Source organism: Gracilinanus agilis, chromosome 4 (genome assembly GCF_016433145.1).
Source record: "Gracilinanus agilis isolate LMUSP501 chromosome 4, AgileGrace, whole genome shotgun sequence".
Lineage (NCBI taxonomy): Eukaryota > Metazoa > Chordata > Mammalia > Didelphimorphia > Didelphidae > Gracilinanus > Gracilinanus agilis.
In genome coordinates, this window is record NC_058133.1 from 151,250,467 (window position 1) to 151,322,555 (window position 72,089).

The window sequence follows — 72,089 nt, forward strand, 5'->3', positions numbered from 1 at the left end:
CAGTAATTATATGAGTCATGTAATGGACCAGTTTCTACCTTCTTCTCCTCATCCTTCAGACCATGAAGTCTCAAGTTCCATGGTCTTTGTAAGTTGAATAGCATCCAGGAACCTTCTGCTCTGTCTCAGAATTACCAGAGCAAACAGAAATCCCTTGCTTCTCTTTATTACACCTTGATGAGGGCTTCTACTGTGAAAGGAGATTGTGCATTATCCTTCAGTCTCTCATGGTCATTCAAGTGAGTGAACTACAGGCTTCTGTCCTTAACAGCAAGGCTTCAAGTGCTTACAGTGCTTTGAAGGTATGTTAGGAACAACTTTAAAGACTCTAGAATTGAGAATTTGGCTGAAATAGACCAACTGCATGATTCTGGCTTTCCTCTCAAAGTATGCTTTTAGAAATTACCAGTAACATTTCAGAGTTTGTGGCATATTATTAAGAGGCATGAAGCCTTTGAACAAGAAACCAGACAGAGTCCAAAGATTTGGGATTTTTCAATGCATTTCCTCATCTGTTAAGTTAAGAGACGTGACTACATGATTTTTTTAAAGTTTCTCCGGCATATACTTCTTGGCCCACTGTCTACTTCAGGCCCTCATCACTCCTTCCTGCACAATAGTACAATAGCCTCATAATCGGATCTCCCTGCTTAAAGTCTCTGTCTTCTTCAACCCCATTCTCCACATGACAGTAAAATGGATATTCCTAAAGCATAAATCTAGTCAGGTCATTCCTCTGCTCTCTCTTTCTTCTATGATAAAAAAAATCCTCAAATTTAAGTGCTTCGTATTGTATAGAAGGTCACTTATATGAAATGATATCAAGTGAAGTGAGCAGAACCAGAAGAACCATGTATACAATAACAGAAATATTGTATGATGATTAACAGTAAAGAACTAAACTATTATTAGCAAACCAAGTTTCCAAGATATCCACAAGAAACTCATGAAGAAAAATGCTATTCACATATCCAAAGAAGGAGCTGTTGGAGTCTGATTGCAGATCAAAGCATGCCATCTTCCACTTTTTTCCTTCAAGAGTTTTTTATTATATGTTTAATATATGTCTTCTGTCACAGCATGAGTAATGTGGAAATGTGAAATGCATGAAAGCATTAGTATAACATATTTCAGACTATTTACTTTCTCAGGGAGGATAGAGAAAGGAGAGGAGAGAATCTGTATCCTAAAATTTCAGAAAACAATTGTTAAAAATTGTTTCTATGTGTAATCAAAGTTAAGAAAAGCGAGACTTCCTTCCTGTTTTTGAAAAGATTTAGACTGTGAACTCCAGCCCTGACTTTGAATGACTTCATTTTGAATGCTAACAAAATTATAGAGTAAAAGTTTGCTGCCAACTTTTTTCAGTCTCTCAGAATCATACTTGACATTTGAGAAGAGTTTTTGTATCCATTAAATGTTTACCTTTGAGGTAGGAGAAAAATATTAATGACTTTTGTCTAGTTATACTTTCTTCATGCCTTGTATAGGACAGGAACTTTCACTGAGTGCCAATTAACTCTTTGCCTGAAAGTTTAAGCAAGTGCTTAACTTTGCTGCCAAATAGAACAATTTTGATCAAAGAAAAATTACCTGTCAAAAATGGCCCTCTAGTCTGGATCAGCTTGGTAGGAATCACTAGTTTGATTAACTTGAAGGAAATTTGTCTGCCAAAGGAGTAGTGAGGATGCTACAAGCTTTCAAAGGTTTCTTAATGAATGGTCTGGATAATTCATGAGAGGCTGAGGGAGAGTCTTCTCAATGGAGATGGAGAATGAAGGGTTTAGGCAGGGAAAGAAATCATAGTGAAGCAAAGGAGTCTGAAAACTTCATGGGAACTGACTCCCAAAACAAAAACAAAAATAAAAAGCTTCTCCAACTGTGAGAATGAAAGGCACTTAGATCAGAAGTCAAGCATGATACGGTCCTGACAAGCCAACCTCTCATTAGAGAGGCACACACTCACCTCTCAATGTCAAGAGTTTTTTGAAAACTTTGCCTCCACCTGTCCCCAGTTTCCCCATGAAATGGAAATAGCTTGGGGGCTTTTCCCTTTCTTCCTAAGACTTTACTGCACTACAGAAGTCAGGCTGGTCTTCCACACTAAAGGTGCTAATTCACGTGTGACAGTGTTTAGTCCCCACCAAAACCCTAGAAGTAAGGTGTTGTAAACATTAAGAAAACTGTTTTGTTTTCACCTGCAAGATGTATATAAATGACTGAAAGAAATAACTTTTCCCTAACTGTATGCTCCATTCCCATTCTCCTTCGTTGCATTCTACAGAAGAGTTTCCTGAAGTCCCATTTGATCTATTCTTTCACAATAACATATGGTTTTGCCACTCTAGTCTAGACCCTCCTCCCCTCACACCATGCTTACCAGAAAAATTTGCTACCTATTCTTCCTTTCTTTAATCTCTTCCTCCTCCACTTTATCTTATTCATTACTATCAGACTTATTCAAATATGTCCAAAAATCTATGTTCTTCTCCCTGTGGATGCCCCAGTACTTAGCACAGTGACTAGACGTAGATATCTAATAAAAGCTTGCAGATTTGATTTGTCTTCCCTATCCCACAAAGCAAGATAACCACACACACACACACACACACACACACACACACACACACACACACACACACACCACCCTCTAGCAGCCAGTACTTCATGAGTTGTTGTGGCCAATCTTCTGATCATGAAACTCCCTAAATTTAATATCTGTCCTTAGAAAACAGAGACACAACCCAACACCAAGCCTGTACTCAAATAATAATTCACACTGATAAAGCACTTTGGGATCTGAAAAGTGATTTTATGTACATTATCTCATTTTGTCCTCACAAACAAGTGTTTTCCATTTTTCAGATGAAGAAATTGAGGCTCAAAGAACGAAAGTGATTTGCCTAGGGTCATACAGCTAAAAGTGTCAGAGATAAGAAATCTTCATGAAAAGTCCCATCCGCCATCAACTTTGTTGGTGTTATTGTTCAGTCATTTCAGTTGTGTCTGACCCTTTGTAAATCCATTTGAGGTTTTCTTGGCAAAGATACTCTTTATACTGTACTATACTTTCACTATACTATAATACCATTAGACTCACAGTAAGCATTCAACAAATATTCATCCAATTTAAAATTTTTTAATCTTCAATTAACAAATTTTTCAGTGTTTTTTTTTTGCCTGTCATATTGGAGCGTCTAATGGTATCTATCAGATGTTACTATTTACTACTGTTAGTCCACACTACCCCCACCCCCCAAAATTACTCATAATGTGTCCCAATTTCACCAAACTAAACTTTAATAGTCCTGCTTCAATGAGTTTCAGGGACACTTAGACTCTGACTTTAATAGAAGCAAGTTATAACTCTAAAGGTCTGCTCTCTGGGGGGGGGGGGGCAGCTGGGTGGCTCAGTGGATTGAGAGCCAGGCCAGAGATGGGAGGTCCTAGGTTCAAATCTGGCCTCAGACACTTCCCAGCTGTGTGACCCTGGGCAAGTCACTTGACCCTCATTGCCTACTCTTACTACTCTTCTGCCTTGGAGCCAATACACAGTATTGACTCCAAGACGAAAGGTAAAGGTTTTTAAAAAATAAAGGTCTGCTCTCTGGATTAGAGCCCCAAAGTACCCAGCAGTGACTAGAAGATCCCTTATAAAGATTCCTACCTGCAGCCTTATCCATCATTTTTTTAAATTCTTACTTTCCATCTTAAAATCAATACTGCATATTAGTTCCCTGGCATAAGAGAAGTAATGGATAGTCAATCAGGATTAAGTGACTTGCCCAGAGTCACACATCTGGGAAGTTTCTGATGTCAAATTTGAATTCAGAGCCTTTTGTCTCCAGTCTTGGCTCTCTATCCACTGATTCACCTAGCTGCCCCAAAATTGTTATTGCTGTTCAGTGATTTTCAGTCATGTCTGACTCTTTGTGACACCATTTGGGATTTTCTTGGCAAAGATACTGGAGAGTCTTGTTATTTCCTACTCCAACTCATTTTACAGAGGAAGAAACTGAGACAAACAAGGTTAAGTGGCTTGCCCAGGGTCACACAACTAGTAAGTATGAAGGCCAGATTTGAACTCATGAAGATGAGTCTTTCTGACTCAAGGCCTGGCACCCTATTCACTGTGCCACCTAGCTGCCCCATTTATCCCATCTTTACTGGGCCACCAAAGGAGTTAGCACTAACCCTAGTAACTCCTCACCATCCTGAAAGAAAGGGAGGGGGAGGAACCACACTTGAAGCTGAAGCCAAGTTTAGTCATCCACTGTTTGTTTGCAGCACATTTGGACTTGCTCTGGATTTAGACTGATTTCCCTCCTCCTTGTTAACAAAGAAAAGAGCAGACGGTGCCTCGAGAGAGAGACAAGGAGAGTATGGAGGTGGGTGGGAGCCTGAAATTTCCTGTATATCCCTGCAAGTCAGCAGAAGAATAGGAGTTCAGAAGAACTTGGGAATCTATAAGGAGAACAGCTGTTCAGCAGCATTAGAATTCACCTGTTTAGGCCATATTTGGAGGCTACTATTATTCATCCTTTTAGAGATGTTTTCATGTGACTATCATTGAAAATAGCAGATTCACATTGGAACTCAAATTTTAAAAAAATAAAATTAAAAATTGTTAAACATAATTGGGAAACATTTAACAAATATTAAATATTTAAATATTTGAAAATAGATTAAAGATAAGAAATAGAAAAAAGAAAATGCCAGATTCTTCTATAGCAAACCACCTGACTTTATGAGATAACTAGGGATGGGCTATGATTGAACAATAAGAAATGGATATTTGCATGTAAAACCCAGATCAAATTGCTTACCATCTCCAGGACAGGGGAGGGAAAGGAGAGAGGAGGAAAAGAAAGTTATAAGATTTAAATCTTATAACTTAAGAAATGTATATGGAAGATTGTTATTACATGGGATTAGGAAAATAAAATCTCTTTAAAAAAAAAAAAGAAAGAAACAGATATTCGCTACTCCATTTCATCCTCTGTCAGAGTTTCTGTAACAAAAAGAACACTTCTTCCGTCCTCTCCTTGAGAATGCTCAACCTTCTCTGAAGGTTCCACCCTCATTGGCACAGTCTAGAGTCTTTGATTAACGGTGTGAGCCAAAAAGAAATAATGTTCCACGAGTCTGGCTGTGCTGATGATGGAACACCATTTGTTATTAGTTGCAGCTCCCCATTTCCAGACAGAATCCTGGACTTATTTCAAATTGTTTTTCCTCATGAAGACACTTGTCCATTTCTGGAGATTACCTGGGAAGCTGTTGGAAGTAAAAAGAATCATTAGAATCTCTGAGTCCTCTCAGGCTGCTTCCTGGCTCCCAGAGCATGCCAATCATTCTGGGAGAAGAGAAGTGTCTGGGTAGATGAGAGGCAGTACAAGTTAAGGGCACCTGGCCAGATTCCATCATAAATTTCTACTCCAGGAAAATGTGATACATTCAGAAAGATGTCAGAAAGTGGGCTTGATTGAGCAAGTCAATCAAGTCATTTTAGCCCTCTTAAAGTAAGTGATAAAATGTTCTGATACCAATCAACGAACCAATCAAATACATTAGATGTGAAATGTCCTAGGATTAACATTGACTGGAAGAGGGTTTGGACTGGCTGAGGAAACTTAGTCATTCCCTGTTTATCATATATAAAACAGAATACCAGATTGGAACCCAAGTATTTTGAATGTTTGGAGATTTGGATTCCAGTGAATGACAAATGAAGAAAATCATTCCAGCTAACCAAGAGAGATCATTCCAGCTAACTCCCTGAAAAGGAGTCTTTGGGAAAGAGGGGGGAATTCCAGATTGATCTTGGGTCTTAGTAAATTTCTAAGGCTTCAAGTGATTTAGAACTTCCCATTGGTGTCTAGGCATGGTCCCCGACGATAGCAGTGGCTGGTGGCAGAATCTTCATCAGAAGCCAAGGACAGACTGGATACAGATTCAAAGTTCTACAAAGAGTCCAATAAAGAAGCCTGCCCATGGGTGCTTTTAGATTACCCCTATAAAAGGGGCAAGGAAAGACTTCTAGCAGCCAAGAGCAGGAAATTTCCTTTTAGCCACATGTACTTTCTAAGCTTAAGCTCATGATCTTTCTGGACTGTTACATAAAGGCTCCCTGGGATTCTATATGTAATGGTGGAAGAGTATGTCACAAATTTTGGTGGGGTGATTTTTTTATAGCTATTCTTATTATTCCACTTTAGAAAATTCCACCAATCTTAAGTGGAAGTACATCAGTGGAAGCATGCACACTATCTATCTATCTATCTATCTATCTATCTATCTATCTATCTATCTATCTATCTATCTATCACATTAGAAAACCTTAACATTCTCTATATGGCTAACCCTAGAACCATGAGGAGATGTAGTAGCTGAATCTGGAGACTCTACTCCCAAGGGAAAGTCAGCCTTCAGGTGGCTACCTCTAACTTGTGCTATAGTATTCATTCTTTGAATAGCCCTGAAGGGTTATGGGAGGTATCCCACTAGCATCACCAGTTGCTGGAGGAGATGGATGTAAGTAAGATGAAACACCAAGGAAGAGATTAAAAAAAGGGAAAAAGTGAACTAGAAGTAAGACAGTGAGTGGTTTCTGAGATATTTTGAGTTCTTCCCTTTTTAGCCATAAGCAGGGAGAGATTTTGATTTCTTAATCCCCATGTCCAAGCTTCTTTTCCTTTTTTCCATATGCCAGTGCCCATGAACTACCTGGGGCATTTCTTAACAGCTTTTTAGGTAATTTCTTCTCTCTTATCAGCAGTTCTAATTTACTTGGACCATTTTCAGTAAACTAATCCTTTAACAAGCTCCCCTGGTTCTTCTCTGCTGCCAGTTGCCAGAGCTCCTCATTCAGCAAAGTAAGAAAGTTCAGATTTCACAAAGGAGCCTCTTCTCAGCTGATAGGGGCTGCTCCATGATATCCTTGAGCTGCTTAAAAATGGTATCTTGTTCAGAGCTAGTAACAAGTTAAGCTGGGGAATTAAGGAAAGTTTATTCCATATGTTTACTGTGAACCCCAGAGAAAAAGAAAATATAAGAATTAAGTCCATATTGGAACTATTTTGTCTTGTTTCATTGTGTCTTAAATAGAAAATAAAATCTAGGTAGATTGTAACATGAGCAATTTAAAAAAAATGGGTTTTTGAGGAATATGAGAAGTGGTCCCGTTATCTTTTCCAATTAAAATGCAGTTATTTTGCCTTCCTTTCACTCTTCTTCACCCCTGAAGGAACTTGGGGGAGGAGAGGAAAAACAAAACCCATGTAACTAATATGCATAGTCAAGCAAAAATTTCCAGAACAATTTTGACCATCTACAAAATACATGTCTCATTATGCATATTTAGTTCATCTGTAATCTGATGTTCAATCCTGGTATATTTCAATTAGACTAATTGTTGGAGGGAAGAATGATTATTCAATGTTCCATGCCTCACAGAATTGGAGAGAGCTTGGAAAAAGAGAAATTTTCTTTTTTTCTGATCTCCAGCTTTGAGAAAAGTTAGGCTCTCTTCAGGCCTTTAGAGGAAGAGAATGGCTTTGGGAAGGAGCAGATAAGTGGAGGAAACAAAGCCTTGGCATGTCCCTCATTGCTAGCTTGCTGTATTAGAGACTTTGGGGAATTTCTCCTTGAGTAAGATCACAGATTCGCTCTCGAGTTTGATCAGGGACATCATGTTTTCAGCAGGGGAACTCTGTATTATCTAATAATATTCTAATCTTTGTAACCTCCCTTTTTTCTGTTTGCTTTGACTTGGATAAGTGGGTTTATTTGTTATTCAATATTTGTTACCATCTTCATGTAACTAACATTTGGTTGGAAGGGAGTCAGACTTTCAGATGTAGCTTGGACCACTACTCTATTTAGGGATAGAAACCAGGAAAGTGACTTAAACCTAAACATCACTTTTATAGGGTGGGGGACAAAAGATATAATTTTAGTCCAATATCCCTTTGCTGAAGAGATAGCAGTGTGGGCCGACTTCATGACCCTAATTTCCTGCTCCTCTACAGGCAAAAAATCAACATTTCCTTTGGAGAAAAGTAAGTGAGCTTCTAGAAGCTCACTTCATTCATGCCTCCCCAAAAGTTGCATTTGAAAAAACTATGAGAGCATACACAAATCCTACATAGGCAAAACTCTATACATCCCCTCACTATAAAGAACTGGACAGCTTTCTTCATCATCAATCCTCTGAAATCATGGTTAATTGCTCTACTATTCAGAGTTTTTTGACACTGTCCCACCTGTTTAGAGGCAGTATTGTTTAATAGTTATTTAGGCAATCAGCATTTATTTAACACTAACTCTGTACCAGGCACCATGCTAAGGGTTGATGCAAGGAGAGAAAAAAATCCAAAACCCAGTTCTTGCTTTCGGGAGTTTCCATTTTAATGGGAGAGGCAGCATGCAAGCAACCATATTCAGAAGAGATGGAAGGTAATCTCAGAGGGAAGGCACTAGCAGTGAGAGTAGAGGTGAGGTGGGAAAGAAGACCTCCAGCAGAAGAGATTAGTCTTGAAAGAAGACAGGGAAGCTAGGCAGAGGTGAGGAGACTGAGAACATTCCATGCATGGGAGATAACCGATAAAAAAGGCAGAGTGGGGAGGTGGAGTGTTGTGTTTAAGGAACAGCAAGAAGGCCAGTGTCATTGGAGCATAGAGTAAATGGAGTGGAATAAAGTTAAAGAATACTTGAAAGGGAGAAAGGGGCCAGGTGTAGATAGCCATCCTAGAAGCAAGAAAGATCTAGTTTCAAGTCCTGCCTCTGACACATAATTGTCTTATGATCCTGGGCAAATTATTAAATCTCTAAGACTCATCGTTGCAAAGAAGGTGCTGACCCATGTTAGTAAAGGGAGTTCCCTTATCTCTAGGTGGCTCAGTGGATAGAGAGCCAAGCCTGGAAAGCAGAGGTCCTGGGTTTAAATGTGACCCCAGATACGTCCTAGATGTGTGACCCTAGGTAACTCACTTAACCCCACTTGCCTAGTCCTTACCCTTCCTCTACCTTGGAACCAATAAGTAAGATTGATTTTAAGATAGAAGGTAACACTTTTTTAAAAAAGGAAAAGGAAAGAAAAGATATGTGAGAACATAGAAAAGAATAACTCTGGGTAAAAATATGTTGGAGGGGTTTGGATTGGTGCCAGAGGAAAAAGTATCAAAACCAACCAGATCACAGACCCATCAAAGAATTCAAGTATGAGACTTATAAACTTCCCTTATGAATTCTATTGGAGAAATATTCATTTTAGTTGAATAATTCTGGGAGAGAAAACATGTCACTGTACCTCCTTCTCCCTTGAATTAGTGAATTAGGAGACAGACTATCCCAATTACAAATTGGTTGAAAGGCTCAAAAACATCATTTACCTGTGTTTTATCTATCAATCTTATTTTTAAAAAACAACACTTCTTTCAAAACATTATTATGTAAACTTGAGATTTTACCCCATTTTCAAGCTTCAGTCTGTTTTTCAGTATATTTCAGCAGCAGTTCTAAAACTTTTCTGATTGTAGGAGCACTGGCTAGGCAGATGGGCTATCTGACCATCTGTTCAACTTTCTCCCATTTGACAGTATGGCCCAAAAAAAAATCTCTTGAGGTTTTTACCTTTATGAAATAATCAGTATTCTAGGTACATTTTTGCTAGATGCCAGTTCTAATTTCTAACAATGACACTTAGGGATGTACAACTTTAAAAGATTTAAGAACTCTGATCAGCTCTTCTAACAGAGATGATAGACTTAAGACTTAGAATGAAACACATTTAGGGAGTATGGCCAATGTGGGAATTTGTATAGCTTGACTATGCATTATTTGTTACCAGGGTTTGGTTTGGTTTTGTTATTCCAGGAAGCCTAAGTAAGAGGAAGGTGGGAAAGAGTAAAAGTAAAAACTTGATCAAGTAACCTAATCAATTCATCCACTCATATACATCTACCAATGGTAGTAAGTGGAAGGACTGGGATTCAAACTCAGGACTTTGGATACAAAATCTAGTGCTCTTTCTGCACTAAACTTAGCTATCTCTTGTCTCTCACTTCTCCCCCATCTATACCTTTTCAAAATTCTCTCCCTTCCAGCCCTGCTTCATGTTCCCCTCCAAAAGGGACTATTCTTGTATTGGTCTCCCCCTCACATTCCTACTGCTAGTAAGACAAGCTCACTAACAGGACTGGAACAGACTCTATTAATGATATTTAGATCTCCTTCTAACCTGCCTAATCCTTTTCTGCTGGCTCGTGTACTTTGTTCCACCCTACTTCATTGGGACATGATCAGAGGATCAGAGGTGTATGTAAGTATGTAAGTAAGGGAGTATGTAAGTATGTAAGTAAGGGAGCTTAGAGATCATCATGCCCAACTTTTGGTGTGAAGTTTCCAGGAGATAAGGTACACAAAGCACTTTGTAACTACAAATTATATATAAATGTTGACTATTACTGTTGGTGGTGATAGAGTATGTCATATACTCTTAGTATTGAAAGGGATTTTAGAGTTCATCTAGTTGGACTGCAAGGAGATTATATCAGCCAATACTTAAAGAAATTAATTCAGACTGTTCCCTGGAAGGTCAAATACTGAAGCTGAAGCTTAAATTCTTTGGCCACATAATGAGAAGACAGGACTCACTAGAAAAGTCCCTGATATTGGGAAAGATTGAAGGATAAAGGAGAAGATAGCAGCGGATGAGATGGATAGATTGTGTCATGGAAACAGTGAGCGTGAATTTGAACAAATTTCAGAAGATAATGGAGAACAGAAAGGCCTGGCATTCTGTAGTCCATGGGGTCACAGAGTCCGACACGAAGAAATAAATAAAAACAAATTAATTTCCTACTTGAAGCATGAATCCTTTCTAAAAGGAGACTGCTTAGTAGGGTACAAATGAATAGACCTACATAAATTCAACACCACTGGAAAACTCAAGATGTTATTTTTGTATATGAAGTTCAATGTTATTAGAATTCTAAAACACAATTGATACTGTCTTCATTGTCTCCTATGTAGGCTATAAATTTCTTGAGGGCAGAGACTATGACTCACATAAACTCTAATCTGAATTATGATGTGAACTCTCTAGACAATAAAAGTTTGATGACAATGGCGAGCGTTTTATCACACAGTTGTTCTCCATTTGGCAAATCACATCCCTGAACAAAGCCTTGGGCTACTCAACTAGTTCAAACAATTTTTTGCCATTTATTCTGTAGTGGATTGCTCTTTGGTTTCATGATATTCCCCTTTCACCTACTCCTAATCTTTGTCTTCAGCTCTGAAAACTGAGGCCAATAGAAAACTGCAAGTCTCACCTGGGGGGTGAAGGAAGATATGGAAAAGATAAGGGTAAAGAATTGGACTTTGTCCTTTGCAAAGAACATCAATCCGGGGGTCAGGGCATGAGTAGAGCAGGACCTCATTTTATGCAACCAATAGGTTCTAAGACCCTTGGAGTAAAGTTGAAAACTGTGCATAATAGCAAACCCCAATATTTAATAAGTATTCCTTATAAAAACAAACCTAGGCTCTCTGGGACTCTTCTTAGGCTTTTTGGAGCTACCAACATCACTGCTCTTGTATTCTGGAGCCATTATTAATAATTAAATTGTGTTAATGAAACAAAGAGAAGCCACTGCTCTGATGCCAACACAACTTGTTACAAGTGAGAACTCCAGACAAAGACTGATGCACTAGCTAACGTTTGGCCCCAAACAATGTAATGACTCACACAAACACATCTCAGAGCAAGAATGGGCATGATTGGACAAACTGTTATGAGACTTTATGCAGCTTAGGAAAATGGTGCAGATTTACTTCATAATTAACAATTTTTAATCTATACATTTTTATGCCTTCATTTTCTCTATTGCCAATCATATATGCCTAAATTTGTATGTGCTGAGTTCATGTAAAACCAGACCCTACTGCATTCAAGTTATTACTATGCCTCGTTACCTTTTTTAACTTTGAACCAGTCTCTTAACCTCTTTGGATCTCAGTGTTCTTATCTACAAATGGGTATAATATTATACTACCTACTACAGAGGGCTGCTATGATTGAAACACTTTATAAATGTAAGCTATCCTCATTAAGATTTAGGAAACCTAATTAAAAAGTTTAACTGATGTTTAACATTTGGCAAAAGAAAGGAAAGATAAAGAATGCAAAAGATTGGAGGAGGAAAAATAGTGGAAGGAACTAGGGAATAGTAGATCATGAGAGACAGTTAGATTTTGCAGTGCTCTATCTAGCATTGGACCTGCAGTCAGGAAGACTTGAGTTCAAATCTAGCCTCAGATGCTTGCTAGGTGTGACCTGAGAAAATCATTTAATCTCAGTTTCCTCGTCAGTAAAATGAGAATAATAGCACCTACCTCCAATGGCTGTTATGGGAATAATATGAGATAATATTTATAAAGTGCTTTGCAAAACTTAAAGCACTACATAAATTAGCTATTATTATTGGATAAGGAGTTGGATTGTCCCCCGAAAGACTGAAGTTCAAATCTCAGCTTTGATATTTACTGTCAGCATAACCATTAGCAAAGTGTTTAAGTTCTCTGAACCTCAATGTCCTCATCTATAAAATGGGGATACCTATAGCACCTGTCTCAGAAATGGAGTACACATGAGATAATGGATGAGAGTACTTTGTAAACCTTAAAAGTACTGTTTAAATCATTCATTCTATTTGAAGAGACAACTATAATTATTTTAATAAAGTAGATCTTTATTCTGGTGCTCTTCCTAAATCTGCTGCTAATTTTCCATCTGATCTTGAAAAAAATACTACCCTTATTTTAATGATCTCTCATTTTCTCATCCATTGAGGGTGCACAGAAAGGAGGTCTGCCTCATGAGTTGGCATTAGAATAATAGGCTTCAGAAATCCAGGGATGTCTCACCTCCGTGTCTCTGACAAGCAGGAATCATTCAGCCCCAGTGCTTCCTTGACTATATCTTTCTTCTCCAGGCCATGATGGCACATACCAGGCTTCAAGCTTTTTATCCTTGCTCTTGTTTAGCATCTGTGTGATTAGATGTTATTAGATCAGGCAGATGCTATTAGGCAATCAAGATGCAAATTGAGTAATTGAGACCCAAATTGCAAAATGCCTCATGCTTTACTAGCACTGTATTTAATTTGTGCAATGATTCAAGCATGGATGGAAATATGGTACAATCAATAAGGGTTCCTTCTGAGCCATTCTGGTCTCTAGTCTACATCCAAGATGGATATAAAGATCAAACATTGTACCTGTTTCCCTTGGGCCACAAAAAACTGTCTTTCCATTGGCACAATTGCTATCTAGGATCTGGCTACCCAGGTAGCATCTGGTCTCCACAAAGGTTAGCAGCACTGACTCTCCAATTGATAGTTATGACAAAGAACAAAAATTATGATTTTCAAATATAACATTTTTATATTTCCCTTATCTTTAAAATGGGGATAAGGTTCCTTGCCTCTTTCATAATGTTGCTATGGGCTACCTTTGTAAACTTTAAAGCTTAACCCCCTTAAACCTTAAAAGGTGTTTTTTAAAATAAGTTTTAATTTATGTGTTTCTTTTTTTAATTCAACCTCTTCCTCCCCTCTCCACACCATAGAAGATATCATCCAGTAAAATATATAATGTCCTCTATGTTTCCACTTCTCAGTTCATTCTCTATAGGTGTACTTTCACAAATTACTCTTCAAATATAAAATCTGTATGTATATATGTAATGTTCCTTTGTTTCTACTCATCTCACTCTTCATTATCTCATGTGGTTCTTTCCAAGTTTTTTTTAATGAATCTGCTCATTGTTTCTTATGGCACAGTAGTATTCCATCACAATCATATACCACAATTTGTTTAGTCATTCCTCAATTGATGGACATCTCTTTTTCTAATTCTTTTCCATCATAAAGAGAACTTCTATAAATATCGTGGAACATATACGTTCTTCTCCTTTTTCCCTGATCTCCTTGGAAAAGTTCCAACAATAGTGGGTCCAAGGGTATGTACAGTTTTATAACTCTCTGGTAGGAATTCCAAATTGCTCTCCAAAATGGTTGAAACAGTTCACAGTTCAACCAACAGTGTATGTTCCCCCACTTTTCCACATGCCCTCCAACATTTGTCATTTTAGCCAATCTGATGGATATGAGATGATGCCTCAGAATTGTTTTGGTCCACATTTCCCTAATCAGTAGCGTCTTATAGCATTTTTACAAAAACTTTCTAATTTCATGTACTCAGAATTATGCATTGATGTCTTTTGTTTCTTGTGTCATTCTAGCTATCCCAAGTAGTCTTCACTCTCCAACTCCCAGAGGGCTAGCCCATATAACAAATAGAATTTTTAAAAAGAAAAATAATTTAACACAATTAATTGATACATTGAAAAAGCCTAAACATATGCACAATGTGTAACTCCTGTAGATCTCCTGCTCCATGAAGGAGTTGTTTTATTGTTAATATTGACCTTGTTATAGGTTGTTGGTATAGATAGCTGATTGAGCTGTTAGGATCACCTGGATGTAGACTGTGGATGAATTTGCTGGACACAGCTTAATCCAACACTTATTTATTATTCACTATCAGGAGAGGCAGGGACAGGATAAAGGAGGTAGAAATAAAGCAGGAAAACTCTTACCCTAATTCTAAGATGTCTAAATATAACCACCCCCCAATCTAATCCGCAAGGATTTGCTTCTTGTTCACCAAGGGTGAACCTCCTTAAACTATTCTCAACTGTCTACCTAAAACCCAGTTCTATCTATCTAAAGTTATATAGACTTAAAATATTATTAACCTCCTTAAATTATATATCAAAAGTCACAAGTTGCCTTCTCTAACTGTTTAAATCAGACTGTTAGAACTCAATGGCTTCCTCTGACTCTTCCCAGGTAGGGAGTCAGACCTCACGCTGTTTCAGTGAGAGCCAAACAGCCCCCCCACTGGCAGCTGCTTCTCCCTTCAGGAGGACAGCTCTCACCAAACAAAACTCTTCCCACCTTCACAGATGTTCTTTTTAAGGTTTCAAAGTTAAGTTTTACCAAAATTAGTAACTGATAGTTTTCAGAGCTAAGTCACCAATCACCTCTCAAGACAGTGCGTTCAAGAGAGTGGCCCCGAATTCTCTCACCATCTTCCCAGAATGCAAATATTCTTTAAAGTGACCACTGTGATTTTTCCCTGGCCATGCATTATAGGGACAAGGAAAAAATTCTTTCTCTGCTATTGATCTCTAATAGAATTATGCTAGATAACTAATTAATAACTAATTAAACCTAACAGTTGGCTGGGGGTGTCTAGAGCAGAGGTTCTTAATTTTTGTGTCATGGACAATCTAGAAAAGTTAACATGGTTACATGATTCATGCTCTTAGAAAGATGTTTTTAAAAGAAAGCAACTATGTGGTATTCACATTGGACTTGGAGTTTAGAAGACCCAAGTTCAAATCTCATCTCAGGCACTAATAAGCTGTATGACCCTGGGCAAATCATTTAAACTCTGCTCAAATATAAATGGAGGTAATAGCACCTACTTTACAGGATATATATTGAATGAGATAAAATTTGTAGAGCAGAATGCTTGACACTTTAATAAAGTCCTGTGTTTAGCTTAGTGTCTGGTGCATAGTAGGTGCTATATTGTTAGTTGCTATTATTATCAAATGCATAAGATAAACTACATAAGAAACAAGATAAAATACATAGGAACAATATTGGAAAAGTCTATAAAGAAGAAGAATGCAATCACATGTGAGCTAAAGATGGGTCTAATAACTATAGTAATTGCAAATTAGTGAAGAGTGTAACCCACATTTTGAGATATCTGCAACAACTATAATGGAATAAAATGGGATGTGATTTCTATTGGTGACTAGGTCCCAGGCACTGATAATACTATTGTGACTTATTATTATCATGATTATTATTCTATACTGTGCCAGTTCATATCTAGTCTAGAAATTTAACAAGCAATGGTAAAAGGTCCTTAGGGTTCTGGTTATAGGCAAGGTTTGTTTATTTTTTCAAGGAATACAAAAGAACAGCAGCCATTGCTTCTCTCATGTATGTGTAAAGCCTTCCCTGATCTCCCCCAGATGTTAGTGAGCTCTCCAGTGTCTTTGTACTATACTAATTTGTGACAAGTTATGACCTTATTTCCAGCAGAACGCAACCTCCTCAAAAGTAAGGACTTTTTCATTTTTGTCTTCATGTCCTAGGACCTACTAAAATGCCTTACACATAGAAGGCACTTAATAAATGCTCATTGAATTATATACTAGACACTACCACCCCTAACTACTACTGCCTTCCCCTTCTCAGATTGCCTTCCATCTCCATTTGATATATATTGTGTATGTTGTTTCTCCTATTGGAATTTAAGCACCTTGAGGATAGACAGTTCTTGTCTTTATATCATTAGTTCTTGGTATATATTAGGCACTTAATAAATGTCTTCACATTCTCCTTGACTCTTTGCCCTCCCTTGCTCCATATATCCAATCAGTTACCAAACAAATCTTGTTATTTCTACCTCTGCAACATGTCTCAAAAATAACTCCTCTTTACTCACACAACCACTATCTTGGGTTGGTGAGTGGGGAGCAAACAGGGTTAAGTGGCTTGTCCAGGGTCTCAAAGCTAGGAAGTATCTGAGGCAAGATTTGAACCCAGGACCTTCTATGCCACCTAGCTGCCCCACACAGCTACCATCTTAGTTTAGAAAATCATTGCCTCTCATCTAAATTATTGCACCACCTTCCTAAGTGATTTTCCTGCTTCAAGTCTCACCCAATTCTAAGTCGACCTCCACACTACTGCTCAAGTTATTTTACTTAATAACAGATCTAATTATACGACTTTCCCTTTTCTACCAAGTCCAGTGACTTTCTACTACCTCTATGAAAAAATAGAAATTTCTCTATTTAGCCTTTAAAGTCCTCCATGACCTGTCCTAAATCTGTCTTTCCAACCTCATTATTTCTTAAGCACTTTTCTCTCCAGGAAAACTAACCTTTGCTCTGTTCCTCATATATGACTCTCTCATTGCTGGTCCAGTGCTTTAGTGTTCCCTGTGCCCAGAATGTACTCTTCCCTCACCTCCACATCATAGAATCCCTTTTTCCCTTCAACTTCCATCTCAAGCACCAGTTTCAAAAATAGTAAACCTTTTCTGATCCCCACAATTGCTAGTGCCCTCCCTCTCAATCTATCTTATATTTAACTAGTTTGTATTTAGTTCTCTTTATTCTTATATTTTCTCTGAATATGGCTGTTGTTCACCTTTCGTTTTCAAGGAAGACCAATAACATCATGCAGTAATATCTTGACTTGCAAGTGAATTGAATTTGAGTGAGGCAGAGTTGTACAAAATCACCAGCCTCATTCTCTCTTCCAGAATCATCAAAGTCCAATGGTAAAACAAAAGTCTTCATTCCTACTGACAATAGCCCCAAAATGCAGTGAATGACCTTGATATCTTTGATGTCTGACCAAGCTAAGTGCTCCACATTGTCTGCTTCAGCTGCCTTCATAGCCATCGGAAGAAATTATTCTCCTCCATCCATTCTGCCAGGGGAAATCTTCATGTGGTTGGGGTAGCCACTCCCCCAACTCACCTTTGGGTTTGTGGCATATTAATTACTCTCATCCTGGTCTAGCTAGTCTGCCAAGATGGTTTTACCAGGCTGTGGCTGCTATACATGCTACAGCTTCTTGGAACCACAGGTAAGATTTGGGTGAAAAATGGACACCAAAAATTGATGAACAGCCCTGAAAAGATGCTCGTCCTCCTGGAACACCCCATACACCCCACTTTTGTAGGTTGTTATTATCTCCCCTAATAGAATATAAGCTTCTTGAGGATAAGAATTGGTTCATTTCTCCTCTGTCTCTCACAGTACCTGGTAGAGTAGGTGTTTAATAAATGTTTGCTGATTGATTTTCTTGTCAAGATAGTTGATAAACCCTCAACGGTGGTGAATAGAGATAATTTCTCCAAGGGAGCCTGGTCTGGGAACAGAGATCGAGTTGTGAAAATACAGATCATGATGAGCAGGGTCTATTCAAGTTCATTTGTCTTTCTGTTGGCAGTTGGAAGGCATGCCTATAGATAAGCATTATAGTGCCACCATAACCACCATTAGTGTTGATGAAATGGTGAATAAGCCTCTGAGGAGCTAGTAATGCCCAGAATTCCAAAGAGGAAAGGTAGCTTGTAAAGTCTTAAAAGGAACTCCTCGAGTCTCATCTAAAAGTCTTAGCCCAGGAGATTCTGTCCTCAAGGCAACTAAAAACCCTTCTCCATCCTCTGAAAAGGCAGCCCTTTCTGTGGTTGCCATTGCTTAGCTGGCATCACCCAATTCTCACTCTTCTTTTATGTAAATAAAAGGTATGGAAAGGGAAAAGCCTTGGTTTAAGAAGAGTTGAGGAGACCATCCACATTTTTTTCTTATCCTTAATGTGATTGTGTCTGATACACTATGGCCAGCTCTTACGCACAACTGAATATACCAATAAAAACACACACACACAAAACAAACAAACAAACAAACAAACAAACAAACAAACAAACCCACCTATAGACAGAAAGGAATCTTAAGAGAATGCAAATGAAGGAGGAAAAAAGTTAGTGAATGAGTCAAAAATTGTTTTAAAAATAGGCATCCCAAAAGTTAAAAATCAAAAGTCATAGAGAAGGAATGAAAAAACACAAAATTTGAGTTTTATAGACAGCTACTTCTCCCTTCCCTGATCCCCACAGGAAAAAAAATAGAAAAAGCAATGAAATTCAACAAACTTAACAAGGAGGAACTTCTGATAAAAAATCAAATAAAAAGTATGCTCTAGAGGTCCCAATCAATGGATAGGCAGGTCAAACAGGGGAAGTGAGAAGACAGTCAAACAGATCTCCTGACCTTTAAAACCGAAGCCGATTTGGACCAAGCTCAAATAAAGCATCATCTTCTCTTGGTTCATTTAATCTCAGTCTTTCTTTTTTGGAAAATTTTTTAATTCTAATTGAGGCAGAGCAATGTAAGGAACTTACAGACACTTGACAGGGATAGGGCCTGGACCTGTGACTATAGGTATAGCATACATGATCTTATGTGGGGTGAACTGCCTCACAGAATTCCACAGTACCCCCCAGAATTCCAGGAGAGGGGGCAGATGGGGCAGTTAAGAATGTGGGTATAAAAGCAGGACACTCATCTTGGCAAGGACCCTCTTTGGGGGAGCTGGGTGGCTTGAGAGGGATAGGATTTTAGTTATCTGCCAGCTTATCTCTGACCTCAGGGGGCAGGGTGATTCTTTGCTGTTTACTCCATACAAACTAAACCAGGCTATGAGCACTGTGAAAATACCTATAGGCAGTATCCCAGCTAATCTCTAAACAATATAGATCTACAATCAAGATTACCTTCACCATCTTAACTAGATAACATTAGATTCAAGAGAAAGTTTAGTTTGTGAGGGAGTTAGAGGAATAAGTTACTCAGAGGCATTCTCCTCAGGGGGATTGCTATTTCTGTCAATATACTGAAGATACTAGATAGTTTTACTTCACCCTCCATCCTAGAAATTATCCCTCCTTCCATGTTTTCCTGAATTAATAAATCCCTTCCCTTGTTAAGTTTGTGGGTTATGTGAAGTTATATTTATAGGCTTTACCAACCTAATCCATACATTACCAAAGCCAAATCTTCATCCAGGCAAGCTCTGAGCATAGCTGTGATCCAGAGGGCAAGGCAGCTGTTTGAAGTCATCCTGAGCACTTTATTTACCTGAGGCTTTGGGAATAATCTTCCTACAGTGGAAGCCCCTAATTTCTGTGGAATAATTCCCTATTTGTCAGCCATTTTAGCCCTGAGATACTCAAGTTAATATAGCCTCCATTCCTGGTCTACAAGGGTTTCTGTTTTAATTGTTATTCTGGGCAAACAACTCCCCAATGTAAGGGGGAAAGGGGTTTTTGATTGGTTGAATATTTTTAAAGGTTAGGTCACCAGGGAATTGAATAATTATCAATTACCAATTAAAGAATAACCTCAAGTCAAAATGACTTTTATGGAAGTTTATTTACAAAATATAGGAGAGAGTGGAAGTAGAGAGATGAGAAGAGGGTAGAAAAAGAGATTTGTATTCAAGTCTGGACTTTACTCTGGCAAGGCTCCAGAGGCCCAGCCAGAGCCTAAAAGTCAATTAACAAGTGTTTAAACCACAAGGGCTTCTCCCAATCAAGGAAGCCTCCTGGAGGCTATTACCTCCTGGGAGGTTAAAGGAGTCAGCCTTCTTCACTCACCACATGTAGTTCTAAGGGAGAGATTTAAGAGCAGTCTCAGCAAGGTCTTAAGGGTCCCAGGTCCAGATCACGAACCAGAAGCACTCCTTCAGGTCCTGTTCACAAACCAGAAGAAGGCCTGGCTCACTCAACTCTCTCTTTTTAAAGGGGCCTCTTTTGCATCACTTCCTGTGCCTTCCTCTTAGTTTACATGTCCAATCACAACAGACACTTTTCTTAGGACTGTCCAGGAGGCAGTCAGTAAATTCTGATTTGTTACTCACTCCAGCACATGTGGGTTATAGACCTCCCAACTTGTGAGTTAAGTGAAGATGTTTTCACTTTTGGTGATTAAATCTAAAGATGGGCAGGGTAGATTTAATCTCATTATCACACCAGGAGGGGGAGGAGAAAGAATTCTAACCACTCACTCCCCTCCCCTCTGCTATTGCTATCAGCTTGACACCATTGCCAACTGGACCCATCTTTACAAGGTAAAAAACTCTTACCAGTACCAATAGATACCTTCTTTATAATTTATTACTCTAAAAATCCACCTAGAGAACTGAGAAGTTATTTGTCCATCATCCACGCAGCCAGTGTTTGTGAGAAGTAGAATCTGAACCCAGGCCTTCCTGACTTTAAACCAGTTCTCCATTCACTACATCACACTGCCTCTCAAATAAAAACCCTGGAGGAGGGGGCAGCTAGGTAGCACAAAAGATAGAGTTCCAGCTGGAAACCAGGAGGACCAGAATTCAAATGTGGCCTTAGACACTCCCTAACTGTGTGACTCTAAGCAAGTTACTTAATCCTCATTGCCTAGCCCTTGCTACTCTTCTATCTTAGAATTGATACCAAGCCAGAAAGTAAGGGTTTAAAAAGAAAAAACTCTTGGGAATTGTTTAAATGATAGATTATATTTTTAAAATATTAGTTTCTATATGATGTTAAAGTAACCTTCCATTCAAAATTACTATTTCCTTTTTCTTTAGTCAATGGTAAGGGAGTTAATGAATATGGAAATAGAAATGATGGTTGGTATTTTTAAAGCAACTTAGAATATTTCCAAATAAAATAACTTATAGTCCATACTCTTAAAACATAAGCTATACCCAACAAAAGGGTATAATCCATGCCTTTTGACACAGAAATTCCACTGTTGGATTTATATACCAGGGAGACCACTGATAAAAAGAAAATCCAAAATACACCTAAATATTATGGCAATATTTTTTGTGATAGCAAATACTTAAAAATAAAATAGATGTCAATTGATTGGAGAATGACTCAACAAACCATGGTACGTGACTGTAATGGAATAGTGCTTTTCTATAAGAAATGATGGATGTAGGGGCAGCTAAATGACACAGTGAATAAGAGTGCCATACCTGGAGTTAGGAGGACCTGGGTTCAAATCTGGCCTCAGAGATTTCCTAGCTGTATGACCTTAGACAAGTCACTTAACCCCCATTGCATAGCCCTTGCCCTTCTGCCTTAGAGTAGAAAAGAAAGTAAAGGTTTAAAAAATGATGAAATGATGGATGTGATGAATACAAAGATGCATGCATGGAAAGAGCTACATGAACTAATACAGAGTGAAATAGGCAGAGCCATGAAAACAACACATGCAATGAATTCAACAATGTAACTGGAAAGGACAACCACCAAAAAAAATAAAAATTTAATGCTGCTAAATTATAAAGAATAAGTCTGGCTTGAAAGAAGAAAGATGAGATTACCCTTTGGCAGAGGTGGAAAATATACAAGTGTTTTACACTGCACATATTTTTAGACTTTTTCAACAGAATGATCAGTTGTAATGATATTTTTCCTCTCTCTTTTTAAGTCTTAAAAATACTATTTATTAATTGGGATATCTCTGTGGCAATGAAAGGGAGAAAGATTCTGGAAATAATTATAGTGATATTAAAAACCAAAAGATATCAATAAAACCATGATTTCAAAAAATGAGTCGGACCACCACATGGGGCTGTGGTAGGTCTAAGGCTATGGGTGCCTCAACTTTGCATGATGTGTTTTGGGCAGTCCCGATTTCAAAACCGAATAATAACAGCTACATTTAGATAGCATTTTTCAGTTTACAATGTGCTTTCTTCTCAACAACTGTTAGAGCTGAGGAGTACAAGTATGATTATCTCCATTTGGTAGGTAAGAAATTGAGTTTCAGCAGTATTAAATGACTTGCTTAAGACACTTAGTGACCAAGGTGGGACAGAGTGGTCAGATTCCTTGGCTAGGGCTCTCTTCACTAAATCATGCTGTCTTTAGGAGAAAGGGCACTTGTGATAAAGTTCTGCAAAAAGGAATATTCTTTGTCAGATCTGATTTGGGGTTTGATCATTATAGCTATGGGAAAGATTACAATAGGCTCAGTCAGTCAGTTGGCAAGCATTTATTAAGCTCCTACTATGTGCCAGGCACTCTGCTAAGCCCTGGGGATACAAAAAAAGGCAAAAGACAATCCCTGCTCTTAAGGAGGTCAGAATCTAGCAGGGAAGACAACATGATAGCAACTATGTTCAGACGTGATAAATTGAAGATAACCAACAAAGGGAAGGCACTAGCAATAAGGGGGATCAGGAAAGGGGAATAAATCAGATCAGATCTGACAAGGAATTCCTTTTTGCAAAACTTTGTTAAAAGTACCCTTTCTTGCAAAAGAGACAATTTGGATTATATAACTTCCAAAACCTTATTTGGAAACTTGTTATTACATGTTGTAAAATAAAATATATTTTTTAAAGTACCCTTTCTCCTAGAGGCAGCATGGTTTAGTAAAGAGAGACCTGGCCCAGGAATCTGACCACCCCTGCCCCAACTTGGTCACTGTGTGGTCTTAAGCAAGTCATTTAATCCTGCTAAGACTCAATTTCTTGCCTGTCAAATGGAAATAATCATACTTGTACTCATTAGCTCTGAAAATTATTGAGAAGAAAGTGCTTTGTAAACCAAAAAGTGCCATCTAAATGTAGCCATTATTATTTAATCTTAAAATTGGGAGTATCCAAAACACAGTGGGTTTGAAGGAATCCAGGAAATACTGGAGCTGGAAATGAGGAGGGAGAGATGTCTAGGCAGTGAAAATGCATGGAGTTAAGAAATGGAGTGTTTATATATATATATATGTGATTTGGGGTTTTGGCTTTAAAATATTTCTCTATAGCAAAAATGAATAATATGGAAATGGGTATCAAGTGATAACATTTGTGTAACCCAGTGGAATTGCTTGTTGGCTCTGGGAGAGGGGAAGGAAGAGGGGAGGGAAAGAAAATGGAGTGTCTTGTTTAAGGAATGGTAAAGAGAAGCATATCACTGGATTCTAGAATATATATTCCTACATATACATATATAAATGCATATGGTTTAAGAATCCTAGAAAGGCAGGAAGGGACCAGGTTATGAAAGGCTTTGAACATCAAACAGAGGATTTTCTATTTATACTGGAGGTGATAGGGAGTTTGTGGAATAAGGTGAGAGAGGAGTATGGAGAGTAAGAATGATATGCTTAGATCTGTACTTTATGAAGATAAATTTGACAGTTAAGTGGAGAACGGAGTGGAACAAGGAAAGATTTGAAACAAGTAAACCAATCATCAGACTATTGCAATAGTCCAGGCATGAGATGATGAAGACCTGCCCAAGGATCGTGACAGTCAGAAGAGAGAAGAGGGTATTTTTAAGAGATGATATTAAAGTAGAAAGGACAGGTCTTGACAACTAATTAGATATAGGGATTGAAAAAAAGCAAGGGGTTGAGGATGACACCTAATTTGAGAACCTGAATGACTAGGAGAATTGTGAGGCCCTGAATAGTAATAAGGAAGTTTGTATGTTGGCAGCTGTTAAAGGAAAAATAATTATTTCAGTTTGGGACATGAATTTAAGGTGTTTATGAGACATCCAGTTGGAGATGTCCTTTTGGCAACTGAAGATGCAAGCTTGGAAGTTAAGAGAGAGGTTAAGACTGAATATATAAATCTGAGAATCAGCTTAGAGATTATAATTGAATCTATGAGACCTGACAAGATCACCAAGTGAAATAGTATAGAGGGAGAAAAGAAGAGGGCTCAGGACGGACCCCTGAAGAACAAGCAAGGTTAGCAAGCATGATCTGGATGAAGATGCAGCAAAGGAGAATAAGAAGTCAGGTCAGAAGAAGAGAATCCAGATAGATCAATCTCATAGAGAGAAGAGACTGATCAAGAATGTCAAAGGACAAGAAGAATGAGTATTTTAAAAAGCCTTCAAATTGATTTGGCAATCAGGAGATCATTGGTAACTTGAAGAGAGTAATTTGTATTGACAGGTCCAAGTCTATGACTGTTCAAGAAGCTCCACCTGCCTCCATAACCCTTCACATCCCATCTTGAAAAGTGGTACACAGGGACCAGCTAGGTGTGTCAGTGGATTGAGAGCCAGACCTACAGACAGGAGGTCCTAGGTTCAAATCTGGCCTCAGACACTTCCAAACTGTGTGACCCTGGGCAAGTCACTTAACCCCCATTGCCTAGCCCTTAGCACTCTTCTGCCTTGGAGCCAACACACAGTATTGACTCCAAGAGGGAAGGGAAGGGTAAGAATGAAAGAAAGAAAGAAAGAAAGAAAGAAAGAAAGAAAGAAAGAAAGAAAGAAAGAAAGAAAGAAAGAAAGAAAGAAAGAAAGATAATTAGATACATACATACATACATACATACATACATACATACATGAATGTTTGGATAGATAAATAGATGATTGAAAGAGACAGACAGACATAAAACATTTGTTAATGCTACAGTAGAAGGTTTTGTACTCAGCACAGGAACTATAAATACTATGTCTGCCCTCCAGGAGCTTCTATTCTAATAGAAGACAATACATAAAAGGGAGCTAGAAAACAGGAATGGGGCAAGCAGTAAATGTTATTGTCTGTAGNAGAAAAGTGGTACACAATCAGGCTTGGTATTTCTATGGGAAAAGGAAAAATACACTATGCAGAAAAGAAAACTTTCTCTTCCCATTTATAGCTCTTCCTTTGGTTGTTATTTCAGATGAGACTACATCTAGGAGCCTTGCTTCAGCACTGATCAGAGACAGGTTCCAGCACCACTCCTGCTCCAGACCTGTGGATTTTTGTTGATAACTTCTGCATCTTCATCCCCCTGCGATTCTCCTGCCCCAGGTCATTAGACCTCCCCTTACAACAGGTAAGAAAGATGACTTGTTCATGATTCTGTGGCAATTCTAACTACAAAAGAACTCCTAAGGTCTGTGTGTTTCTTGCCAACATCTATGGAATGCCAGAAAGGAGCCAGTTCTATTTCATTCTTCTTTTGGTTACACTCTTGGTCTCAAGCCTTGTGACTGTTCATCCCCTTACCTCAAGTCCAGGTCCCTGTGGCAGAAGCTGAGTTGCCAGAATCATCTTTTTATAATATTTCAGTTCTCCTCCTCAAGCAGGCAGAGCCTTCCTGGGGGGAGGAGGGGGCTTGTTCTACATAACTTCACCCCAGTTTACAGTGTGAATTTGTGGGGAGGAGGATAGAGAAGTAGTGGGGGAAACCCCATTCTTCCTAGAATGCAGAGTTTACTTTGAGAAAATACCACTTTGTGTGACCCCACCCCAATCCTATTAAATGGTGACTTCTGCTTAAAATGAAGACCTAAGGAAACCTTGAATGAGAGAAAGCATTGGAGATGCCAGGAAGGGGCAAAAGGCAACCTGAAAGAGGTATATGGAAGGGAGAGGGCTGCATATATGAAGCTTAGATTTTTTTTTTAGAACCAGCAAGTAGGACTCTCCTAGTTTTCTTCATTCACCATTCTCCATCATTCCACTTAGCCTAGTCTACAACAAAAGGTGAGAGGAACCCAAAAGGTCCCTAGAATCAGCCCAATATGAAACACCCTATGTATAGCTAGAGAGGGGAGGGAGAGCAGAAAGAGAGAGGCAGAATGAAGACTGGAGAATCTCTCTGATAAATCAGCAGAGTTAGGCTTTTTTGTATTCTCCCAAAGGAACCATATATATGTGCATGCTGCTTGTACCCCTATAGGAGTAGGGAGCCTTGAACATGGCATTAGGAAATCACTAGACTTGGGTCCTAGTTCAAATCATTTCATCTCTCTGGGTCTAAATATAATTATCTCTAAAATCCAGCTGGTTGTACTAGTTTATCCCCATGGCCCCTTCTAGACCTTATGTTCTTTGATCCTAGGTAAGAAACATTTAATTGAATTCCTCCTGTGTGCAAAGTACTATAGAAAATTGGAGGGAAATAAAGATGGGGTCTTGGGACTTTTGTTTTTTGCAATCCAGTTTTAGGAACGGAATTCATATATACCCATGCATAAAAACAGCTAAAGAAAATGTTGGATAGAAATACAGTAAAGGTAAAGAAATGAACAGCCTACAAACTGAATAAGTTTTGATGAGTTGGAAGTGTTGAGAAATAGATTAAGTTTTTTTATACTGTGCATATGCAGGGAGTTGCTCTTTTCAACCTCGTCTTTAGAATATCCTTCAATCTTTTAGAAATTTTATAGAATCAGAGAATTCAGAAGGGACCTCAGAGATCTTTCATTAGGTTCAATATATCCAAAGCCCTTTAACAAGCACAATAGGGGTCATAGAACCTTTGCTTAAAGAACTGTGATGAAAGGAAGCCCACTGTCTCCCATAATACTGTGAGAAGCTTAAAGTATTAGGAAGTTTTGTCTTCTGGGGCCAAAAAAACCAAAAACTTAATCCTTCCACTTGGCAGTGGATAGAGTGCTAGACCTGGAGTGGGGAAGACTCAAATCCAAATTCATTCTCAAATACTAACTGTGTGACCCTGGGCAAGTCACTTATCTTTTGTTGGTCTCAGCTTTCCCTTATATAAAATGGAAATAATAATGGCTCCAACTCTATGGGATTTTTGTGAGGTTAAAATAAGATAATATTTATAAAGTGCTTAGCAAACCCCAAGGTATTATATAGATGCTAGTTATTATTATGTTATTACAATATCTTCTCATGTTCAGGTTAAAGATGCCTCCTTCCTTTGATGGATTTTTATATAATATCAGCCTGAGGTCTTTCTCTACCCTAGTTGCCATTCTCTGCACATTGTACAGTTTATCAATGAAAGTCCATAATTGTGATGCCCAGAATTAAATATAATAGTCCAGATTCTGCCTAAAGCTCATCTAAATCTCCTTCATCATTGAAAAAATCTTTACTAGATTCTACCTTCCCTCCAGCTATCAGCCCATATCTCTCCTCCTCTTATCAGCTACATTCCTTTATAAAGGCATCTACAATCAGTTTCTCGACTTCTAGTCTCTTTTGGGGTCATGGAAGGCCAGGAGGGAGAGAAAGAATTTGCCCTCTCTGAATTTAGACTCCCCGGGCCCAAATATAACCGTCCTTGCTACATCACACTTTTTAAACAATGTTGTCATTGTTGTTGAGTCATTTTAGTCATGTCCAGCTCTTCATGACTCCGTTTGGGGTTTTCTTGGATAAAATACTAGAGCAGTTTGCCTTTTCTTTCTCCAGCTCATTTTACAGATGAGGAACTGAAGCAAAACAGGGTTATGTGACTTGCCCAGGGTCATACAGCCTGATAAATGAAAAATCCAGAGGAAAAAGACCGACCTGAATTGCCAGGATAATATCTTCCTACGCTTTGCTGTGCAATGATTAGAAATTATTTTTCTTCCTTTACACAACATAGCAAGGATTTGTCTTTGGTCAGCTTCCTACTCTGAGTCCTTAATTATGATGGCTCTCTCCAAATGATTCTCATTAGATGAGTACATTTAAGTCAGAGCATAGCTATAATATGCCACTATGGAGCACTTGGCATTACATTCATTTGTTTGGGGGCCAGAAAAGTATGGTGTCTCTAAAGCCAACATAGGAGAAATTATTCTGAGAGACTGGACATAGAGATAAATATGGATGAAGCCTGCAAAAAAAAGCCCATTGTACTTGATCACTGAAGACTATTGATCTAAGAGTTTCAGTAGAAGAGCTAGAGACAGATAAACAGCCAGACAGATAGGTGGATAGCAGACAGAGAGCCAGACAGATATATAGAGAGTTAGAAATAAAGAGACAGACAGACAGATAGATAAAGAGATGATAGATAGATAGATAGATAGATAGATAGATAGATAGATAGATAGATAGACAGACAAATGGATAGGTAGATGGATGGATGGATAGACAGATGGACAGACAGATAGTTGGATAGACAGAGATAGACAGATAGATACATAGATAATTAGAATTAGATAGATAGATGCAAACATGCATACATAGATGATAGAAAGGATAGAGAAAGACAGACGGACAAATCCAGACATAAATTATTTATAATACCAATCATCCATGTAATTAATAGCCAATAATTGTCTTATAATCTTAATACCCAGCCAGGTCACTGAGAATGTCTTCTCTCTTTTTAGAAAGAAAAGAAAATTGGCATTGTTTGCACATGCATACACGTATGACATTATTTAAAGATAATTCTCCCAACTATTAGCTCATTAAACTTACTGAGGTAATAGAGTAAATGACTGATTTTTAAAATGCTATTGGACGAATAGGGCATTTAGGTTTATAGCTTATGAAGTCAATTATAATAGTAGTACTAGAGGATGGCAATCAGGGACTTGAACTTTCGGTTCCCATTTCTTAACCGTGCCTAGTATTGATAGACAATCAGGTACTGAGAGATTTTCGAGGAATTTCATGCCACTTGGTCAGACTGTTCCTATCCATTTGGGAAACGAAGCATGACTTTTATCGCATGAATGTTTACAACCTGGGGATAATAGGCACATTATTATGTTCACTGTCTTTTACATCTTTCTATTTCTCTAACTTTGGCAGTGTTGGGGAAAAGAGAATGAAAGAAGGCATGTCTAATAACAGCACAACCAGTATCTCTCAAGCCCGAAAAGCTGTGGAGCAACTCAAAATGGAAGCCTGTATGGACAGGATAAAGGTAAGTGGGAGCCCACCTTTCTACCAAATTGAACTAACACTTTTGTTTTCAGCTTTAAAAAAATGAAATCTTCCCCCAATCTGGCTATTGCCAAAAGAAATCATGTGAGATGAAAAACGTCACCTTGCAAAACACCCACCCAAATTTGGCAAGCTGTAACATTTACAAACGAGTGTTTGCCTCAGACTCCTTAGTGTGCCCAAGTATTAAAATGATGCAAAATACACAGTGTGCGTGAAATCCTAGAGGAGGCACCAAAAATAGCCTCGCATTCATCTCAGCTCCATTTAGCTCAGTTGTCATGCCAATAAGCAAGGGAGAGTTTTTAACAATGAGACCAATCACAATTTCTCAGCCCGCCTTGTGTGTTCTAAGTTAGACAACATCTGATATCTTGACAAGGGCATCTTTGAGAGATAAAACATCAGAACTTACAACATGTTTATCAAATGTTCCTTTGGGGAAAGAGAAGAAAGGGGGAAAGGAGCCCTCTGTGTGCTCATTTAGCTGGGTGTGGAATTCTTCATGCTGGGAGAGCTGAAGCAAGAACAAACCAGCTATTAACCAGATGCTATCTAGAGGTTCATGGGAGGCCAGGCAAAGCCCATCACATTAAAATGCATTGATGTTTTGATGACTGGGACGGTGTTAATAATCTGTAATAAGTATGGGCAGAAAAGTAAAAATTCCTAGTGTTATAGTTGAGTGCCAGACTCATCTGGAGCTGAAAAAGATTATGTGCCCATCTCTAGCTTCATTTTCACTGTCAAATTTCATAGGGGAAAAAAGGTGTTTATACCTGATATTGCCAATTCCACACTACCCACTTTCTCAATTTCTTGCTCTCTAACTTTTATCTACCTGCCTACCTACTTTATCTATCTTTCTATCTATCCTTTATCATTTTATTGAAAAAGATCAAAGGTCACCATTGACCAAATTCAAGGGTCTTTTTTCCAGTGCTCATCCTCCTTGTCCAGTTCTTAGTAATACTCTCTCCTTCCTTGGTTTCAGAGATATCACACTCTTCTGGTTTTCCTTCTGTCTCTCTAACTGTTTCTTTTTTCCTTCATTGGCTTTTTCCTCTTCTTGACCTTTTTAAGTGTATGCTTCCCAAGGTTCTGACCTTTATCCTTTTATGTTCTCTTTCCAACCTCTCCTATTTTAATAATCTCATTTATTCCCATAGTCTTAATTATCACCTCTATACAAATGACTCATAAATATACATCTCCAGGCCTGTCTTCTTTTCCAAGATCCACATCTGACTCAACTACTTGTAAGAAATATTCAACTTGAAAATCTCTTTAAACATTTGAAATTCAACATGTCTAAAACTCAGCTTATTGTCTTGCTGCAAGTCTCTTTCTACTCTGACTTTACTGTTGTCTGTCAGTGGCACTACCATACATTCTTTCTCCCTTGGTAGAAAATATATTATTCTCTTTGACTTCTCCTTCTTCCTTACTTGTCACATCCAATCAGTTCTGACGCCCTATCAATTTGACTTCTTCAGAACCTCTCACATCTGTCTCTTTCTCTCTTTCCTCTGCCAAAATTCTCATTGCAATCAGCTTGAATTGCTGCAATGCTTTCCTAATAGTTCTTACCTTCCTTCTCTTCCATGTCCAATCTATCCTCCATAACTTTGTTGTTATTGCTCACTTGTTTCAATCCAACTCTTCATGGCCCCATTTGGTGTTTTCTTGGCAAAGATGCTGGAATGGTTTACCATTTCCTTCTCCAGCTCCTTTTATAGATGAGGAAACTGAGATAAACAGTGTTAAATGACTTGTCCACATGGCTAGGAAGGGTCTGAGGCCAGATTTGAACTCTGAAAGATGAGTCTTCCTGAACCCAGACCAGCACTCTATCCATTGCTTGTTACCTCTCCATGGTGCTGATTCATATTCCCAGCACATGGGTCTGATCATATCATTCCTCTGTTCAAAAATCTCAGTGTATCCTCACTGACTATTGAATAAGTATAAACTCCTGTTATTGTCATTTAAGGCCCTCTGAAATCTAGCTCCAGCCTATCAGCCCTGTCTCCAAGAGTTTCCCTTCATTTCTTATATATCTCAGCCAAACTGAACACTGTTCCCTAATCTCATCTTCCCCTTGGTCCATCTTCATGCTTTTGCTTCTGCTGTTTCCAATGCTTAAATGAATTCTGTTTCCCCACTTCTATCTTGACCCCTTACCTTCAGTCTTAGAATCAATACTTGGTATTAGTTCCAAGATGGAAGAGCAATAAGGTCTAGGCAATTTAGGGTAAGTGACTTCCCCAGGGTCACATAGCTAGGAAATATCTGAGGCCAGATTTAAGCCCAGGATTTCCCATTCCCAGGACTGGCTCTCTATCCACTGAGCAACCTAACTGCCCTAACATAATCACTTTTAAAGTGCTTCCAATCCTTCAAGACCTAATTTAGATATAATATCTTCCATAAAGCCTTTTCTGATTTCCCCCATTCTTTTTGCCCCTTGGTGAAAAATAATCTCTTCCTCCTCAAATGTTTTATAACACCTTTTCTAGACCTCTCCGTTGCACTTGTACTACTTTTAACTATATCATACTTATTTGTCTTCTTGTCCTTCTCCTATTATTTGTAAGTTCCTCAAAAACTGGGATTATTTCATGACTGTAGGCAATAGAGAGCTACTCTAAATCCCTGAAGAGTGAGCTGAAAATGGTATTCAAGTCAAATTAATCCTGCATCTCTGTGTAAAATGGACCTGAAAGGGATGAGGTTGAAATCAAAAAAGCAATTAGGAAGCTGTTGAGGTCATTCACATGAGATGATGTAGCAGAATGGAAGATAGTAGAAAGGAGAAAGATAAGAGTTTTATTTATCTACCCTTCTGAACCACTGGTGGGTCAACAGGGGTTGGGGAATTTTGCTTATTCTCTGTTCTATACTCTTCCATGCCTAGGCATTGGGAAGTCCAAGGTTAGCTTATCCAGGGGTGATATTTACTTTTCTAACACCCTTTGACTTGTAAAGTTCCCCAATCTGGAACCTTGGAATTTGATGGGTTATGTCTATGACCTACCTAAAAAGGAAGAGCAAATAAAATAGTCAGTATATAATATGAATGAAATATGGGACAGATAATTCATTCCCACATAAAAAAGAAAATGAAAAAAGATTTTTGAACAATGTAAAAAGGTTTTAGTAACAATTTATATAACTACACTCTACTGGGAGACATACTTATTTCGCAAGAACATAAAGCAATTTGCAAGTTTGCTAAATACCTATTTTACATTTTACCTTGGATTGGCACTATCCAAATAACTCCTGGTATATTTACTGGTAAAATGGCCAGATTGAGGCACTCTTCTTGTGAGAAAACATCCTCTCCAAGAGCATTTGAGTATTTGCCTGCAACGTCTCTTCTCTTGCCACTATTTAGCCTCAACTCAATAATGGGATCTAGGACTGCAGACCTTCCAGAAGGTGAAGAGATTAAGGAGAGATGTCAAGAATACAAAGGACTATGCAAGATCTGAACATTAGCAAAAACCTTGATGGGGTGGTTACTGTTCTAGAGCCAGACATCCTGGAAAATGAAGTCAAGTAGGTCTTAGGAAGCATTGCTAATGGTAAGGCTAATGGGGGTAGCTAGGTGATTCAGTGGGTGAGAACCAGATCTAGAGATAGAAGGTTCTGGGTTCAAATATTGCCTCAGATACTTCCTAGCTATGTGACCCTGGGTAAGTCACTTAACCCCAATTGCCTATTCTTCATCATTCTTCTGCCTTGGAACCAATATTTGGTATTGATTTTAATACAGAGGTACAGGATTTCAGAAGCACAGTAAGGCTAGTGGAGGTGATGGAATTCCATCTGAGATTTTCGAATCTTAAAGACGATGCTGTTAGAGTTTTCTACTCAATATGCAAGCAAATTTAGAACACTCAACAGTGGTCATTGGATTAGAAAAGATCAATTTATATCCCAATCCTAATGAAAGATAATGCCAAAGAATGTTCAAATTACTGAATAATTGTGCTCATTTCACTTGCCAGCAAGGTTAGGCTTAAGATTCTGTGAACTGTGTTTCAGCAATATGTGAAATGAGAATTTCCAGGAAAGCAGGCTTGTTTTCAGAGAGGCAAAGGAACTAGAAGCAAAATTGCCAATATTTGCTGGATCATAAAAAAAAAGCAAGGAAGTTCCCCCAAAAATCTACTCTGCTTCATTGACTACACTAACGCCTTTGTCTGTGTGCATCACAACAAAATATAGTAGGTTCTCAAAGACATGGGAATACCAAATCACCTTACTTGTCTCCTTACTTGACTAAAGAAGCAACAGTTAGAACCAAGCTTGGAACTGAAACCAAGTTTGGTTTAAAATTGGAAAAGAAATATGCCAAGGCTATATATTGTCACCTTATTTGTTTAATTTATATGCAGACTACATCATGTAAAATGCCAAGCTGGATGACTCAAAAGTCAAAATTAAGGTTGCTGGTAAAAATATCAACAATCTCAGATATGCAAACAATACTGCTCTGATGGCACAAAGTGAAAAATTGTGAAGCCTTTTTATGAGGATGAAAGAGAAAAGTATAAAAACTAGCTTAAAGCTTAACATCAATAAAACTAAGATCTTGGCAACTAATCTCACCACTTCCTGGAAAATTGAGGGAAAAGAAATGAAAATAGTGTCAAATTTTTATATCCTTGGGCTCAAAGATCATCTGTAAATGGCGGCCACAGCCATGAAATTAAAAGGCACTTGCTCCTTGGAAGGAAAGCTATGACGAATGTGAACAGCACACTGAAAAGCAAAGACACCACCTTGCCAACGATCCATATAGTGAGAACTATGGTTTTTCTGGTTGCAATACATGACCGTGAGAGTTGGACTACAGTAATCCCCAGCCACATTCCCCATCCCCATGCCTTACTTTCTGTAGCTTCAGTAACCTGCAGTCATTCCTATAGAAGGGAAGCAAGAAGGGACCAAACAGGGTGGCAACCAGATAGGTAGAGTGGGGCTAAGGTCTCTCACTCCATCGGAGGTCTGCCCTGCAGCAGCTGTCTGCCTGTGGTGGTGGTCTCTTTGCTACTAGTTCTTTTTTCACCTGGAAGAGTTATTTTTAGTTTTCTTTTTGTGGGGGCAAAGAGTGCCAAGTTGAGAGGCAGAAGCAGGGAGAGAGAGAGCACAGTTACTCTAAGGTAAGTGAACATTATATGTTAAAGCAAGAACTGTCCGTGGTTTCAGGATTTCTTTGAACATATTCCATGTATATAAAAGGGGTCTACTACATAATATTGTATAGTGATGTACCTTACTATTACTGTTATTTAATATTTAATAAATATCTTACTGTGTGTTAAGTTTACCATTAAACTACATTATACATTTGCATGTACAAAAAAAAATCACATTATATATGGGGTCAGCAGGTTTTACTCTCAGTTCTATTCTCTGGGGCCAAGCAGAACAAGTCTAAACCCTTTTTCATATAACAACCTTTAAAATACATTGACAGCTAGCATGTCTCTCTAAATCTGCTTCTCTCCAGAAGAGAGAGTAAGGAAAAAATTATAAGGAAAATGTTTGTAACATTAAATCACTATAGAGCTGTTATTATTTTTAGAACATTTTTTATTTTTCTGTTTTCAGAGACCATACTTAAAAGTTTGTAATATATTTGATTTTTTTCATCCCCAAAATGTTTTGGCTTCTTTCCTAAACATCCTGATAGTGGCAGGCACATGCGGCAAACAGGAATCATGTTTTATGCCTCATTAGATCTTAAACAAAGTTATATCTCTATTATTTTTTTTAAGAATCATCTGTAATTTTAATATAATTACGAGAGACTTTGCTATAGGGAAAAGTCTTAAAGATAGCATTTCACTAGCAAATCAAAGACTTTTTATAGTCAAAAATAATAAACACAAAAAGAACTTATATTCTCTGGAATTTTCCATCAATTCACGTATCTATAAGCATGTAGTATGCTGTCCAATAACATGCAAAGCCTTGCCTGTTCCATTCTCATATGTTTATCAAAAATTCCATCAATTTGTCTATAGATTATTCTTATAAAGCAGGGGTCGGCAACCTTTTTGGCCGAGAGAGCCATAAACGCCACATTTTTTAAAATGTAATTTCGTGAGAGCCGTACAGTGCTCACAGTGCGCACTCCTGTAAGAGCGCCTGAAAAAAATGGACTTTATGGCTCCTGCAGAAAGAGCCATATCTGGCCCTCAAAAGAGTCAGATATGGCTCGAGAGCCATACGTTGCCGACCCCTGTTATAAAGAGTTGATAGGGAAGGGGTTTATTAGTTGATAACTACAGGTATTTTGGTCACTGTTTCTTGAGACTCAGTTCCTTTTTGTGGATATTTGGTTTAGTACAGCTGTTCTTCTCATATCTTTTTTTATCTAAACTTTTGGCTCCTCATGAGCCACATCAGAGGCTTTGTTTTTAAGCCATAATGGCTCCACTGTCAAACATGAAAAGAGTTTCTTATAAAAATCTTGACAGATCTTTTCCATTATTTGTTTAAGTATTGCCCTCTTTCCAAGTTTATCCTTAAATTCCTACAGGATTATCTGACTTCATTGGTCTCTTGTCAAGCTTTCTATAAATTTTTTCCTTATACTGCTTCTTGACATTTTATGAAAAAAAATTTTTATAATATTCTACTTCTCATTATAGTCTAACACCCTCTTCCATAGAGTTTACAAATTAGTTCACATTCTAAATCAGTATTGCTCTTGACTGTGTCCACTTGGCAAAAAGATCAAATATTTGCTAGCTGAGGAAGTTTCTAAGCACTTTTAGTCTCCTTGTGGTGATTATTTACATAAGTTAAATTTCATTAAGAAATGGTGATGGTATGTGTCAATGTTGGGTAGGTTTTATTTATTTTTCACTTTCTGATATCAACCATTTGTTTAAACAAGTTAGATAAAAGTTGCCATAATTGCATGCCATATGTTATATCATTTTTATTTCTTCTGATTTAGAAAAAATATGATAAAGTCCCTTAGATATTCACAGATAGCATTTTTCAGTAAATACTAAGAGTTAAAAAAAAAGAGGTAACAATAAAAAGGATCATTACCAATAGGGTTGGGAGGGAGAAGATTAATTGAGGTGGCTTCTTGGAAGGGGAAATAGGATTTAGAGTCAGGTGATAAAGAGTAATTAGCAATTCAGTAGCAAAGAGAGAGTCTATTTGGACATAGTAAATAAGAGAGCAAAGGCATAGAAACAGGAATGTTCTAGGGAATGTTCTAGGGATATTGAGTGATCCAGTTGTTTTGTTTTGTTTTTCATTGAAAAGCGCTTACAGGAAATATATCTAGAAAGACAGGATAGTGCACAAGGAGTCTAAATTTTATTCAGGAGGCAATAGTGAAAAACTAAAGATTTTTCAATAGAGTATCTATATATAAGGAAGATTATTCTAGCAGTGATGTAAAGGATGGACTGAAGGACAGAAAGAAAGTAAAATTGAGATGGCTTGTTAGATGACTATTGAAATGGTTCGGCTGAACAGTAAAGAAATCCCCCAATAGAATAGTGGCACTTGGAATAGAGGAGAGATCCTTTGATTATTGAAGAGCTCAGTGCCATTTCTACTGTACCACAATTTCACATTTTATGCTTTATTTAGTAAGTGATTATTAGTGATGAAGCAATGATGCCTTAAGGCTAGGACCAGATAATAGAGCTATATAATTTAAGAGAGACAGAGACGAACATAAAGTTGAGGCAGAATTATGTTAAGGAAAGGTTATAATATTCCATCTATTTAGAATCTTTTACTTAGAGAGACTACTACAAACAAAAAAGAATTAGGAAAGTGTTACCCTCAGAGTGAACGGTGGGAATATTTAATTCAATCTGTTTCTCTAGAGGTCAGGGACACAGTGGTATACAGCAGAAAACTAGAATTTCATGTACCCCTTAAAGCAATAAAAAGACAATTTGAAATCCATTTATTCAGACTACCTGAGTAGATAAAGAAGGTCAACCCTTGGAAACAAGGGCATTCCAATTGGACCTTTTTGAAGGTCTTACCTCAGGAAAAGAGAGAAAAAAACAGAGGCTAAAGGAATTCATTTTGGCATTTAAGACTGAAGGAGTGACTATGAGAAATGAAACTGGGGAAAGGGAACACAAGGAAACATGGGCTAATAGAACATTTAATTTGGAGTTCAACTCCTAACAGGGACTGAGTCTTTATACTTGTCATCTCAGATTATAGCACAGTTTCTGTGTGTCCACATTATAGATACTTAGATACCCGACTTCATTCTCTAATTATTTTTTTAAACCCTTACCTTTTGTCTTAGAACCATATTGATTCTAAGGCAGAAGAGCAGTAAAAGCTAAGCAATGGGAGTTAAGTGACTTGCCCAGGGTCACACAACTAGGAAGTATCTGAGGTCAGATTTGAACTCAGGACCTCCCATCTCTAGACCTGGCTCTCAATCCATTGAGCCACCCAGCTGCCCCCATTCTCCAATTCTTGAAGAGCTTGTTACCTTTCTCTTCTTAGTTCTCTCCCTTTTGGTGCATGGCAATAGTCATCTCCATTTAAAAGTTTGGGTAGAGGCAGAAGTAAAGAAGAGTAAGGAGAGCATCCTAAGCATAGGAGACAACCAAGAAAGAGTTGTTTGGGGTTGGGAGGAACTTGAGATAGTGACCAAATAGGAGGGTATTTTAACAATTCAGATGAGAGGTGATTCAGGCTTGAATTAGGAGGTAATTGAGTGGTTAGAGATAGAGGGATATATCTGTGATAAATAATAGAAAAAGGAATAGAAAGATTTGGCAAGTGATGAGATGTTTAGGGTGAGTATGAGTAAGGAGTCAAAGATATGGCACTAAGATTGCAAAGATGGATGACTAGGACAGTAGTACCTTTGACTACGACAGGAAAGTTCAAAAGATAGGGAGAAAAGATAATAGAATCTCTAGTTTGAAATGTCCACTTGGCATGACGCAAGGTGACCCTGGGGTGCAGAAGGGAGAATAGGACTAGTTGTGAGCTAGGAATCATTTGCAGAGAGATGAAACTTCAACTCATGGGAACTGATGAAAATCACCAAGTGAGAGTATAGAGAGAAAGACTTAACTAGAGTATAGTAAAAAGTAGATACCCTTTGTTATACTCAGTATTCACTCTCTCTCTTTCTCTCCCTCTCTCTAGATAGATAGGCAGACAGATAGACAGACGGATGGATGGATAGATAGATGATAGATAGATAGATAGATAGATAGATAGATAGATAGATAGATAGATAGATGGATGGGTAGGTAGATAGATGGATAGATGGATAGGTAGATAGATAGATGCTCTATGTTCATGTGTGTGCCTAGGTAGTGAGTAACACGATCAAAGGTCTCACAATTGGGTTTTCTTTTCCTAGCTCCCTTCCTTCCTCCTCCCCACTACTTACAATAAAACTTTGCATTGAACTGACTTCCATTTTTTACATGTTATTCTCAGCACATGAATTCATTAAAGGATTGTTTTCCCCAACATCCCCTGCCTGGATCACAGTCCTCTCTTTTGCCAGATTCTTAACCTTGTCTATCATGTCATATTTGCTCTTTATAACTTTTACTTCCTTCTCCCTGGTTTTCATGTCTATTGGCTTTTAAGGGGATGGAAGAGAGAGTTGCTGATTTTGAGATCTACAGGGCAGTCCTAGACTTCCCCATTCTGCTTGGGAGAATACCTCCAAAGCTGTCCCATGTCCCCTCTAGCTGAATTTCCATCATCGAGCTTCCTCTTGTGTGGTCCACTTTGACCCCTGTGAGCAGCTTGGCCAAGATGAAGGGTCCAAGAGGTGATCAGCCATTTAGGCAGCCTGAACCTTTTTCCCTACACATTTGCATTACACATTGTAGTTTAAGCTGCTTAATTGAGTTCTCACGAATCAGACTTCTGAGTCCTTGGGGTCACCTTTCTCCTAGTCATAAATCAGTTAGACTCATTCAATGTCTCTCTTCATATATCCAAATACAGAATGGATAGTCCAATGGATAGTCAGGAATAAAAATGTATCCAAATGGCCTAAGACTTCTGGAATACTTAGAAAATTTGGAACTTAAGGGGCTGACCTAAAAGAAAGTGACTCACTAAAATGATTTCATATTTTTCTCCTCCTCTACTTTGAACCCTATATTTACTGTACACATTTTTGTAATCATGTTAGTATTTCCAGCATTAGAATTTTTACTGATTATTCTAGCAAACTCTAGATTATCCACTCTGTGGATTATTTGTGCTATCTTTTAACCCTAAACTGAAGTGATTCTGTTATCCAAATTATCCCCAGACTATCTCTCCCTGCTACCAAACTACTGTGTGTGCAAAAAATGTTAATATCAAATTTAATATCAGCCTAAAGCAAAACAGAAAGCAGATTTGCTGCATAAAATTATATAATGCATCCTAATTTAAATATAAATTGATTTTGGATTATCTAGACCACTAGTTTTCTCTAAGCTAAGGAGCTTAGATCATTGAGAGTTGACTATAGAGAAAATGAGAGAAATCACTGAAATGGGTTTTCAGTGGAGAAAAAGCAAGGGAAGAATAGTGGTTGTGGACATTTCAATAGGTTTAAAGTCAAGAGACCAATGGAAGTCTTACTTTTTCATGTGATCTTGGACCTCTATTTCTTTATCAAATGAGATAAAATATGTAAGGTGTTATATGTTATTGTTATTTAGTCATTTGAGTCATGTCCAATTCTTCGTGACCTCATTTGGGCTTTTCTTGACAAAGATACTGGAGTGATTTGCCATTTCCTTCTCCAGCTCATTTTACAGATAAGAAAACTGAGGCAAACAGGGTTAAATGATTTGCCCAGAGTCACACAGCTAATAAGTGTCTGAGGCCAAATTTGAATGCCAGTGTTCTATTCACTGAACCACCTAACTTCCCTATTAAACGTGCTAGATAAATGCTAACTATTATTGTTACCTTAAAATAAGGAGTTTTTACTAGGTAATTTCTAAGGTTCCTTTCAACTCTCACATTCTATGAAGACACTGAAGAGCCATATAGTTTTCATAACCAGTGACTCAGTCCTTCTGGCTGTTATTTCAGACTTATATTTGAATCAATGTTTTCTCTCTTTGATAACTAACTTTTGAACAGCTCTTATAGCAGCTGTGCCTTTAACATGTCTTACCTTTATCTTTGGCAGTCTGAGTCTAGGAATTTTTCTTGCACTTCCCAGAAGTGACAAGAAGCATTGCCAATTGGTGACTTTTTTTGAGAGAACAAAATGTTTGTGTTAGTTTTTTAGGTTTTTCTTTTAAAAAAAAAGAAAAAGAAAAAGAAGAAAAATAGCCAGACACTTTATTTTGGAAACTGAACCAGCAAGTTCTTAAGATAGGCAGCTGCTAAAGTGGCTAGAATATGAGTGAGGCTCAAATGTTACGCCTGCCTTTGTGGAGAAGTGAGAAATAGCAGAACTCATGATATTATCACAGTCAGAAGATAGGACATCAAAAATAGCCAAGTTGAAAGGGCTAACAAGTTACAGTCCAGAAGTCTAAGATGGTTGGTGGAGCTAATGTTAAAACACCCACTTTTTTCCCCCAGAAGAACCATTGAAGATAATCTACTAACTAGCCAGAAGAGTGAGGGTGCTTATAGGCTTTACCTTCCATATCTTTCCATTTAAATCCTCATGGCCTTTGTCTTAAGGCAACACATTGTAGCAGATAGAATGGTAAACTTGGAATTGGGAAGAAAAAGTTAAAATCCCATCCTTAACTTAAACTTAAAACTTAACACTTGCTTGCTCTATGACCATGAGTAAGCCACCTCCATGAGGGTCAGCTTTCTCATATGCATGCTGCTAAGATAATGCTTTCTCTTTAAACCTTACTTTCTGTCTTAGTAATAACTCTAAGGCGAAAGGGCAAGGGCTAGGCAATTGGGGTTAAGTGATTTGCTAATGATCACTCAGCTAGGAAGTGTTTGAAATAAGATTTGAACCCAGGTCTTCCTGACTTCAGGCCTGGCACTTTATGCCCTGAGCCACCTAGTTGCCCCTGTTATAATAGTTTGCTCATCTTAAGCCTGGGGATAATATAATAGTCCTTCAGGTTCATGTAGCTCCCTCTTGATTGCTTTAGGAAATTTATATTAAAGAAAAAGTTCAGAATATCATGGCAATTGCTCCTAGCTCCCCGTTGAAAAAAATCCTAATATTTAGGCAGAGATTTTATTCTTAACCTTAATTAACATTTATATTCATCCCTTGCTAATCCCTGGATTCTTTGTGTTTGAGGCAAAATTCAAGTTATTATGAATATTTGAGTAAAAAAACTGCCTAGTATATTACAATTTCTATTAATAAACAGGCATTGGAATTTGGGAAAAGAGAAGACCTTTTCTTGAAACTCCCTTCCAGCCTTGAGGAAATAGATTTAGCTATGGTGGCATGAGCTTGAGTCTTCTGCTCCAAAGTCCCTCTTGGGTTGATGGTGCTCTTCAATCCTTTGTACTACTCAGTCCTACTTTCTCCTCCTCCTTTTTCTGGTTGCCCCTGTGCAAGCAACTGTTTACAGCATAGCTCTTGCTTTTTTCTCTCCACCCTCTATGCTCCCAAGACCTTGAAAAACTCTCATCTCTGACCTAGCTTCTTCTTTGATATATGTTCTTGAGGCATGACCAAGTTGCTCAGTCAGTCAGAATAGACTTTGGATCACACCCAAAAGATGTGACACATTTGAAAAGTATTTGATTAATCCAAATATCTATCTAAAAAGCAGAAAAACTGAAGAATTTTTATTTGCTTCCTGATAATTTCATCCTTCAGAAGCAATGAGGGCAACTGCCAATCTAGATCTAATTCTGATTTCTTACCAGTGAAAGGGAACTAGTCACCAACGCAGAAATGAAAGGGACCTTGGGAGAAAAGGACTGTGCCGCCCTGAAATCTGATGGTCAGCCTAGATTTTGGAAGAACAGATTTCAAAGAATTGAGAGTAAAAAGATAGGCCTAAAATTTCACAGGAGAAATTGATTTAAGAGGGATGTGAAACTCTCAATGAAATTTTGATATCACACAAAATATTACAATAAAAGAGAAAATGAGGAGACAAAACCAATGTGGCTTTATGAAGAATGCATTGACCAAGTTAGAGTTTTTAAAAAGCATATATTGAGGAGAAAAAGAAAAAATAAGCATTCATGTCCCTTATTTCCATTTTGCCCATTTTAGTTTTTTGGAAGTTGTTTTCTTCAGTAGTTTTTTTGCCTCCATTTCCATTTGGCCCATTCTAGTTTTTAGAGAATTATTTTCTTCAATAATTTTTACAAGTTATTGATGCTATCAATTCTCTTATATTTTATTTTTTGTATTCTTTTCAAGTTCTTCCAGGAGTTCTTTTGGGACCTAACATGCTTTCTCTTGATTTCTTGCCTCTGGCTATGTAACAGTGTGTTGAGTTGGTCCATGTTATGTCATTTCCCCAATGCCACATTTCCCTGGGCCACTCTCCTTTTTTATCCTAGTAAGACATATCTCAGAATGTATGCCTCCATCTGTACCTAGAGCTTATCACCTCTCTGCCAAGAGCCAGGAGGTGTGTTTCATCAAGTCAAGAGCACCTGATTTCAAACCTGACCTCAGAAACATACTATCTTTGTGTCTCTAGACAAGTCACAACTTCTCTCTGCCTCAATTTTTTCATCTATAAAATGAGAATAATAAGAGCACCACCTTAAACGGACATTGTGAGAATAAAAGAGCTATTATTTGTAAAAAACTTTGCAGACCTTAAAGAGCTATATAAATGCTAGTTTTTATAGCTCATGATTAGTCATTGCTTTTATCAGAGATCTGAGGTCTTTCAAAGTTGTTTCCTTCCACATTTATTATTGTGGTCATCATATACATGATTCTTCTGGTTCTGCTTCTTTCATTTTGCATTGTTTTGTGATAGCCTTTTTTCAAGGATTTGAAGGGCTATCACACGAGAGAGGAATTAGACTTATTCTGATGGTCCCAGAAAACAAAATCAGGAGTAATAGGTAGAAGTTGCCTAGAGAAAGATTTTGATTCAATGTTAGGAAAAATTTCCTAAAAACTAGAGCTGTCCAAAAGCATAATGAGCTGCATCTTAATGAGAGGCAGCTGGGATACAGGGAATGTGAGAGCATTTCTCACTTCAGAGAATCCCTACCAAGTTCACTTCAGGCCATTTCAATGATGATAGATGAGTCATTCCATTGCTTAGCTGGGCTGGCTCCTTGCTGGATAAGGTATCTTAGCTGATGAGTCAGTCCACTTTCTGGGGTGGGTCACACAGGTCATTTGGCTGCTGACCCAGTTAACCTGGATGCTATTACTGACTGCAGTTACTAGTAAGAATTCTCTTGAAGGCTTTGATGGATCTCTCAGTCTCACAAGTCATCTGCTTACACCCCTCTTGGAATACTCATGCACCTAAGATCAGGAAAGAATAACATAAAAAAAAATAAGAATCACCATCTATTTCCCTATACATGGTAACCATGTATGAGAAAGAGCCCCTGATGCCTTTTCCCAACCTGTGGATTCTTAGCAGATATTGGCTTGCTTTTTGCCAGAAAGAGAAACACAACTGAGGAAGGAGTCTTGATTTATTAGTTTAGTTCCACCTATGTACCTCTTTAGTCATTAGTCCATCTTCTAGCTCTGAAGCCAATTAGAAGTCTTTTCATCATCAATCTGAACAAACTTCTGAGTCATCGTGGCTGAAACCTGCTTCCGTGGCTCCACAGGTTGGATTGGCAACACATGGATATATAATGTCAAGGACTGAACTTCATTGGCAAGTCCTCATCATGATTCATTTTTTAAACCCTTATCTTCTGTCTTAGAACCAATATTAAGTTTCAGTTCTAAGGTAGAAGTGCAGCAAGGGTTAGGCAGTTGGGACTAAGTGACTTGCCCAGGGTCACAAAGCTAGGAAGTGTCCAAGGTCAAATTTGAATCCAGGTCTTTGAGACTGGAGAACTGGGTCTCTATCCAATGTGCTACTTAGCTGCCCCTTACAATTCATTTTTAAAAATTAAAACTTGGAAAAAGATGAAAAAAATGGTAATTGGGATAGTAGGCATTAGAGAAGAATAAGTTCCTTGGTTCAAACCAAGAAGCATTAATAAGTCTAAGAGGACAATGAAACAATTATACTCAAAACATATAACCCACTTTTGTTTTCTTATTTATAATGTTTTAACTACAAAGTAACCCTGGGAGTCTATTATTATTATTATTATCCATATTATCAAGTGAGAAAGTATCTTGGCCATGGTAGCACAGGTAACGAGTGGTCAAATCCTTGTTCCCTAAAATGAGCCCATTACTCATTTCTCTCCCCAGAGTCACTAAGGACTGGGAATGGTAAATAGGATCTATTTTACGCTTATTATTCACCTAACTGAAATAATTTGCAAAGCTCTGCAATCTGTATCATTAAGGCGAATTATTTTTTGTAACCATAGGATTTTTAAACAACTTTTTAAGATTATAAATTGTAATGTAGGTAGAGGGAATTTCCTTATCGACGGTGGAACCAGCTTAAGCCAACTCTCAAGAGTTGATTGTTAAATCTTCTGTATGATCATTTAAACATCAGAAATCAGCAAATGCTATAAATCGGGTCTTGTTTATTGTTTTGTTGATGTCTAAACTTAAGAAAGTGTACGGGAATGTGATAATACTGCATCTTAAACTTAAATGTTTGTGTGCATTTTTTTCCAGAAAGTCGATTATTAAACATTTTCCAACACACAAATCACAGATCCAAATCCCTCCCCCACCCCCCAAAAAATGATAGGATCGTAGATTAAAACTCAGAGTGGCCTTAAAAGAATTTCTAGCTCAACCTCTTCATTTTACAGGTGAGGAAAATGAGGCCCATAGAGGCTTAGTTTAGTGCCTGCAAAGAATAGGCACTTTTTATTGTTGTTTAGTCATTCTCAGTCATGTCTGATTCTTCATGACCCGATTGGGAGCTTCCTTGGCAAAGATACTGAAGTAGTTTGCCATTTCCTCCTCCAGCTCATTTTACAGATAAAGAAACTGAGGCAAACAGGGTTAAGTAACTTGCCAGGTTCAGTCAGCAAGTAAGTGCCTAAGTCTGGCTTTGAACTCACAAAGATGAGTTTTCCTGACTCCAGGACAGCACTCTATCCATTGAGCCACGTAGCTGCCCTAGCAGGCACTTAATAAATGTTTATTTAATGTTTTTAAACCCTTACCTTCTATCTTAGAATCAATACTGTGTATTGGCTCTAAGGCAGAAGAGTGGTAAGGGCTAGGCAATGGGGGTCAAGTGACTTGCCCAGGGTCACACAACTAAGAAGTGTCTGAGGCCAGATTTGAACCCAGGATGTCCCATCTCTAGGCCTGGCTCTCAATCTACTGAGCCACCCAGCTGCCCCCATGTTTATTTAATATTTACTGATTACTAATCATTGCCCAGTCTCATCGCTATTAAGTTCCAGACCAAGACCTCTGACTTCAGAGCCAGCACTCTTTCCTACAGAATAACTTAATGACACCAAAAGGGCAAAGCAATATGCAGAATAGCCAAATTGAGTTCTTTAATGGCAATGTGGAAAAGACCTTTTAAGTCTACCAGTGTTAGATGGATCATTTAAAAGTTCCTTTTGAGGGATCTAGAATTTACACTGATGTTATTTCTCATGGCACTGTTACGTGTAGCTGGTCTCTGACCCAAGCATAATCTATGTAGAAGAAAGTGATGACACAAGATTAATGCAAAGAATATGGACAAGACTCCAGATGCCTGGGTAAGGGGTTGAGTGGATGCGAAAGATTCTTCAGGGGAGATACACACATGGTGGCAAACTCCAAAGAAGAGAAAAAGAAACTGCAGACCTTTAGGAAAGTCACATCCTCAATATATCCTTGATTTCTAGCTTACCTCCCCACAGACTTGCTTCTGGGCAAGACTAGGGCCTCTCTCTTGGTTCAAGTTGAGATTCTTGTTTCACTGTCATCAGAAAAGCCCATTATTCACTCTTGTATAGTATAGAATTGCTGTTTGTCATTTTGCTTGGACAAATGACTTTCCATGTTGTTTGGTATTCACAATGGTCTTTGGTATAAGCAGTATTTGAGGGGAAGGAGTTCATCTTTAAGCTATGGGCTAGTAACCAGGGAATCAGCTTTTGTTCTGAATCAAAATTTGTGCACATAGTGAGGGATAGAGGTCCATGGGAGAGAGGTGGGGAGCAAGAGATAAAATTCTAATTTAATAACCTTTTGGAAATTTGCAAGAAAAGAAACAAGAGCTCAACTACCTTTCCTCCTTAACTTTCCTCAGGTCTGTCTTGGAAAAGGGTGGATATTCCAGAGAAATGAATTCATGGCAACTCTAAAACAAATATAGAGAACTCTTGTAAACATATATGCTTTATACAGGTATACGAAGAACCTTCCATCCAGAATCATAATGAAAATGTTAGTTACAAGGGACTTCAGAGATGATTTAATCAAACCTAGATCAATCCCATTGGCTAGAGGGGATCATTGCCTTTCAATGAGAGGAACCCCTCTACCTCTCCAAGTATCTCATTCCACTTTTGAATAGCTTTAATTGTCTCTTCTGTGTTTGCCTATGCTTGCCTCTCTTGGCAGCTTCCACCAATTAATACTAATTCTGCCTTCTAAGACCAAAGAGTAAGACTTGTCCCCCTTCCATATGGTAGCTCTTCAAATGCTTAAACACTTTTAAAGGAGAAGACTGGATTTTATTGGCAGAGAACTCTTCCTAACCGCTTTGCTATTGCTAGTCTGGGAGAGTTGTCTTACAGATGCCATGATGACTAAAGATGAACATGTTCTCCTCTGACCCCTCAGTCTGCTCTTCTCCAGACGGAACATTCTTCTTGTCTCCCATCAGTACTCATCAGACATTGATTCAGGAACTTTTACCATCCTGGCTGTACTCCGATGGATGTTCTCCAGTTCCTCAGTGTCCTTCCTAAATAACAATGCCCAGAACTAAATACAACAGTCTAGATGCAGTCTGATCAATGTAGAAAATGGAGGGACTATGACTTCCTTACTCCTGGAAGTTATGCCAGTCCAGGATCACATTAGCTCTTTGGGTGCCTCATCATACTGTGAACTCATGCTGAGCTTGTAATCCACACTGACCCCTAGAATGTTTAGCTGCTATTTTAATAATGCCTCTTTTCTCTTTGTTAATCGAAGAATAAGATTTTACATTAATCTCTGCTGAATTTCACTAACCCTATACTTGAGACTACAAAGATCTTATTGGATGCTGACTGTCAGTTAATGTGTTAGCTCTCCCTCTTAGCTTTGTGTCACCTGCAGATTTAATAAACAAGACAACATTCCCCGAATTATTGATAAAAAAAATTAAACTCATGCTAGAAGGTAGAAGAGGAGGATACTAAGTGGCAGATAATTCAAAGGGCAGATAGGTGGCACGGTGGATAGAGTGCCAGGCTCTTCTTCCTCAGTTCAAATCCAGCCACAGACACTTACTTGTGTGACCCTGATTTTGCCTCAGTTTCCTCATCTGTGAAATGAGCTGTCAAACCACTCTAGGATCTTTGCCAAGAAAACCCCAAATGGGGTCATGAAGATTTGGATAACGACTGAACCACAATAAGATAATCCAAAGTTATTTAGACTTGGTTTTGGAATGCAGTCAGAGAGACATCTTCCCAGGTGCATTATTTTACTCATCCCTCAAATCTTTAGCTCCTGTTTCCTTGCCTAACCTCAGTACAGCTGTATTTATCTGCAGCTTGGAACCCAGCTGCATGAGAAGAGTATGGATGCACTGTATCCATGAGAACAACTTACTAAATAGAAAGACATTTGCAGAGAATCAAGATCTATTTCAACCTGAATCCAGAAGGAACAGTGGCGAGGATGTCCTCATATCCGAATTCATACTAGACTTTATAACTTGCACTGAGGAATTGCTTTTGGACCCCAGTTGGGTGCTGGTAGAAAACAAATTATCCAGTAGATTCCATTTCTAAGGTTTGACTTATGTAGGAAAAGGAAGGACTCCTGCCTATATTTAATTTACCTGTTAATATGCAGGGAATTGTGACTTCAAGTCAAGCAAATCTTTTTTTTTTCTTAACTGTAGGAACAAGGATCAAATCCCACTGCAAATCACTGCTTCACCCTCTGCAAAAGAGTCTTCCTCTTCCATATTCATGGCTCCAAAATGGACATGCTCAAGGCCCCTATTCCTGCTGCTTAATTCCTTGTTTTAAAAAAAACGAGGTCAAAGAAAATGCCTTTAACTCATTCCCAGGCGTGTTGCTAGACAAAGCACCGGATTTCTGAGAAATAGGTGTGGGTCTCTTCACTTTAGATGCCGAGGATAAATCGAGTGGGTGTCACAGCCAGGATAGTAATTATGTCATCTGTCTTGTCATGGAATGAGACTATGGTAATTGCAGCGTTTTCTCCTGTCATTGAAGCTTATAATTATAGTGCAACTAACAGGATTATATGCTAACTTGGGCTGTTTTAATCACCTCCTTTACTCTGTAATGTAATGGTAAAATTCCACCATTCTTTGAAGACTGCTGGTTCTTTCTGATCTTTTCAACATCCGTTATCTATTAAATCTGACAGTTCGGTACCAAGAAGGGGAAGTAGAGGAGCTTCATGCATTCAATAATATTAGATCTTGAGTAAACTGTATTTTAGACTTAGAGAGGAAAAGGAAGGGAGAGGGGAATTTTTACATTTCCAGGCGAAATAAGGGCTTCTCTTCTCGAAGTCTTATCATCATCCATATGTTTTTTCCATGTTTGGGGGGGCGAGGGGTACAACAGCATCTACAATCAGGACTTTATTTGCCAAAAGAAAGCCTTCGAGTATTTATGAAAATCAGACTGGAGTTGATCTTGAAAAACCTCCTACAAGTTGAGAAGTAGCTTAGTGAATTGTTCTGGAGAGAGAAGGGTATGGTATATGGAAAAACCCTAGACTAGGAGTCATGAAGACCTGGGTTTGAATAGTGCCTCTGACATCATATAGGCAAGTCACTTAATCTTTCAGAATTTTCTCATCTGTAAAATGAGGACAGTAATAATAGTCCTACTTCTCAGCTTTATTGGAAGGATCTATTGAGACAATGTATATCAAGTTCTTTGAAAACCTTCAAACACTAAAAAAGGTAGCCTCTTACAAGCAACATAGTAGACTAGTGGGAAGAACATTGGTCCTGATTCTCCTGCTCTGCAGCTTACTGCTATGGTGATAATGGGTCAGGCACTTATCTTTCAGGGTCTCAGTTTTCTCACATGTAAAATAAAGATAGAGAAAATTCCCTTGTTTCCCTCATAAGCTTTTTATGAGATGTAACAAGATATTATAGGTAGGAAACTGTATATGCAAAGAGCTGCCTGAATATAAAGCATTATGATACCCTGGATTCATTCATTAAAATACCAGCCTTGGGGCTCGTTGTGTATTCAGATTTTTTTTTCATGTCTATATGTGAATGATGAGAGCCTGTGCATAGTGAATAAGTGGCTGTCCTTGGAACTGAGAAGACTTGTGTTCAAATTGTATGTCTAATAGCTGGGAGAGAAATGGTCAATTTATGTAAACTCTTAATGGGTCCAGGAAATTTTGCATAGATTGTAAGATTCAAGTGAGCTGGTAGGGAGCCTCCATGCCAAGGAATTACTTCAACCAATGAAATCAATCAATCAACAAGCACCCCAAACCTGGACCCGGCACCCTCCCCCAAAAGCTAATGTTATATTTATTTTTTATAAAGATAAAGTACATTTATGTATTTGTGATAAATTTAAGTAAAATATTTTTCATATTTTAATAACTTTTAAATTTGTTTTAATCAATTTTATTTTTATATCAATTTAATCTATATTACATGTATAAACGTCAAATTATATCACAACAAACTCCAAAGGATTGTCCAAAACTCTTTCGTTTTCCTGGAATACACAGGAATTAACTCTTGCTTGTAATGAGTGGGGCTTCAGTTGAGGTGTAGAAATCCCTCACTGATAAAGACATTTTTGTTGTAATACAACTTGCACAGTATGTACTAAATGGAGGTGCCATTAAGTGGGCCACCCAGCATAGCACAAATTCCAAAATAATGCTGAGTGTACTTAGGAAAATTAATATTGCATGGAATCAAACCAGCTCCACTCTTTTGGTCTTAAACTGGGCACTTATTATTTGGCAATAGCATCTAGCCCATTGTGGATTACATGCCACTGGCCAGGTACACAAAGAAGGTTCAGCAATTTATTGGGTTTTCATCTGCAGCAATACAACTCTGTTCCTTAAAATATCCCCCTCCTCGATTGTCCAGGAGTCCCTCCAAGATAACCTCACATCACTGTGGCTCCCAGTCCTATTTATGCCATCACCATAGGCACAATCTGCTTGCCTAGACAAGTAACTCCTGCTCTCTCCTATCTTTTGGATTCAGCATTATTTTGTCATTGTAAAGTCTATTCTCCTTATTCTGCTCATTTTGCCCTGCATCATTTCACAGAAATCTTCCGAGTTTCCTCAGAAATAAATCATTTCATCATTCCTTCTGGCACAATAACATCTCATTCCATTCATGGACCATAATTTGTTTAGCCATTTTCCAATGGAATTCTTCCTTAGTTTCTAATTTTTGAAATTTGAAAAGAGCTGCTTTAAATACTTTTATATACATAAATATCTTGTCTTCTTTCTTTGATCTCTTTGAAGTATAGGTTTCACAGTGGTCTAATTAATCAAATTGATTCATCATTTGGGGGCATAGTTGCAAATTGCTTTCCAGAACAACTGGACCAATTCACAGCTTTACCAACAATGCATTAATGTACCATTTTTCCCCACAGCCTCTCTAACATCTGTCATTTCCTTTTCTGTCATCTTTGACAGTCTGACAGATATGAGGTGAAACCCTAAAACTACTTTAATTTGTATTTCTTTAATTATTAGTGATTTAGAACATTTTTTAAACCCTTACCTTCTGTCTTAGTATCAGCTCTAAAATAAAAGAGCAGCAAAAGCAAGGCAGAGTTAAGTGACTTGCCCATAGCAAGGAAGTGTCTGAGGCCAGATTTGAACCCAGATCCTCCCAACTCTGTGCCTGACACTATATCCACTATGCTACCTCACTGACCCTTGAGCAATTTTTCATATGACTATTGATAACCTTACTGCTTCCTTTGAAAAATGCCTGTTCGTTGTTGAAAATGTCAAAGTGTAACTATGATGTATGTGTACATATATCTTTTTTTAATGTTTTATTCTGAAAGGTTCTGTGTATTCAATCCTAGGGGTTTAATGATTTGTGTACCATTTTACTCAACTTTAAAAACTAGCATATTTAAAAAAAAAAAAAAAAGAAAGTGCTTGTTCACATTCTTAAATCTATGATTCCAATTGAAACTCCAGAATTCATCTTTTCTGGAATTACTTATAGGAATTTAACCATCATTTACAGGGTGTTGGTGTGGGATAAAAATTACCATAAATTTTGGAAGATGAACAAATTACAAATGGAATGCCCTGGAAGCTTTAGAAAATCACCGTTCTATCTTCGTGGCATTTGTATCATTCTGAGGAAGATTTGGGCACAAAAAATACTAAAAGGATTTCATTTGATGCTATATATTTATCCTTGCCTGTAAGCCCCTAATAAGCACTTACAAGCAGAACAATCTAATTGGCAGGATGGGTTAATGCTCAAGCCATTCATTTGCCAAACACGTTCCATTTCACAGACAGCAAGTGAAATGAGCTTGATCTCCTCCTATGTCTTAGAGAATATTGGCCCATGGCCTAACCTCCTGCTACCTGGCTGTTCCTGGGGAGGGGAAAGAGGGTGGCATAGACTTTCACTGAGGGTGCTATTGTGCTGCACAACTGAGGCATGTCAGAAGAGAGGAGAGAGGTGGAGACCCAGTTACTAGTGGGAACAGTGCAGGAAATAAGAGGCGAAATTTACTGCATGCCATCAATGGAACTCTAGTCTCTTTTATCTACTTCTCAGGCCTTCTCTTTTGTAAGCCTTCATGATCTTCTGCGGGTAAAAGGCAAGGCTCCTCATGGGCACTTTCTCTCTTCAGACGTGGGCTTGATGATTCCAGCTTCTGGTTTAAAAGAAAAAGGTTTCTATTGGTGGAGATAAATTGCCTGGCTACATTGGTATTCATAGCGGATTTTTATGGTACCAGCTATAAACATGACACCATCTCTGGGGATGCCTGTTTGGACAACCTATGCCCCTATCCCACAAGGGTGGAGGTGGGTTCTGATAGAGCTAGGAAGACTGATATATGGGCAGAACCTCCTCCCCCAAAATATACACTAAAGAAATTCTTCCAAACCTTGGGCAAATCCTTATCTCCATCATTCGTGATTGGTATATTCAAAAGGTGTTGGGTTTCTGTTGGTGCATTTGGGAAAAAATGAAAACATACAAAAACCTCTACTTGCCTTTGGTGTGCTGATTAGAAAACAGTATTACTTCTAACTTAAATACGTAATAATAGTGATAATAATAGCTAATACTTATATGGGTTTTAAGGTTTTCAAAGCTCTTTATATGTGTTAACTCATTTGCTGACTCTAACAACCTTGTGAGGTAGGTGTTGTCATTATCCCCATTTTGTAGAGGAGGAAACTGAGGCAAGAAAGTTAAGTGATTTGCCCAAGGTCACACAGCTGGTATCCGAAACCAGATTTAAACTGAATAGGTCCTTAATAGTTTGACTGGTTTATAGATATCCTAAAAGGTAGAGGAAAAGAGAAAGTGCATTCTAGGTATTCGGGACAGTCCAAGCAAAAATCAAAAGGCAGAAGGTAAAATATCACGTCTGTTTGACTCTAATGTAGAATGAAGGAAGAGGAGAAATATAAGAGAGGCTAGCACAGATTGTGTAGGGCTTTCTGTTCCCAAAAGAGGAGTTTGTATTTCTCCTAAAGGCAAAGTTGTTTTTTTAAGTAGGGAAGAGACATATTCAAATCTATGGTTTAGAAATTTCAACTTAGCAAAAAGATGGTTTAGAGAGAAGATAAACTAGAATAAGGAGATAAAAAAGATTACACTAATCCTGAAAGAAGATAGGAAAATAGAATCAATGAGATTTGGTACCTAGTTATGGTAGATGGAAGGATCAAAAATGAATAAGATTGCAAAACCTAAGTGATTGGAAGGATTGTGATGTGATCAACAGATAGAGGGAAAGTAGGAAGAGAAGGTGGAGTTTTGTATTGGGCATGTTGAATTTGAGGTTCCTGAGAGACATGTGGGTAGAGATGTATAATAGTCAATTGATGATGTAAGCCTGGAGCTCAAGAGAAAAGGGATAATTGAATATATTGCCTACGCTAAACTGATAATTGAATCCAAGGTCCTGATGAAATCACCGAGAGAGTAGAAAGAAAAGAGGGCCCAGGATAGAACACTGGGTTATTTGTACCCTACACTTAGGGTTTGAGACATGGACAAGAATTCAGCAAGGGAGACTAAGACCGAGTAGTCAGAAGGAATAGTATGATGAAAACACAGGAAATACATCCTAGAAACACTGCTAAATAGTGCAAAGATGTCATAAAAGATAAAGAATGGGGAAAGACTCTGGAATTTTGCACTTAAGAGATTATTGATATTGATGGAACTGCAAACTGATCCAGCTGTTTTGGAGAGCAATTCATAATTATGTCCAGAGTGTTATAAAACTGTGAATACCCTTAGATCCCACCAATACCATTGCTAGGTTTATTTCTCAAGGAGATCAGAGAAAAAGAGAAAGAACCTATAAGTTCCAAAATATTTATAGCAACTAACTCTCTTTGTGGTAGAAATTACAGGGATGTCCATCATTTGTGGTACATGAAGGTGATTAATACCTCTCTGTAAGAAACAATGAGCAGGTTAAATTTTTTTTTTAACTTGGGAAGATCTAAATCAGTGATTCCCAAAGTGGGCACCACCGCCCCCTGGTAGGTGCTGCAGCAATCCATGGAGGCGGTGATGGCCACACTTTTTTTTGTATTACATTCTATTCTCAATTCAATAAATAGTTTCATAATTTCCAGGGGGCGCTAAGTAATATTTTTTTCTGAAAAGGGGGCAGTAGGCCAAAAAAGTTTAGGAACCACTGATCTAAATCAAATAATGAAGAGTGAAAGAAGTAGAACCAAGAGATCATTATATACAGCTACAGAATTAATATTTGAAGAATAACTTGTGACTCTTCACCTCCAAAGAAAGAATTGATAAAAAACCATGAGATATAATTTATATATGTGACAGGAGAGAGAGAGAGAGAGAGAGAGAGAGAGAGAGAGAGAGAGAGAGAGAGAGAGAGAGAGAGATTGAGTTTGATCATTGAGAGGCATCTAGGTAGCAAGTACAGTGGATAGAGCACCAGGGCTCAAATCTGGCTAAGGTATGTCCTAGCTGTGTGACCCTAGGCAAGTCACTTAATCCCAACTGCCTAGCCCTTGCCACTCTTCTGTCTTAGAATTGATACTAACTTAGAAGGTAAGGATTGAGAGAGAGAGAGAGAGACAGAGAGACAGAGAGACAGAGAGACAGAGAGACAGAGAGAGAATTGATAACCATGGAGAAAGCATTTTTACTGAAGAAGTAATGCTGGAAACCATTCTATAAAGAGTTGAAGAGTAGAAGGTGAAGAAATGGAAGCTATTCATAAGGACAGATTTTTCTATGAATTTGACTATAAAAGGGGAGAGAAAAGCATTGAATGAATATATAAAAAAACATAATTAAATTTTTATGTTTAAGCACTATTTTAAGTCCTGGGGACACAAACAGGAAAATCTAAATAGTCTCAGCTCTTGAGCAGCTGACTCTAATTGGGGAAGACACTATTTTTTTTTAAGTTCAATTAAAGGACAGATGGAAAAGCCTGGAAATCCTAAAGGTTCAGCAACAGACTGACAGTCAAGTGCCAGAGGTCCTAATGTTATGTCAGCAGGTGAGACGACAGCGCTCTGGGTCTGCAGGTAAAGCTTGAAAGGCTTTAGGAGACAATGACAGGGCAGAGAGTAAAAGCCTCGAAGCATCAAACGCATCTCTAACTTGAAAATGTTCCTATTCTAGCTGAATCATTTTCTCTGAATGCCAAAATGTCTACCTTTCTTTCCAGAGAAATGAACTCCAGGAGCAGAATTGCTAGTTTGAAGGTTTGGTGGATTCTAGAGATTTTTTGATTTGTTTTGTTTTGTTTTCATTAGGAACGGAGGAGATCTGAATATGATGGTAGGCGATTGGGAAAGAACCCAGGGGAAAAGAGAGAATGAAGATTAGAGAAAGGGGATGACTGAAGGAGAAAGCTCTGAGAAGAGACAAGGGGGGACGAGATCTCTGATAAGCATGTTTTAAAGCATGCATCACACCAGGCTCACATAGGTCCTGTCTAGCTTTGAAAACAGCTTTCTTATTTAGTGTATATACACCTACTAGTGACCTGACCTTCCTCCTTCCAGATCACCATCCACACTTCCCCTGCACTAGTAATCTCAGCCCCCTCCCATCTGGGTATGTTGTCTTTCTTCATCAGAATCGAAGTTCTTTCAGGTCAAAGACTTCCTTTTCTTTTGCGTTTATTTGTATATCTAACACTAAACCTAGGACGTGGCTCTGAGTAGTACTTAAAAAATGCTTGCTGCCTTGCCTTGCCTTGCATTCTGTAAAATGGGTATTCTAAGAGTTGCCCTGCCTACCTCACAGGGTTCTTGTGAAGAAACCAGTTGACAACCTAAAAAGCATTATGGAAATGTAAGTTATCATTTGAACATGCCCAGAATTCTGATCCTGACATTTTTTTTCATCTGGATTTCTTTGCAGGTCTCCAAGGCTGCAGCAGACCTCCTGGCATACTGTGATGCCCACATCCGAGAAGACCCCCTTATTATACCAGTGCCTGCATCAGAAAACCCCTTCAGAGAGAAAAAGTTCTTTTGTACCATTCTCTGAGTCCATTTATAGTGCAAGCGTCCCCTTTTCTGTCTGTGAAAACCTCCCCTAGAAATTATGCATGCTTTTAGCATTAGAGGATAATAGAGAATATGACTCCTGCTGCCTAACTCAAAATGGCCTAGGGTGCTGTGCTTTTTAAATTTATTTATTAAAGAAGCAGTGTACATTTTTACAGTAAATGCTACATGTGCCAAGTAGAATTCAATATGGATTTAGGGGTTGGTTCTTTTTTTTTTCTTTTTAATCATTCTAAATTCCAAAGTTTAAATGCATTAAGTTAATTCATTTCAGTGAACGTGGATATTGGGGATGAGTACTATGTTTTTTTTCAGGAAGGAAGAAAAATTGCAGCCAAGAATCTTCATTATGTATCTAATTAAAGACCTTTTGACCAACTAACTATTCCATTTTTATTTCCTTTCCTGGAGAGAGTGTAAGTCCTGGCTAATCTAGAGGGTCTCTATTTCCTACTTTCCCATCCTCCTCCTCTTTGAGAAAGAAAAATGAGGATTGGCTTGTTCTCCCTATTTGCACCCTGTGGAGGCTCCAGGCCTCTCTGAAGTACACCCCCCCTCCCCAATGTGGAAGGACCCTTGTCTTTATCGTAGCACTGCCTGCTGTTAGTTGTTCTGTAAACGACCCTTCTGCGACTGTGGAATGTTGAGTGAACACTGTAGTAAATTTGACTATAAATCCAAGCTGTGGCTCTGCTGTCTTTTTTTTTTATCCATTCCCAGATTGCCCAGCGTTCTTTCCCCATCAAATAGTCATGCAAAGACTCCTAGAAAGCTGGAAGCCGTGTTTTGTCCCTTCTATCACTCTTCCTCCCTCTCTAGTCTATTGAGAATGACATTCTTGCAGATCCACAGGCCATTGGCATTCATCAGATGTCTGCCATGGGCAAGAAGATGTGGCCCAGCCTGCCTTTGAAAAGCTCAGAATCTAATTGGAGAGAGCCAATGGACTTGAAAAATAAACAAAGAGTAAGGGACAAATAGAATGATCTGCAGGGAAACAGACCCTGTCTTTCTGCCAGAACTAGGAGGAGGCTAGGCTAGCCCTCCACAACATATCAGATCCACAAAGAACTTTATCAAAAATTTATCTGGATTAGGCTAAACTCTTAGATCTCTTCCAGCTCTTTGTAGGGCTCCTTGAGTTACACCTCCAGGACAAGAACCAGAGCCTAACCAAAATGGCGCCTGGAGAGGAGAGATAAAGAAACATTTGTTTTGTGTTCTCTCTCAGTCTTTTTGGAGATCAAAGTTCCATCTGTAAGATTTAAAATTAATATACAACATCTCCAAATATTATATTTAACAGGATTTATTCATAAAAACTTGAAGAAAAAGAAAATAAAAAGGCTAGAGTAAAAAAGGTGCCACAGTGGGGAAAAAAGAGCGAGAGGTGGAGTTACCTACAGCTATATACAAACAATGTAAGGCGACTTGGGGATGAAGGAAAAAGGATGCTGGGTAATGAAAAAGAATTCTGGGAGATGGAGTCCAAAGGTTCAAGATTTCAAATTAATACACATCCTTGGCCCAGATACCAACTTACTCTCAAACACTGGAAAAATGATTGTCTTGTTTTTTCCATCTAGAAATATTTCAAAGATCCTTGATTTTATCAGTGTATATTTTCCCTACTACAATGACAAATCACAGTATCTCAATGCCTCAGTAAACAATTATGAAAAATGGTATGATATAGCTAAACATGGAGTCAGTAAGGCATGGGTTTGAATCCTGCCTCAGATACCTATCATCTGTGTAGCTTCAGTGACTTGCTCAGTCACTCAATTTCCTCAACTGTAAAATGGAAATAATGATACCTAAAATACTTACCTCAGCATAGTTAATGCATAGAGAGTTGACCTCAAAGTTAGGAAGATCTAGGTTCAAAACCCGCCTCTTATTTGTCCTGAATGACCCTGGACAAGTCATTTCATATCTCAGTGGCCCAGGCATTGAGACTATAAGATGTGGAGCATGTACCAAAATGCACTGAGAGAGGTGGTTTCCTCATTGGGCATTCCTCCTACCAATGTAATTGGTATGTCTAGTCTAATGTACTTACCTCATAAGTTTTTGTTTCAAGTACCCTATAATTGTCTCTCACCATCATCATCATCTCATTATCATGATTATCTTTATGAATCGCTGTGGCCAAAAATGAATTTATCACTTGGTAGTCAATTATCTAGGGATAAGCACACATATTGCTTGCCCTACATTGGAAATCATTTTTGCCTCTTTAAGTAAACCCAGTGCTCAGGATGCTCCACACCTATGAGGTGCTTGATAAATACTTGTTGACTGACTTTTCCACCTTCCAGAACTTGGGCTCTACTTAGCCTTAGTGGCAGGCATCACCTAGGAGCCACAATTGAATTAGGACTTTGGGAAATGAATCTGTAAAATGAAGATGGTGAGGATATGAGTAGATAGAGCATCAGGGCTGGAGATAGGAAGTCCTAAGTTCAAATCTGACCTCAGATCCTTCCTTAGTTGTGTGACCCTGGGCAAGTCACATAAGCCCCAGTTGCCTAGCCCTTATGGCTCTTCTATCTTGGAATCTGTGTCAATTCTAAGACTAAAGGTAAAGGTTTTCCAAAAAATTTAAAATAAAAAAAAATCAAATGATGTAAATGATGCTCCCTCTTTTTCCTTTGGTGTATCCTAAAAAGAAATACATAAGATGGAATTATTATTTGTGTAAGCAGAAAGTGTCTCTTTGGAGCCAAAAGAGATCTGTGCTCTTCTCACTTTCCTCTCTCAACCAAAAAAGATCAGGGTGGAAATCCTCAGGGACCGTCACTAATTGATGACAAGACTATCTCCTCCAGTCCCTGCTAGCTATCGCCCCTTTTCCTTTGGGTAAAGGGAATGGTGTCATGCCTCAAGGACCAATGCTAATACTCTCAAGGGCACCACGGCTTATCAGTTTATTCTTTTAGGGGAAATCTAAGTGAAACCCAAATTCAAGTTTTAGGATTCTGTTTGGTAAAAGTATAGGACTAATAAAACTATACTGTAACTTGATGGCACCTTGGGAGGTCTTTTTGTGCTCCCTGACAGAAATGTAGAGACCTGGTGTAGAGAATCCATGAAATACAAAACCCCTCAGGACCATCCCCCATGCATACTCTGATCTCAGGAAACAGTATGCCAGAAGATGATCAGAACCAACACATTTAGAAAAGAGAATTTGTCTTACAATATTCCATCAGCAGGGGTAAAGAAAAAATAGACCTAGTAGGGGTATGGGTTCTTTGTTTTGATTAAACAAATAGAGAAATGGGAGAAGGGAGAAGAAAGAAAGCATCCCTTAGCCATTGGACTTTCCAGATGAGATGAGGGAAGCCCATTACTGCTCAGACTCTTCCTCCAAACTACTCATCTCTTGCTGTGACATTGGCACTGCTCATCTTAGAAGAAGCCCGGGTGCTTTCTGTCCCACTGAACAATCTCTGCTCTGCTGCCCCCTCTCCACGGCCATGGCTGCTGCTTCCATCCTGACTGTGCTGCCTCTCCACCTGAGCCCTTCCTCTGCTCCAGTTCCAGGTGCTGCCAGATCTCATACAAGCCAAACCTAATCACCCACAGTGTTATCTCAATTCAAGGAAACGTAAAATCCCAGAAGTCTGTGGAGGTACAAATCATTCCTCCTACCTTCAAGAGGCAAAATCTGTCCCCTCATTCCCAAGGGCCACTACATTCTTCCCCAGAGTTTGGGATTTTGCAGCCTTTTACAAAATCAGATACAAGATGATTTGGCATTTTTAATTACACAACCTAGCTTCAAAGATATATTTGGGCAGTGATGGTGAATCTTTTAGAGACCAAGTGCCTAAACTGCAACCCTCATGCTGCATGTGAGTCCAACCCTTACCCCAGATGGGGGAGGGAGGAAGCACTCCCATTGGGCTGCTGGACAGAGGGGTGGGTGAAGTGAGAAATGTCATCAGGTGCAGGTGAAGAGGGGGAAAGGAGAAGCCCCTTCTGGCACATTTGCCATTGGTTCACCAACATGGCATTAGGGATTAACAAAACAAGTATGATGAACCCAGTGTCTAAGCTAATCACCCCAATGCAGTGTACACAGCAAAAAAGAGCAATTTAATCCATACCTCCCTCTCTTCAAGAGGGTTAGGCATTTATTATTTTATAATAATATTTTATTTTCCCCAATTATCAGCAAAAGGGTTTATTCATTTGTCTTAAATTTTGAGTCCCAAATTCTCTCCCCCTTACCTCCCCACTCTCTGAGAGGGTCAGCAATCCTATAGGATTATACATTTAAATAAATACAAATGTATTAATTACATGAGAATAATAAAGAGATGCTAAATATCATCAAAGAGCATTTGATTCAGCTGGAGGATCATTGTGCAATTACTTACCAAGAAGCACCTCCAGCATTTAGCAAAGTGCCTGGCATAGAGTAAGTGCTTAATAAATGTTTGTTGATTGATTGATCTAAAATCGATTTTGAATGGACTGAAGACATGATAGCTTTTAAATGACTCTAGGTCATTCTGTTGTTTTAAAAGTTCTATTCTCAGTCTCATTAGGGTATACTTACGACATGGATGTTAGGTACCTGAGAGTACTTTACTTTGTCAGATAAATTACCTACTGTGTGTAAGTGACACCAAAGTACAGCTTATTTGAAATCTTTTGGGATTTATGACCAGGAATCTACCCTGCTGTCCCCAACAACAGAGTTGACCTGAGAAAGCTGCAATCCACAAAATTTATCAAGGAAAAGGAGCAGAGGATGTGGTGGAACAGAGGGACCTAAAAATGGAACATCCTTCATTTGCATCATTGAAATCTGAACAAAAATCAAGGCAGAATAAAACCACACACACTTCTTACTCTAATCTCTTTCACTTACCTGTCCCTCCTATCCTCCTTTTTTTTGTCATTCATCCCCAAGCTGATGCCCCAACCCCCTATTCTTTCCTAGTGCTCTCTGATTTCCTAGTAGCTAGCTGGCTAGGCTAAGAGTCAGGAAGACCTGAATTCAAATCTGCCCTCAGACATTAGGTATGACTGACAAAGTCACTTTACTTCTGTCTGCTCAATTTCTCATTTTGAAAATAAGGATAATAATAACATCTACTTCACAGGGTTGTTGTGAAGGTCAAATGAGACCATATTTCTAAAAGCACTAAGCACAGTGCCTTACACATAGTAGGTGCTTAATAAATGCTGGCTCCCTTCTTTCACTTAAAGGAGGGGGGTATGTGTCTGTCTATTTTTCATGTGTTTCTCATAGCCTCTCCTCCAACAACTCTGATGTTTTCTGATTTAGCTTCCTATCCATTCTAGCTGAGTTGCATTCTCCACTACTTAAAGGGCTCTCGGAGGCACAGGATGAGAAAATAAATGAGTGACCCCTGGGAGAAAACAGTAGGGAGTCTTTCTGTACCATGCTGTTCCCACCACAGGCACTCAGGAGAAGTCAGTTGTTCAGAGTGAGGACACACATAGCTCTAAATCCCCAGGCATCTTGTGCACAGCTAGCACTGCACCAGAGCCCTTGTTTCTCAAACCACTTTTTGTTGTTATTCAATCGTTTCAGTGTGTCTGACTCTTTGTGACCTCATTTGGGTTTTTCTTGGCACAGATACTGGAGCGATTTGCCATTTTCTTCTCAAGCTCAATTTGCAAAATAAACTGAGGCAAACAGGTTTAAGTGACTTGTCTAGGGTCACATTTGAAGACAGATTTGAACCCAGGTCCTCCTATCTCCAGGCCTGGCTCTCTGCCTCTCTACTGCGCCACCTGGCTTCTTTTCCTACTTGCTATTCTTCCACACCATCTTCCATCTTCCCAACTCCAGACTTTTACTCAAGCTGTCTCTGAAGCCTGGAATGCATTCTCACATCACCTCAACTTCTTGGAATCCCTATCTTTCTTCAAGGCTCAGCTCCATGCCACCTTCTACAAGTGCCTTCCTGTTATGTTAATAAATAACAGATATTTTGGAGAAGCAGATGATTATGCCAGGGCCAGCAACCTTCAAGATACAGACACAGATTGACAGGCTTCAGTGAGAAGGAAGGGGGTAAGACACTCCTGACTCTCAAACCCCTCCACCCAAGCAGTTGAGGTTTCAGTTGGAAAAATGGAGACTGACTGAGGTACTTCTGGTAAGTTTCTGTTGAGGCTGAACTCTAATGATGTTCCCCTTTTCTTTAACTTATATTCCTCACAGGTCTGATAGAAGAATAAGTAGAAGCTAGTTATCTAAATGTTGAAGGACTGAGATAGATGACCTTCTTAAATCTGGCAGCTGACAGGATTCAAGCTAGATGACCAGACTTGAGCAGTGAGTATCCCCCCAAATAATTCCCAGGCACAGATATTGTAGGTAAAGCTTATATTAAGAAGGAAAGGAAAAGCTAGAGGGGTAATTAGGGTTTTGGATAAGGAAAGGGTGACCCTGATCTGTTAGGTTGAAGCTGCCCTTCCCCCCCACAGAAGGGGGCGAAGGGCACTTAACTAAACTGGCTCTCCTGCTAATAGTGAATATATCTAATCACTAAATCACTAAATAATTGTTATATTGATATTGATAAAGATTAACCCTACAAAGCCAGCTAACCCTTGAGTAGAAACCATGATGGCTTATGCCACAATGGCCACCCAGGTGAACCCCCCAAGTCAGGAGTAGTAAGCAGTGATCTGCTCACCTCAACCCCCAGAAAGCAACTGCCTCCACCCTTCTCAACTGCCCCCTCACCCAAAGTTCTCCAGGGGGGGTCCCCTGGAATTCTGGGTGAGGCTGTCCTTGTATTTTCCAGGGATTCCATGCTACCATCTCTACATAACACTTTCTCATGTACCTTTTTCAATCCCCCTCATCCTGTCCATCACCTTTAATTTACTGTGCACAGATTGTAGTATTTTATATATATGTATATATATATGTGTGTGTGTGTATATATATATATATATATATATATATATATATATATATATATATATTGTTTCCCCAGAACATAAACTCGTTGAGAGTAGGGGCTCTTTCATTCTTGGATGGTTGATTGAAAAGACAATGCTGCATTCAGGGCTTAGCACTTCTTCACACAGTGCCTGGGACATAGTGCATGCTTAGTAAATGTTCATTGGTTAATTCAGTGTCATTGGCCCCTATGATTTACCTTCCTTAGTAGTGGCTGCCAAGTGCTGATGTAGCCCTAGATCATTGAACTTCCAGCAAAGAGAATGCATAATTTGAGGTAGGGAAAAGGAAAGGAAGCAACTCTGAGTGAGGTTCCTCAATAAATGCTCTAAGTGGTTACAAATATCACTAAAAAACAAAGTAGTCATAAACACTGTGGTATATCAGGAAAGAGAAAACGGGACCAGAGGAAATGAGCCTGGATTTCTGCCTCAACCCTGCTATGTGCCCTTAGGAAAAATATTAAACTTCTCTGAACCTCGATTTCTTCATTGTATTTTGCTGTTGAGTCATGTCCAATTCTTCATGAACCCATTTGGGGATTTTCTTGGCAAAGATCTAAAGTGATTTGCTCATTTTGTAGATGAGGAAACTGAGGCAAACAGGAATAAATGACTTGTTCAGGGTCACATAGCTAGTAAGCATATGAGATGTATTTGAACACAGGTCCTCCTGACTCCAGGCTCGGCATTCTAGCCACTGCACTACCTAGCTTCCCTTCTTCATCTACAAATGGAAATAATAGTTTGTCATGACACCCAGATATCATTACGAAGATAAGTACTTTGTTATGATGTGTCGTACAGAAATGTTAACTATTTCCAAAATAATGATTTACATATAAATGTCAACTATTACTGATGACACAAAAAAATGAAATGGAAAATTTTGATTACATTAAATTATAAAAGTTTTGTACAAACAAAACCAACGCAATCAAGACTTAGACAGGAAACAATAAATTTGGGGGGAAATTATATATCAAGTGTCTCTGACAAAAGCTTCATTTCTCAAATATGTAGAGCACTGAGTCAAATTTATAAGAATACAAAATATTCTCCAATTGAAAAATGGCCAAAAAATATGAACACCAGTTCTCAGAGGAATAAATTAAAACAATCCATAATATATGAAAAAATGCTCCAAATCACTATTGATTAGAGAAATGCAAATTTAAAAAACTCTAAGGTATCACCTCACACCCATCTGATTGATTAACTTGACCAAAAAGGGGAAAAAAACGTTGGAGGGGATGTGGGAAAATTGGGACACTAATATACTGTTGATGAAACTGTGAACTGATACAACCATTCTGGAGAGCAATATAGAACCAGATTTAAACAGCCACAAAACTATGCAAATCCTTTGACCCAGCAATACTACTATTGGGTCTGTATCCCAAAGAGATCAGAAATAAAGGAAAAGTTCCTACCTGAAGCAAAAATTTTTAGCAGCTCTTTCGGCAAAGAATTGAGTGATGGATTTTCCATCACTTGAAGAATGAATGAACAAGTTGTGGTATATGGTTGAAATGGAATACTATTGTGCCAATAGAAATGATGAACAAAATGAATTCAGAAAAAAAGACTAGAAAGACTTACATGAACTGATGCAAAGTGAAGTGAGCAGAAGCAGAAGAACAATGTCTACAGTAACATAAATATTATACAATGATAGAGTCTTCAAACTATTTGTCAGGAAGTTTGCCTTTGATTCTGTGTCATTTGAAATTGTTTTAAGCCCTGGGAGACTACAACTCCCAGGACTCTCTGCTACAACTTCCCCTGACAACTCCCGCTTCCTTTGTGGGAAGTGTCAGGGAAAGTATAAAAGGGAAAGTTTGGCACCTTTTCTCTCTCTCTACTCTGGAGGGTCTGCTCTTGAGCCTGGAGCCTCTCAGATCCTGAGCTTCTCTCTCTCTTAGCACCTTTTTCCCTTTATATCCACCTCCTAGTTTTTTCTAGACCTCCCCCTTTCTGATTTAAATCAAACCCAGCTATTCTAACCCTAAAGTTGCTCTCTGGTCTTTTATTTGAGCCCTGAAGGGCTCTGGTCAATTTACCCCTGCCAGGGCTGGGACCGCTACCTTCCTTTCCCTTCCTCTACCTGCCTCTCTCCTTTCTCCCATCCATTCCTTCCTTCTACCTACCTTCTCTTAACTCCCCTCACAATTCCCAGTGAAATTCTTCAACATATAATAGAAAAGACAGTATTGCCTAGTGCAGTGATGGGCAAACTACAGCCTGAGAGCCAGATGCAGCCCCCTGAAATGTTCTATCCTGCCGTGGAACATTATTCCTAATCTGACAAATACAATGAGTAGGATACAATATAATAAAACTTCCAAAGAGTTGCCTTAGAAACAGACTGACAGATGAGCATTTCCTTTCCTTTGAGCCCCTCTTCAAAAGTTTACCCATCACTGCCTAGTGGAGAGAGAGCCAGCCTTGTAGTCAGAAATACCTGAGTTCAAGTTCTAGTTCTGATACATACTAGCTGTGTCACCCTGGCAAGTCACTTAGCCACATTTCACTTGGCTTTTGCTATTCTGTCTAGTTTCTACTCCAAGGAACTAGATGTCCCTCTCTGGGTGAACCCATCATTCCAAAACTCATCACCATGCTGCTCAACCACATCTCCCTTCTGATTGGAGAGCTGAGGGACAGAGTACTAAACTCCCCCTAATGCCTTTCTTCATAGAGGGCAGCTCGTTCTCCTTTGCCTTTGTTGCTCAGTATGATTTCAACTGGACAGAACAAGGTGTCTCCCATGCTGGGTATCCTTTGGATGCCTGCCTCCGCTGCCCTTTCCTGCTTCCTTTTGTGTGTTGTCTCCCTTTTGGATGATAAGTTCATTTGGGCTTTTTTTTTCATTAATTTTTTTCTTTTTTTTCATTAATTATTGAAGGACTTAATATATGCCTGGTCCATGGTAGGCTCTTAATAAATATTTATTGGGTTGGATTCAACCTAGTTTCTTAGATTATCAGACAGTTCTCTAAGACAGAAAGAGAAGAGATAAAGAGATTTCATCAAGTGAAATCCCAGTTTCAGATTTTCTTCTCTCCTTCCCACCCACCCCCACCAAAAAAAAAAAGTTTATGAGATAGATTCTGTACAATTAGAAAAAGAAATGGTGATCGAAAAGCACCAGCATGTCTTTGTCAAGAACAAAGAGCAACTAGATAGCATGATGGATAGAGTGACAGGCTTAGAGGACCTGGGTTCAAACCTGGTCTCAGATACTAGCTGTGGGACCTTGAGTAAGTCGTTAACTCCAATTGCCTGGTCTTTGTCACACTTCTGTCTTAGAATTGCTACTAAGTAACAGTTTTTAAAAGGACAGATCATGCCACACTAACCTCTCTTTCTTTTGTGACAGGATTACTAAATTGGTGGAAATGCCCTAGAAGAACTCAGTTTCAGTCAGATGCTTGATAAAGTCTCTTAAGCTATCCTTGTGGACAAGATGGAGATGTGGACCAATACAGATGTATTTATAATTCACTGAATGGTCAACCCTTAAAATACACATTAATAGGGAAATGTCAGATGAAATTAAGAATTTTTTAACTTGGGTCTTGAGTGAGGAAAAAATACATAATTATTTTCACTCATCCCTAGCTGAAATTTATCATTTTCTTCAATTGTTTCTTTGAGAAGGAGACCATAGGCTTCATCTGACTGGCAAAGGGATCCATCCATTACACAAAAAATTTGAGCCTTTTAGACTTAGAGGGAAATCTTCAGAGGCAAATGCCAAGGATCAATCTTTGGACAAGAGCTATTCAACATTTTTATCAGTGACTTGAATGAAGGAATAGATAGCTTGCTTTTAAAAAAAATTGGAATGATCTGAAGCTAGGAGGCATGTCTAACACAATAGATCACAGAATCAAGATCCCAGAAAGTCTTTTGAGCAAGAATACTGTAATCAAATCAAATAAGAGAGTATTCAATAAAGTAAATGTCAAGTCCTACAACCAAAGTTCAAAGAATAAACTATCTAGGTACAGATAGGAGATGCACAACTAAACAACAGTTTCCATTTTTTTTTATTAATTTTTTATTTTTAGAAAAATTTTCCATGCTTACGTAATTCATGTTTTTATTTTACCCTTCACTCCCTCAAACTCTCCCCCCCCCCCAATAGCTAACTCACATTTCCACTGGTTTTAACATGTGTGGTCAGTCAAGACTTATTTACATATTATTGATAGTTGCATTGGTGTGGTCCTTTCAGGTCTACATCCCCAATCATGTCCTCATCAACACAGCAGTTGTTTTTCTTCTGTGTTTCCTCTCCTGTAGTTCTTCCTCTGAATGTGGGTAGCGTTCTTTTCCATAAATCTCTCAGAATTGTCCTGGGTCATTGCATTGCTGCTAGTACAAACGTCCATTACATTCAATCTTATCACAGTGTATCAGTCTCTGTGTACAATGTTCTTCTGGCTCTGCTCCTTTCACTCTACATCAATTCCTGGAGGTCTTTCCAGTTCACATGGAATTCCTCCAGTTCATTATTCCTTTTAGCACAATAGTATTCCATCACCAGCATATACCACAATTTGTTCAGCCATTCCCCAATTGAAGGGAATACCCTCACTTTCCAGTTTTTTGCCACCACAAAGAGCGCATCTATAAATATTTTCGTACAAGTCTGTTTATGATCTCTCTGGGGTACAAACCCAGCAATGGTATGGCTGGATCAAAGGGCAGGCATTCTTTTATCACTTTTTGGGCATAATTCCAAATTGCCATCCAGAATGGTTGGATCAGTTCACAACTCCACCAGCAATGCATTAATGTCCCAATTTTGCCACATCCCCTCCAGCATTCATTACTCTCCCCTGCTATCATTTTAGCCAATCTGCTAGGTGTGAGGTGATACCTCAGAGTTGTTTTGATTTGCATTTCTCTAATTATTAGAGATTTAGAACACTTTCTCATGTGCTTATTGATACTTTTGATTTCTTTATCTGAAAATTGCCTATTCATGTCCCTTGCCCATTTATCAATTGGGGAATGGCTTGATTTTTTAAACAATTGATTTAGCTCCTTGTATATTTGAGTAATTAGACCTCTTTCAAAATTTTTTGTTATAAAGATTTTTTCCCAGTTTGTTGTTTCCCTTCTGATTTTGGTTGCATTGTTTTTGTTTGTACAAAAACTTTTTAATTTAATATAATCAAAATTATTTATTTTACATTTTGTAATTTTTTTCTAACTCTTGCTTGGTTTTAAAATCTTTCCTTTTCCAGAGATCTGACAAGTATACTTTTCTGTGTTCACTTAATTTATTTACAGTTTCCTTCTTTATATTCAAGTCTTTCACCCATTCTGAATTTATCTTGGCATAGGGTGTGAGATATTGATCTAAACCTAATCTCTCCCATATTGTTTTCCAATTTTCCCAGCAGTTTTTGTCAAATAGTGGATTTTTGTCCCAAAAGTTGGGCTCTTTGGGTTTATCATACACTGTTTTGCTGACATCACTTACCTCAAGTCTATTCCACTGATCCTCCTTCTGTCTCTTAGCCAGTACCATATTGTTTTGATTACTGCTGCTTTATAGCATAGCTTAATATCTGGTACTGCTAAGCCACCTTCCTTCACGTTTTTTTTTTCATTATTTCCCTTGATATTCTTGATCTTTTTTTCTTCCAAATACACTTTGTTATAGTTTTTTTCTAATTCAGTAAAAAAGTTTTTTGGTAGTTTGATAGGTATGGCACTAAATAAGTAAATTAATTTTGGGTAGAAAGCTCATTTTTAGCATACTACAAAACACTTTCCAAACAATTAAAACTAGATCTAAACAACTGGGAAAACATTGAGTGCTCATGGACAAGCTAACAGTTTCAATTTTTAAAAAATCTTGTGAGTTTTAGTCGATTGTAAATGATATACAAAATGCATCAACTTATGGAGTTGCTGAGTTACAACTCATTATGAAAACAAAGATAATATGAACTTTGACTGAAATAAGAAACATAGGATCTAACACGAAGAAACTTATTATTCTCAGCCTTGGTCAAGCCATGACTGGAATGCTCTATTCAGTTCTTGACTCCCCACTCAATATGAATTAAGAATTTATTATGGTAGACAAAAAGAGAACACAAAGAGTATGCTAGTTAATCTCTAGTATTCAAAGGAACCTTAAGTAAGTAAGTAAGGGATAGTAACTCTGCTGTACTCTGACATGGTCAGACAACACCTGTGCAGTTCAGAATGTTATACTTTAGATAGGATATTGATAAAGAGAAGCAGATCTGGAGGAGGGAAATCATGATGGTAAAGGGACTTGAGGCCATGCCATATGAATATGGCTTGAATAGGAAGGGATGCTGAACTCTGAAAGAAAAGAAGACTTAACATAATAGCTGTCTTCAAAAATATGGAAAGGTTATTATACAAAGGCTTATTCTGCTTGGCCCCAAAGGACAAAAATAAAAAAAGGACTTGGATTTTTTAAAACCCTTACCGTCTGTCTTATAATCAGTTCCAAGGCAGAAAAGTGGTAAAGGCGAGGCATTTGGGGTTAAGTGGCTTGCCCAGGGTCACACAGCTGAGTCAAATTTGAACCCAGGACCTCTTAGTTCTAAGCCTGGTTCTCAATCCCATGCTGCCCTTGAATTTTTTTAAATTCTTACCTTCTGTCTTAGAATCAATAGTTAAGTATTGATTGCAAAGCAAAAGAGCAGTAAAGGCTGGGCAATTAGGATTAAATGGCTTGCCAGGGTCACAGAGTTAGGAAGTGTCTAAGGCCATATTTGAACATAGGACTTCCCATCTAAAGACCTGGTTTCCTATGCACTGAATCACCTAAATTAACTATCCCTGCAAATTTGGCTTTAATATAAAAAACAAAATTCTTAAGAATTAGAATTACCCAAAAATTAAAGGGTTGATCTCAGGAAGGAGCAGGTTCTTTATCATTGGAGGTCTTCAAGTAAAGATTCAATGACTACTTGTTGGCACTATTGGGAGATTAATATTCAGTTGCAGGTTGGGCTACACGATGAACCAGAAAGTCATCTAGATGAACTAGATGGACTGAGGTCCCTTATAACTGAGGATCTGTAACACTCACTATTTTTTCATTTGAAGTAATATAAAGAATGAAAACACCAACTCCTTCCTGATATCTTCCCAACTTTCTGCACCTCCCACTTTCTGCAGATACAAATATTGAAAATTTTAGAATAAATAGAATAGAAAATAGAATAGAAAAATAATAGAAGCTCACACAACTTTCTTCTTTAAGGAATAAAGCATATCTATAACTCTTTAAAGAGCAAAGTGGGAAGTGCTGACACTGCTCCCCACAGACTTCACTAACCAGAAAATCCTAGATTTCTCTGCCTTTCCCTCCCTAGTGGTAAATATTGCAAACTGCTTGCCACAGTTAGATACTGTTGATCTAGGTCTTCTGACTAATTATGAGCATCTTAAGTCAGCACCCTCTAAAATGCTGGGCACAGGCTCTCCCTTCAGCCTCTGATTAGTATCTATAAATGTCTGCATTGCTGGCAACTATAATTATAGAGAGCGAGTGGAGGTTAGCTAAGTCACAAGGATCTTTGTTCTGAGTCTTCTTGAATTTGGAGTTATTACAATATCCTAAAAAAGTGGGATATGGGAATATTTTAGAGAGAATTGAGTACCACTACCACTACCCTCCTTGACAGCAGAACATAGTTGATAAAAAAAAAAAGCTGACTTCAAAGTCAGGAAGACCCATCTTCAAGAACCACAGACATTGGCTGTAGTACCCTGGGCAAATCATTTAACCTCTCAATGGAATAGGCAACTCTCTGAGACTATAAATGGTGGAAATGTCAAACTGGATTGGTAGAAGTTTCCTATCTGACAATTTCCTATACCTAAGAACTATTAGGTCCAGTCCCCTTCCCTATCTCTATCCTATCTTCTTTAGCTCTCTACTAGATAGTAGGAAGGTTCAAGTCTTGAACAGTTTTTAGGAGGGAAGAGGCTTTAAAATATTAAAGAAGAGATTTCTGCTAGCCGGGTTAAGATGGCGGCAGAGTAAGAAGCAGCTCTTAATCTCTCCTGACCAAAACACACAAAACTCCTCAAGGGGACATAAAAACAAATCCAGACGAACGGAGGAACCCCACAACAGGGCACAGCGTGGAAGGTACGTGGAATCGAGACATTTCCAGGCTATAAAGGGGTGAAACAGCCCTCACTAAATCGCGGGCTAAGCAACCACCCCACCCCCAACCCCTCCACACACAACACCTATAATGCCGAAGCCAGCTAGGAAGAGGTGGAGCAAGTTTGGGGCACCCATTGAGTCATTGGCGGCTCCGGGGCCTGTTCCTGAGAGCGGTGGGATTTGGGACCCCAGGAAGCTAGCGAACGCATGTGGAATTTGAGCGCGGGAGCAGGACGCCGGGAGCGGACGCAGAGCGCGGGCTGAGAGCGCAGGCACGGGTGGAGGCACAGATGGAGGCAGACACAGCCACAAGCTAAAGCTCTGAAACCCTGAGTGGGGAACCAGTGCAGACGGGTATACAACTATGGAAGCAGCGCCCTGAGACTTGTAAAGAAACCTCCAGCAGAGGATAAAGCAAGGGGGTCCACCAGGGGGCTTGACCTTGGAAAAAAACAGACAGACCTCAGGAGCCAATACACCACAGACAGACCCTGAGCGCGAGGATAAACCTGAGAAGCTGCTGGGCTAACGATGGCTACCCAGTCTCAGGAAGTTCAGAAGAGAAAGATTAACAACAAGAAAAAGAAGTC

At 38.5% G+C, this 72,089-nt stretch overlaps 1 protein-coding gene across 1 annotated transcript; it reads left to right on the forward strand.

Moving 5' to 3' along the window:
• The first annotated feature begins 29,207 nt into the window (after nt 1-29,207).
• On the forward strand, nt 29,208-56,334 carry GNG4 (G protein subunit gamma 4). The gene is made up of 2 exons (XM_044674473.1): nt 29,208-29,306; nt 56,206-56,334. Exons 1-2 carry the CDS (start codon nt 29,208-29,210, stop codon nt 56,332-56,334), a joined length of 228 nt encoding a protein of 75 aa, XP_044530408.1.
• The last annotated feature ends 15,755 nt before the right edge of the window (nt 56,335-72,089 follow it).

Excerpts from the sequence above, each read along its gene's own strand:
- GNG4 (XM_044674473.1), top strand. The coding sequence starts at position 29,208 with ATGAAAGAAGGCATGTCTAATAACAGCACAACCAGTATCTCTCAAGCC. Across the intron at positions 29,307-56,205 it reads CCTGTATGGACAGGATAAAG|GTCTCCAAGGCTGCAGCAGA; the intron begins GTAAGTGGGAGC and ends ATTTCTTTGCAG.